The sequence below is a fragment of the Marmota marmota genome, unplaced genomic scaffold, assembly GCF_001458135.2.
Source record: "Marmota marmota marmota unplaced genomic scaffold, marMar, whole genome shotgun sequence".
Taxonomy (NCBI): domain Eukaryota; kingdom Metazoa; phylum Chordata; class Mammalia; order Rodentia; family Sciuridae; genus Marmota; species Marmota marmota.
Window position 1 is genome coordinate 7,168,951 of NW_025999842.1, and position 72,089 is coordinate 7,241,039.

General features: G+C 37.0%; 1 protein-coding gene across 1 annotated transcript; it reads right to left on the reverse strand.

Moving 5' to 3' along the window:
- Positions 1 to 12,131: 12,131 nt before the first annotated feature.
- Tbx18 (T-box transcription factor 18) lies at positions 12,132 to 42,195 on the reverse strand. Its single transcript, XM_015496987.2, has 8 exons — positions 41,536 to 42,195; positions 40,246 to 40,450; positions 37,982 to 38,083; positions 34,442 to 34,613; positions 26,491 to 26,658; positions 23,465 to 23,529; positions 17,076 to 17,170; positions 12,132 to 15,109 (listed from the first exon to the last, which is right to left on the reverse strand). Exons 1-8 carry the CDS (start codon positions 41,762 to 41,764, stop codon positions 14,385 to 14,387), a joined length of 1,761 nt encoding a protein of 586 aa, XP_015352473.1. The 5' UTR covers positions 41,765 to 42,195; the 3' UTR covers positions 12,132 to 14,384.
- Positions 42,196 to 72,089: the final 29,894 nt, after the last annotated feature.

Genomic DNA, 72,089 nt, shown 5'->3' on the forward strand with positions numbered 1-72,089 from the left:
TGACAGAGGGAGAAACCAAAGACAGGACATCCTGAGAAGACTCAGACTGGGAACAAAGCTCTAGTCTCCAGGGACCAAGCAATAGCGATCTAGCCACACTAGGAACTGCTCCACTAGTCAGCCTACAAGTTCCCACAGAGTTCTGAGGGATTTTACTTGTTTCCACACCATCTGCCCCACTCCACTTCTCCAACACCTCTATTCTTTGGTAAATAAATCCTAAACCAGTCTCAATTATGTCTTCTTTACAAAATATATGTAACTCTAGCATATTAGGTAGATCTAATACATATTATAAGCCAAAAATAATTTTATAGAATATGAAAAAAATTCTCTATTCTTCAAAAATGATCCAAAGGATGTTTTTATAGGAGAACCCTATTGAGTTACCACCATTAGCTGCCTATAAAGATAAGTAGGCTTGTTTCGTTTTCATTTTTGTTTTACTGGTTAAGTACTCTTTGGCTACTATGATAGATATAGTGAAAGAAGTAAAGGAAGGTAATACTTACAAAAGACCTAGTACTGTCAGTCCTATTCTATGACTTTAAGAATTTCACATTCATATGTTAACATAAGGCTAACACATTCATAACAATGTCTACCACTTTTACAGGAAGCCCAAGGATAACATATTCCACTTCTATGTGTTTCTCTTTTCAGTCCTTATATTCTAAACAAAAGAACTAAAAGTTCTAAGATACATAAAGACTCTTGGGATCCCAGTGTTCACACCTCTCAATTTTCTAATAATATAGGAATAAGACTGCATATGATAAAAATGTTTAATAGAATGAGATTAAGTTCCCAAATTATAGAACCATTTTTCACACTGATACTTGAGAACTATGCTATCCAATATGGTAGCCACTAAACACATGTGGCTACTGTAATTACACTTGAAATGTGGCTAGTGTAATGACAGATTACAGTCTTAATTTTACATAGTTTTCAATAAAGTTAAATTTTAAAAACAGAAATAATGTAAAATATTTTTCTACTTGACATAACTTTATTGTTTTGGAAAGGCTATAGAAAATTCAGTATCCAAAATGAAATGTTCTATTAGTATAAAGTAGACACTGGAGTTCAAAGACTTAGTACAGAAAGCAAAAGCATGTAAAATCTCTCATTAATAAGTTTTATATTAATTACATGTTGGAACCATTTGAGGATACACTGGGTTAGATTATTAAAATTAATTTTATCTGTCTCTTTTTTAATGTGGCTACTAGAAAATTTTAAATTACATATGTGGCTTATTTTATATTTCTGTTGGGCAACTATAATGTAGAAAGAAAATTATAAGGCAAATAGAAAGAGTGTTTTCTATACTAAAATGCAGATGATGAAGAATAGAAAAGAAATGAGAAAGTACTTATTTAGACCAGTTGGCTACATGAAAGAAAATTGATCTTATCTGAGACTAACTATGGGCTCATAATTATCCATAGGTTTAATTTTATATTACATGTTCCTAATCAAATCTGAACTTCAGGAACCCTACACTAACAAACTTCCAGTGATGAGATTGCTCTGCATCACTGACTACTCAATGCCTGGATAAGAAATGTTCCCCTCCCCTTATCAAAGTGCTTAACATGGTATAATAAACACATGGCTAACAGCCATAGCATTAAATGTCCCCCTCCATGGTACTAGTGTGGAGCTTAACAAAATGGAAGGATTACAGGAAAAGTTTGTGTCAAAATGATTCTTTAAAGTGAGACCATAGATCAAAGTTCACCACTGCCAAATATACAACTTGAGAACAAACTCAAGTGCTGCTATTAATCATGGTTTCTGGGGATTTGATGACACAGATTAAACTGCTGTAAAGAATACTGCTGTGCATCGTGTTCTTGCAACTGTCATCAATGCTTCTGCCAAGTGTCCAGAGATCAGGAAAAAATGCTGCTCAGCATTTACTGGAGATGTCTCTCACTGAGTTAGTCAAGATTCAGGACAACAGGTTTAAGTATGTGACAACACCTCAAAGGTATTTGCAAGAGCACCGCTTTCTTAGGAAAGAAAAGTCTTGAAGAAATTGGGAGACAGAGGAGGGAGAGTATGAGATCGGATGCCATATTAATTTCATTTCCATTTAACTTTCAATCATACATACATTTCCATGAGTATTCTATAAAATATGTTAAATAATCTATAATCTACTATATTTCAAAGGTCTGAGGGTATGTGACTAATTTTTTTCCATTTAAAAATCTTCCAAACAGAAATGCATCTTAAGAGTTGATGGCATCTCACAATTACTATAGAACAGGCAGCATACTGGTTCGATTCTAACTGAGTTCTTTGCACTATTTTTATAACATGAGTCGAGTTTGTCAAATAAAATGTCCTTAAGAAGGTTACATTAGGATATAGTGTTGAGAATCAAAGGTTATTGTGCACATAAAAAGGAATAGAAAGAGAAATACGGGGCACTGATTTAACATTAGTAGAGCAAATAGTTATCATTGAAGGAATCACATCAATTCCACATTTTCTCACAAAACAACAACCAAATACTTTCTGAGATCAAACAAGAAAAAAAAAGACAATTTATAGATTGTTTGAGTAATGTGTAAAAGGATATGCAAATACTTCCACGGAAGACAGAAGGATTTCAAAGCAACAAGAGACTGGTGTGACTGATTATGTGTTGAATGGGAATTTGGATAAAACTTTGTATCAAGTTTAATTGGCATATATTTTCTTTATAAGCAGTTTAAAAAACGATGACACATCTTATATTCCAAAAAAAATCAATATGTAAGTAAATGCCTAGATGTATGATAAGTGCTAGCTTGTCCCCTCAGTTTATTTTGGGCCACAGTGATAGATTCATACAGGACTTCTTTATCTTTTTGTGAGTATAAGTTGTCCCCCATTCTATCTTCTAACACAGGGGATGCTTGGATAAAATTTTTGTACCTCCTCTTTCATTTTTTCAAATGATTGTTTTAAATCTGAATAAGCCTAATGATGCAGCTCAGTGGTAGAATGCTTGCCTAGCATGCACAAAGTCCTGGATTCACTGTTCAGCACCACAATAAATAAATAAGAATCATTGGATGTTTTATAGGTGAACAACATTCAGTTAAAGAAATGATAAAATTTTCAAAAATAAAATCAAATTATCTATCCTCCTTCATTTCTTAACATCTAAAAGAAACAACTGCAGAGATTTACAAATAATGTTGATAGACTGTTTTGACTGACAGGAGAATCAAATGTTTAATAGTTAGATGAAAAATCAAACACATACCAGTTGTCTGTATATTGAGCTCATTTGTATATCAGGCTTGTGTTTTCAATGACATACTTTGGTAGTCACATAGGAAATTTCTCATCCTTTGTTGGTAAAACAGTATCATAAGTATACTTGGCTTGCAGAAATGTGGGGCTTGGGAACTACTGACACTCATACTGTGTTAGGGGCAGCAGTACGGTTGTCCAATACCCAAGTGTACACATTCAAGAGTCTGTTTAGAATCAAGATAGTGCCCTTCCTTCAATCACATCCTCCTATCAATTGCTCTCATAGCACCGCTGAAGCCCTTTCCATGGGGAAAACTCACTCTGAGACAATTTTATACCTATTTATTATATGATTGATGTATGTTTTCTCTAATAGATTTTACATTTTATTTGATTCAGAGAAGTTCTGAGCCTTGATTACCGCTATATTACGAAGTCCAGAATCATGCCTGATTCATAATGGAGATTCAATAAATATTTGTTAAAGATTGAGAGAATTGCCAGGCATGGTGGCACATACCTGTAATCCCAAGAGGCTCAGAAGACTAAGGCAGGTTTGCAGGTTTGATGCCAAACACAGCAATTTAGAGAGGTTTTGTAAGCAACCTAGTGAGACTATGTATCTAAATAAAAAAAAAATAAATGGGCTGGGGATCTCACTCAGTGGTTAAGCACCCTTAAGTTCAATCCCTGGTACAAATAATAATAATAATTATTATTTATTATTATCCATCTTTTCTTTTTTTTCATATATATATATATATATATATATATATATATATATATATATATATTTTAAAAGAATGAATGGGCAAATGACCAAGCTATTTATTTTCTGAAAACCATGAGAATTATGTTAAGTTTCTCTTTCTAGGATTAGTATAGTAATATGAACATATTGGCATTATGTTTTTAAAAATTTTTGCTGGCACAATATATATCACATAAAATTCAATTTTAAACCATTTCAAGAGTACAGTCCTATGGAATCCCATACATTCAACATTGATATGTAAACATCACCATCATCCATCTCCAGAACTTTCTCCTCTTCCCAAACTGAAAGTCTGTACCTATAAATGCTTACTGCCCATTTCCCTCTCCTTCCAGCCCCTGGCAACCACCATTCTACTTTCTGTCTCTATGAATTTGACAACTTTAGGTACCTCCTGTAAGTGTCATGATAGAGTCATTTGTCCTTTTGTGTCTGGCTTATGTTAACAGGTATAATATTTTCAAGGTTCATCCATATTGTAACATATACCAGAATCTTATTCATTTTTAAAGCTGAATAACATTCCAATATATATATATATCACTTTTTGATTATCCATTCATCCAATGAAGGACTTTTGAGTTGTTTGCTTCCATTTTTTTTTTTTTTTTTGGCTATTTTGGATCAATGCTGCTATGAATACAAATATCTGTTTGAATCTCTGCTTTCAATTCCTTTGGGTATATACTCAGAAATGAAACTGCTAGATGACATGGGAATTCTATTTTCATTTTTCAAGGAATCACCAAACTGTTTTCCATAGTGGCTATTTAACATGACTATAGCAATGCACATGGTTTAAATTTCTCCACATCCTTGTAATCCTTGTTATTTTTTTTTTTTATAATAGCCATTCTAGTGGGTGTGAAATGGCACCTTATTGTTACTTTGATCTGCAATTTCCTCATTATTAGTGCTGTGAGCATCTATTCATGGGCTTATTGGTCATTGGTATATCTTCTTTGGAGAAATATCTATTCTGTTATTTAAACATTTTATTGTTATTGAGCTATATGAGTTCTTCATATATTCTGGGTATTAATCCCATATTAGATATATAACTTATAAACATTTTCTCCCATTCTTTGGTGTGCTTTTCCACTCTATTGGTATTATCCACTGAAGTGCAAAAGGTTTTTAATTTAATGAAGTCCAATTTATCCATCTTTTCTTTTGTTATGTAGAATAGTGTTTTGGAATACTGTGATGTTTGTGAAAACAATTGTGGGATCAGATGGACTTGAGTTCAAATACTGACTTTGCTCTTTTACAGCTGGATAGCTCTGGATCTGTCCATTTACTTATTTATAAAATTGAACTGAGTAATATCTTCCTTGTTTGGTAATTAAAATATGTAAAGTTGCCTGTGGAGTCATAATTCATGTTATCAGAATATTAGTCAATGTTGTCAATAATCATAAGATTTTAATTTCAAGCTAGTGGGACTTTCCTTGAGCCAATTCAGCTATAAGATCAACGAACTTTGGCATGAGGTAAATTTTATGTTTAAGAAATAAGTTTGTTATTCTTCTCTTTCTTGGTCATTTGCTCCCCTTTTAAAAAGATTGGAGGTGGGGGGAGTCTATTCTCACTATTGGAAATAACTTCCCAGGGCATTTTGAAGTTTTGCACATATATCTCCAGGGGAACCAGTTTCATCACAAGATAAAGTGAGCAGTGTCACTTCTCCCTTTCCATTCCCTAATAGTAAATTTTTAATATCACCAAGACTGCCCACTGGTCTGTCCCAGCTCTGAATTCCTCAGTTGCCCATTCATGTTGGATGATGTTCACCTCAAATATGTGGCAAAAAGAGAAATTGTGATGACTGTTACTATCAGCCAACTGCTGTCCCCAACATAAACTTCACCCCTAAGAGGAAACCAGCTGCTAGGTCAATAGTTGTCTGCATGATTTTTCTCAGAGCAAAGAAGGTTTCCTCCAATGTATCTTGGATCTTCACCAAAGGAAAAAAAGTCAGCAAAGATCCTCTCCATCCCTCTTTTCTTTTCTCTTCTTTTTCTCTCCTTTGTCCGTCAGAATCATTTAATTAATCAGCACCAGTGTTCTAATTTCCTCCCTTTCATGTTGTTGGACGTCATATTGGGCATGACAAGCACCTCAGCTTGTCACTAGGTTGCTGAGTGATTGGGTGCAGTCTTGTGCTTCTCCAATCCTCAACTTCCTCATTCATAAAGTGTGGACAAAAATGTCTCACAGGATAATTGGAAAGACTAAATGATATGATGTCTGCAAATATGTGCTCTGTGCTATAAAATGCTATTTCAACTCTAGTTGTTTTTTATACTTCACATGAGGAAAATTCTGCATTAACATTTTTTCCATCTTTCCTTGGGAGGAATTGTCTTCTTAATGTACTCCATGAGGGTAAAGCAAGTGAAAAAAAAATCACATTCACAAGTAAATGATTGGTTTGGCTTGACAAGGGAAGAGGATTTAGTGACAGCAGACAAGCTTCTCTCTAGTGAATTGACAATGGGAGCTGTTAGCAGAGAGAGAGAGAAGAAGATGAGAAGAAAGGGGAAGGGAGGGCATGAGCATCTCCTCACCAGAAGGGAATCACAAACCCTATCAACAGTTTCCCAGTTCAGAATTAATAGCTGCTCTTCCCAAAACAAACCCTGTCAGAGGAGATTACAAAATATAATGCCCAGAAGGGATGTTTCTAGCCTCCGTCTGATAGAAAGGAAAAATACGAGACCTGGTCATTTGTTATTGGGTGACAAGACCAACTGCGTGGAGGAAAGAACTGCAAAGGTGCTCAGTAAACTTATTTATTATGAAGGATCAGCCTGGCAGAATCATGTAATATTCTTCAGTTTTACTAGAGTCACAGAGTTACCGCCTACTTAGAATCACCCTGTGGAAGTATCAGCCACTTAGTGGGTGAATTGTGCATCAAGGGAGCTAATATCCCCACTGCCCATTGTCCATACTTTTCTCAGAACATCTGCTATTTTCTTCCTTGCAGAATTTCTAGAGCTTCACTGTCCAACCTGGTTGCCACTATCTACATGTAGTAAAATTTTAATTAATTAGTATTAAATAAAATTTAAAACTCAGATCCTCAAGCTAGTTACATTTCAAGTGCTCAATAGCTAGTTGGACTAGTGGTTATTGTACTGGCCAGTGTGGAGAGACTATTTACACCATGCAGAAAGTTCTATTAGATGGTGATTTTCTGCAATACTCTCCACTCCCTTTCCCTGGCCTTCATCAGATGATCTTTCATCTCCACAACCCTCCTTAATCCTTTCTATCTCTCACACAACCCAAGGTACATTCTCTGATGTCACCACCACTCTTGGCAACCATACTTTGAACACTTACCACATCGACCATTATGAATTACATAGGTCATCCTCTGATGAGGCCCTGAGTTCCTCCAAAGGAGCATTTTGTTTCTCATCATCACATCTCCAACAATGGAATCTGCCACATGGGAAGTGCTCAACAAATGCTAATTGCAAGATGACTGAATGACTGGATTTCATGTAAATAAACTAACATATGTAATTAAGGAACCCAGGATGTCACTCACACCCCTTCCCCTGAAGTTATGACAGTTGCATCGTTCATACAGAGGAAGAGTTTATTTCTCCTGTGGAAAGGTTAATGAGGGGAATAGAAATTGGGAAAGACTTCACTGAGGAAACAAATCCTTGAGTAAGTCCTTGAAAATAACAAAGTAGGTGGGGAAGGACATTGAGGATTGAGGGAGAAGTGTGGAAACACAAGGATGCTTGAAAATGCTTCATGGGGACTCTCAAGGGGACTGTTACTTAATTTGCTGAATATCTTCTTCTAAGCTTACAGACGAATCAAAATGGCTACCTCTGGAGGTCATATGCATGTGCATACTTTTCTTTCCTATCTGATCGCTAAGGACCTTCAAGACCAAATTTTTATGTTTTTGTCTTCCTGCCATTTCAGTATCCCCAAGGTAAAACTGAGTAGACTGCAAATATTTACACATAGATAATTTTTAGTTCCTCTCCTTCCCATACATCAAGATCATCAAGCTCAGAAAAATAACACAGAAGTATATAAGGGGTTTGCCAGCCTTCCCTAAGGCAGTGACTATTGGCTTTGTAACATTCTTTGATAGAAATGCCTCTTAAGATTGTCTTTATTGTTGTAAAGTGAAAGCTTCCATTTATATATGGTTCAACTAATTTCGCCTTGAAATTAGACGAGACAAATTAAGACAAAAGAATCTGCAATCTGTTTCATCAATCCATTTCATCAAATACCTTTAAGAAAACAGAGAGGGGGAGGTGTCCAATACTATAAACAAGCAAGATTTTCTTTACTGCTAATAATACAGAAACATCTTTTTATAGTTCTGTAAATAGATCTAAATTGGAAAAAAAATTTAAATTATATTAGGCTTTCCAAAGAAAATCACACACACACAAAATACTCAGAATAAGGGGATTATGTATCCTTGTTGCTCCTTAACACACAAGCAACCACTGCCTGGGATATGTAATATCCCAATAAGGTGGAAGACATCAACTCATAGAAAAGCCAAAAGGCAACATTTTTTCCTAGCCAACTGTGATATATTGCAAATGAAGGTTTGTTTTTTCTTCAGCAAACAGCATTTCAACTTTTGAAGGCATTTGGAAACACCAGCAGTGTTGTTTTCTGCTATATCCCAAGTGTCTAAAATAATGTCAGGCAAATAGTCAATCCTTAACAAATATAAAACTGATTGAATAAATATTAAAAGTACTAACTATTTTCTACAGTAATAAAAAGTTCATGAAGACCTAAGATCCTTTTATCTTCTCCTTAAGACAGTGAAAAAATAACTATTTCCCCAGGAATATTTCAGGTGTTTTGGGAGGAAGGATAATTTATCCAATAGTAGTGAATTTATATAAAAAGCACTTTAAATGCATTTCTGTCACTAACACTACCACAAATAGGAAATGACAGATTAAAAGAGTTCATCCAAATATCTTGGCTCTCACATCAAAAGCACAAGCAACAAAAAAATAGATAAATTGGACCTCCTCAAAAATTAAGACATTTTGTGCTGCAGAGGACATCATCAGGAAAGCTAAAAGTCCACAGAATGAGAGATGATATTTTCAATTATATATGATAAGAGACAAGTATTTAGAATACACAAAAGAAATCTTAAATATCAAAAATAAGCAAACAGCCAAATTTTAAAAAGTATAAAAGATCTGAATAGACATTTCTGCAAAGACAAACAAATGCCAATAAAGCACACACACAAAAAAAGATTCAACATTATAAATCAGGGAAATGCAAATCAAGGCTTTGGTAAAATATTACTACATGACCACTAGGCTGACTGTAATAAAAAAAAACTGGTAATAACAACTCTCAATGAGAATATGGGGAAATCAGAAACCTCCATTGCTGGTAAGAATGTGAAATGATGTACTTTCTTTGGAAGACAACCTGCAGTCCCTCAAAAGATTATCTGAGCACCCTACAATTCCACCCCTAGGTATACACCCAAGAGAAATGAAAGGACATATCCACACAATAGCATGTGCATAAATGTTATAGCAGCATTATTCATAATAGCTAAAAAGTAGAAACAATTCATATGTCCTTCAAATGATAAATAAATAAATTGTGATGTACTATGGATATACTCAGCATTAAAATAAAATTAAATATTGATATATGGCACAAGATGGAAAAACCTTGAAAACATTATGCTCAGTGGAAGAAGATCATCACAAAAGGGCCACATATTGTATAAATCATTTTACATGACATGTCCAGAATAATCAACTATATAAAGACAGTGGATTAGTGCTTGCCTGGGACTTGGGGGTAAGAAAGTAGGGGAAGGCAAAAGGCATGACTGTCAATGGGCACAAAGTTTTCTGAAAGGTAATGAAAATGTTCTAAAATTATGGTGATGGCTGTACAACTGCGGATGTACTAAAAACCTTAAAATTGTTCACTTGAAGTATGTGAATTGTATGATACTATGATATGTCAATTATATCACAATAAAGCTGTTATCTAGAAAAATATATTGGCCTTATTATTGACTTATTCTAGTAACCAGAGTATAATGATTCAAAACATGGAGGTAGAATGTCTATGTTGATCTAGTCTTGTATAAACTTAGTGAATCACACATTAATAAACTGTTTCATATTACTGTATCTGAGTCTCAGCATGAGTAAAGCCCTTCAAAAATACATGCTGAAGTGTTTTTTCAAGGATTTAAATGTGTTTTGAATGGACTTGGAATGATCTCTAGATATTTTACTAGATTGTCGTATTTATTGCATAATGATATAATTTACTTCATGCAATTAACAGCATCATGACAAGGAAATTTTATCAATCTTTTTGTGTTCACTATAAAGTAGCAAACACATTACTAACTATAGCTTCCTTCAAATATAAAAGTACTAAATTTTATCCTATACATTATAACTGAATAAATATAATTCTAAATAATTCCAAGTAATCCGATAAATTGAAAATAATCCTGGTATTGTTTCATTCTTTGTAAATATGTGTGTGTGAGTGTGTGTGTATCCAAAGATAAATAGGTTTATATTCTGACATATGAAGTTCATATGAATTTGAAACTAGAAGGAATAGTAAAGATTCTCCTCTGAGCCACTCCTTTCATACATAAGAAAACTGAGACTAAAAATGCTAATGTTCTAAAAATGATAATGTTTGCCCAAAACCATGATTGAGAAATCCATGGTTTCAAATCAGTTTCCATATTCCCAAGGCAAAATTCCCACACCAAAAAGAAACTTACCTGAAAACTTATCAGCATGCAGAAAGATACTAAGTTTAACACCTGTCAGATGCTTAATATTTGAATGTACATTATTTGTTTATTCCTATACTGACACTAATTTTTAAACTTTGAGCTCCTGGAATGCTATAATCTGGTCCATCTGCTTAACTGCTCACATATTTAACCTCACTCTCAACTTCTCTGAGCACTTATTTTTGAAAAAAGATGATCAATGAGATTAAAACATTTGGTAATAATTTATTAAAATTATTTAATTTCTAACAGATCGCTTAGGAAAATATCCATGTAGATAAGCCAATAAATTCCCTATGAGGAAACCCAACACTACTCCACTTTGGAATAAAGAATTCTTTACAATCCTCTCTAACTGGACAGAGCATCAGTGTAGCATTTACCAAGTTCACCATGGTTATTTTTGATGGCTCTGCACTAGAAACCTACAGTTTAGTTAGTGATCCTCTTCTTGCACCTTCTCCTTCCCTTCCAAATCTCCCCAAAATTGGTTTGCTACAAAACCTACTCTTCTTTTTCTCCTAATTAAATCTCCAGCTATCTCCAAAGCTGCTGGTTATTTCACACTAAGGTTGTGAGTACTGATAGGTTTAAATCTTGGTAGCAATAAAGAGCTCTTTACATTTTAAAAGTGAGGTTTCTTTTTCTCAAAATTTCATTAATTAATGTAAAGAGTGAGTGTAATCCTTCCATATATATAGGCTACACGGTGTCTTCTCTGGGAACCAAAGGTCTCCTGACCCCCTACATTCCAGAAATCAAGGGTCAGCAACTGGGTGCCCCACTTGTGAAAAGCTGTTGACCTCAGGGAGGGAGCCTGTATGGAAACAAGTGTTAATTTTCAGAATGTGACTGGTCTTGATAGCAGCAACCTCATCCCATCACGATGTCCCTTGGAATGTTTTCCAGTCAAGGGGCCCAGAAGTCATCTGTCATCACCAGTCAGTCGTGCAGGCAGCCCATTCTTGAATCCTGGCCTTTTTTTCCTGGACCTGAAACAAAACATACCGCTCCAACCTCCTCCACTCATGTCCAAATTTTCATGTGTTCAACATTTGTCAGGGCCTTCACCTTCAATGACATGGTCAACACACCAAGAAATTATATTTAACACATGAAAAATGAGCAGCAGACCACTTCCCCCTGCTTTGTAATTGAGAATTACAGACTCTATGTTTGCGATATACACATGTGTGCTTATTCTTGAGAAAATATTCATAGAGACTTAAAATGACTGTCCTCCAAAATCATAAAAGGATTTAATAACACACTTTAATATAATTTCTTAAGCATTTTTTAATAAAATACAGATATGTACTTATAATTATCAATGTATGTATTTCATTTAATATAACAATAAAAGGTTAGTCTTTGACATAACATGGTAATTAATATTTACAGTAAAATCTAATGGAAATAGCATTTGTACAAAATCAATAAATTTTACCAAAAATTATTTAAAAATTCTACTCATATTGTGGTGTCATCTCAAATTACCAATAGAAAAAAGGAAAATGCTCTACTTACTAATACATATGGGTATAAAGCATTACTTTCTATGTTTTTCAAGATGGAAAAATATTCTCCTTGAATTACACAAAGCACTAAGGCTGGGATAAACTCATTCTTAAAGCCTTTTTCCAAGTATTTGTCCTGATATTAGTATTGTACACAGGAAAAGCTTATTGTATAGGTCTACTTATTACAAATAGTTCATGCCCTTTAATGCTAATTTGAAATTTAAAATCAATATTAATTTGATGAACTGTTTACAGAATCCATGAAGAAATTTGTCAGTATCTATAAACAGAGTCAAACCCAGTGCAAATTCTGTTCAAACACTAAGTTCCCCTAAATATCTAACAATGGTACTATTTTAAAGAAGCAAATCAGGAGTTATATCCCCTCCACACATTAAACTAAAGATGAGTTACAGCCATTTGATTAAGCAATGAAAGGAAACACTCTTTTTGCTTGTCATATATGATGTGTAATGAATAAGTCAGTCAGATACATCATTTTAGTTTCTCAACAGAAGGTTAATGCATTTTATCATGCATTCTTAGCCTTTTCTATTTACCTCATAAATATTTTTTATCCCAAGAAACTGTTCAAAAAATGTTGTTTTGAACTCTTAAACCATGTATACATTATTTAGGGGCTTTAAAAAAAAGTACTGCTGCTTTCATTTGTTTACTTCCAAGGCTAAAAATGCTATTGAGGTTAAAAGTTTTATAGTTCCTTTATCATAATTAGTATCTTCCTCCTTAGTCCTTCAAGAGGGCCTTTATAGTAATGGGCTTTAGCTTTTGACTACAACACCCACAAGACAGATTGTCAGAGATAACCCTCTGAAAATTCCTTGCAGCTTTAACACCATAAAGGCCTAAGACCTGCCTGTTTTGAAAAACTCAAGACAGAGGGATATGGTTAAGGAAGGAAAGGGGGAGTTCCAATTTGCAGGAGTTGTAAGACATAAATAAGTAGCATAAATGTCTTTTCCTTACTCATAAACCATGGGTCAGGATGTTCAAAGCAAGATAGAAAAAAATATCTTAAATGAAAAACCAAGCAACAACAAAAAAAAAATCTAAGGGATAGTTGATAAAATTATTCCTCAAGATTTAGAAATATAAACGTTTCTCATTGGAATCAAAGAATGTGAGGTGGATTAATTTTCTTTTTGCCGCCACTCATATCATATATTCTTTCCCTGGTGAATACTGGAATTTAAAAATGTTTACAGAACAGTTGTCAATGGCCTATTTGATAACTAAATACGATGATCAAAAAATCTTAAATACTAGAAATTTATTCTCTGCAGATGAGTAAATACCTCTTGTATGACCAATGGAAAGTGAAAAACAAATCACAATCCTCCTCCACCTTCCATCAAAAAATAAAAATTATATGAGTTATAAATTTTATAGACCTGAGGTCATATAATATCTGTGGCAAATAAGAATAAGCAGGAATGTAAAAGCTAATCCTTCATAATTACAAATACCTCAGAATTAATACTAACACTTCAACTGGCTTTTGCATTTTAGATTCTCCCACTATGTTTAAGAATAACCGAAATCATAAGACTCTATATAATGGTTACTGCTGGTTATCAACACTCAATTTTGAAATTGTTCAGAACATTTTTCTGATACATTAAGTTACAAGTCTTCATCTGGTTAGTATCACTGCCAAGTTTTAAGTTTACCATTTTGTTTTTTTAAAAAGTCTGAGAATTTTCATTAAACATACTGTCTGAATGCCACTACTCAGCAACTGGGTGAACAGGAGGATATAAAAGAGGCTTAAATATGCCACATGCTATGTATATACAGTATCCACATACACTATAGATAATTACAGTCTCGCCATGAGAAAGTGAAAAACCTCAGGGAAACTTAATATTCTATTATATGCATATTTTACAAGTTACAGATAGTTACTTTCCATATTGCTTTTAAAAAGAAAAGAAAAAGAAGATAAAAAATACATTAGACAGATTCAAATGGGTTTAACTTAAAGGCTTCATCAGACCATATGTGCAGACACTTGAGATGATGACAGAGTTAAGCTTCCTAGGGTCCTAGAGTCAAAGAAACTCTGCTGACCCCCACTGCTAAGCAGGTGCACTCCTTCCACAGGGGGCAACATCTGTCGATCAGTCATGGTCCCACTTGGTGAGGACCCCAAGAAACTTCCTTGGGAAGAAACAATTTTCTCAGGACTGGCAGCCAGTTTGGGGGATGTGGAGAAGTTATATCCATATAAGGCACAGGGACTGTGTAACCTGAAAGTGTTATATGAACCCTGGTGGGTCTGGTTAGTAGCAAAGGCATTGCTGGAGGGTGAAGGCATGATGTACTGGAGCTGAGGGGACATTCCTGAAATCTGCATGGACAAGCTGGTCTGTGGGCAGCTGAAGGTGTCTCCATCAGTGCCTCCCATGGACATGTTCACTGAGGTGCTGCTGCTCACACCTACATAGGAAGGAGTCCTGGGCGAGGCGAATGTCTCGCTGGTTTGGTTGGTGAGCCTGTTGTAGGTCTCGGCCAGGGATGTGCTGTATCGGTTGAGGGTGAGGCCTGAGCGGGCACAGGCAGAATAGTCAGCTGGGGCCAGACTACATAGCTGGCTGGTGTTGGGCCCCAGATGGAAGGCAGGAGAGGAACAAGAGGAGCCAGACAAAAGGTGAGGGTGGGTGGCAGGAACACCATTCCCAGTACTTTGCAGTAAGGAGGAGGAACTTGCATTGCCTATAAAAGAAGTTGAAATATAAAGAATGATGCCGTAGCCATCTTTTTCTTTTAATTTGTTAAATACATGATAGAAATGGCTTGTTATAAGGGGTGGTAAGGGCTAAAGAGATGAGAAGGAACTTATGATTTATCATCTTTCAAGGAATTTAGAACCTCATTGAATTCATAGTGAAACAACCTGCACACAAACCCTCTCAATGTGTTCTCCACCCCCGCAGTAGTGGGGACTGAACCCAAGGGTATTCTACCAATGAGTTACATCCCCAAGTCTTTTATTTTGAGACAGGGTATTCACTAAATTACTGAGTCTGGTTTTGAATTTGAAACCCTTCTGCCTTAGCCTCTTGAGTCACTGGATTACAGGTGCACACCACCATGTCCAGTATCTCTCAATATTTTTCTTTCTTTCTTTTTTTTCTTTTTTTTTTTTTTCGGGCCTGAGGATTGAACTCAAGGGCACTCACCCACTCAACCACATTCACAGTCCTTTTTTCTATTTTATTTACAGGGTCTCATTGAGTTCCTTAGGGCCCTACTAAGTTGCTGAGGCTGGCTTTGAACTCATGATCCTCCTGACTCAGCCTCTCAAGCCGCTGGGATTACAGACGTGCATCATGGCACCCGGTATCTCAATATTTTTAAGACAAATTATCTCCCTAGGGAAAGATGTGTTTTTTTATTGCAGAAAGAGAAGGATACTGCCATACAGAATTTTCATAATTTGTCCCTTAATAAGCTTTCTCAAAATATTTCTTAGTATAATAAATATTACAAATAACTGAATTTATCAGCAACTTTATACAGTATCAATCTGTATCATGTATCTTGTTCCAACAGTGTAACACCACCACATTTTACCTACATTTCAGCCTTTCTTTCAGCAAAGTTTGCTTTGGATCAATATATTTCCTTACAAAGAAACAGCCATGACTCAAAGCAAAGAGCTGAACCAAGTCCACACCCTGCTCAAGCATATCTGTAGCTTCTCACTGAAAGCCTATGTGCATCAATGACTATATAAGGCAAGTCTTGGCCACGTCTTAAAGCAATAGTCTAGCCCCTCAAAAACTTCACTTCCAACCAGAAAATAGGTTGGTGAATCACATCTTAACACAAGCATAGAAGTCCAACAAATAAACAATCCTGTGAAACTTAGAGAGGGTAGTTATCCTGCATTCAGTGGTGGTGATGGTGGCTGACCCTCCCTCTCTGGATGTGGTGGTAAACCTGATGTTTGCAAATTTGACAGAATTTAAAGGGAGAAGAAAATCCCAAGGACTAGACAGGTTGTAAAACCTTCATTGTTATAGTGCCAGTGTCTTACATAGCTTCCCAAAATAATCTAAAAGCCCAATATGTTTAGTAATAATTTAAAACCCAGCAGGTGAAATTCTCACTGGAAGGTGGTTAAAAGCCTGCCTACAGCAGTGAGAGGATAGTCCTACCTAGTGAACAGACCAAAGAGAAAGTGTCATCTTCTCAAAGAAAGTGCAAGCCCCAGACTTGTGGGAAATATTCAGCGATGAGCCCAAGGAAATCTGCCTGAATGTACCCAACTTTCTCATCATCAATTCAATAAGAGAACCCTTCCTAGAGTCACTTACACTAAAGGAAGAAAGAAGCTGGCAAAAAAAGGTGGACTGGAAACAGCATCAGCAATTTCTTGTGAAGAGTAACTGGCCTCAGAACCCACAAGTCCACCTCCAACATTAATACAACATTTAAGAGTCAGATAAAGGTAATAACATAAATAAACAGCCTAAAAATCCAAGATTTAATCTATAACCACAACAACCATTTTTTTCTGACCCATCCCCATACCATATGGAAAAAAGATATGAACTCTAGACCTGTTGGTGATGAGGTCACCATCATATTTGAAATAATTGTGCATTTTTGTTAGCACCTGAGCTTTCAGACAGGAAATGGCTGCAGCTATAACCCAGGAAACTTTGTGAGTTACCTTGCTTGGGAATTCCAGGAATATCTTCAAAGGTGAGGGTCCGCAGTGAGGGTCTCCAGAATGCATACGATTCCACCAAGGCTTCCAAACCCATTCTAAACAGCAGGATCAGGATTAGGGTGGGATGGGGGACAAATGAAGTCTAGTTAGGAGAAGTTGGAGCTTTCATCAGTAATGAGTATTTTGGAAAATAAGACCAGAATTGATAGAACACCCCATACTCGCAGGTTAGGAGCTTGCCATGGTCAGAAAGAAATACTTGGGAGAGGGAAAATCACCCAAAATGTTGTTAACATTCCTGGGAACCAAAGCCAAGCCAATGTGGGGGAAGAAAAGCTACCCCTTTGGGCCAAGGGGCTGAGGTGAAGAGAGTCCATCCTTACTGTTTTGAATCCAAGGCATGGCTGCAATCTGGAATACACCTTCTCCCAGTGATGGGGCTTTTCCCTCTATGAAAAGGGTGTTTCCACAAAAGAATGTTCCGGTAAAAAACAAAACAAAACAAAACAAAACAAAAAACCCTTTTCTAAAGAGGCATTTTGTCCATCATTCAGTGCCTCAGCAGCCATCTCAAAGGAGTGTTCTTCCAAAGAAAACCAACTTCGGCCAGGGGCACCATCTCCACCATGAGCCGGGCTGGACTCTCCTTTCAGAAATGGAACCGCCAGAAGAGGGCAGCACTGACTTCTCCCGTCCTCACCCAGCAAGGTGTAGGCGAGCAGCAAGATGATCTCAAAGAGATATCCACTATATGAAGTTAGTACCACTATCACAGAATACTTTAAAGCCTCAATACCCATATTTAATGAACAAACACTTAAAGAGACAGGAAAAGTTGGTTATGGACTATTTACATGACATGAATGTATTTTAAAACACCAACAATTAAATACGTGCATAAACTGTCTCCTTCCATAAGTGATTCAGTTTTTCCTTCCTTACATCAGGTGGGATTGAGGCCCTTCACTCAATTAGCCATTTTCAAAAGAGCTAAGACCTTATAACTTGTCCCTCAACCTCCTCAGTCCTAAAGCAATTTGTTAATCAAGATAACATTGTTCCGGGCACAGTGGCACACACTTGTAATCAGCAGCTTAGGAGGCTGATGCAGCGGGATCATTGAGTTTGAAGCCTGCCTCAGCAAAAGCGAGATGCTAAGCAACTCAGTGAGACTCTGTCTCTGAATAAAATACAAAATAGGGTTGGAGATGTGGTTCAGTGGTCAAGTGCCCTTGAGTTCAAACCCCAATGCCACCAGCCCACCAAAAAGATAATAGTGTGCTTTTATGAAACCTATACCTCTATTGTAGGAAATTTCTGCTTCCTGAGGTATCAAATACTACTCAGACATCTCTTGTGATTGTCAGATATGCTTGATAACTACAACTCAGGTGCTACCTCCTCTGGATTCCCTGTACCCACAAATCATGAACTATGGACTAAGACGAGAGGAAAAGACCACCAAGAGTCACATTACCTTTACCTATAGGGTAAAACCTCTCCAATCAGCAAAAGTGATTTGTGAAGATAAAACCATTTCACACTACTACTCCTTCTGGACCAATGTTTTACATGCAGAATTTGCTTCCTTAGAATGTGCAGATAAAGTCTCCATTGATCTATTTATTTCTGTCCCAGCTCAATGAAAAGCACACCTATCCCATCTTAGTAACAAAAGAACAGTTATGCATGGGTGGAGGGGCAGCATATGTGCATGCATGAACACATCTCCTGAGTATACTCAGGAACCTGACTCATCTTTTCAGTTGTAGGCTCAGGGGAATACTGTTCTCAGAGCACCTCAAAAAGGCATCTCCAGCCCTACAGATATAATATGAATGGGCTACCAAAGGAAGAGCAGGACACAGAGGGAACTGCACTTGTTCTATCTGAGCTACCTGGGAAAGAAGAACAGAATCTGGCTTCTAACATAATAATGTGCCACAGAAACTATCATTTAATGGTAAGAACACTAAATTGGAATCAGAAAAAAATGGGCTTGACTGCAAGTCACTAAAACTAATTGTGTGACCTTAAGTCAATTTCTTAACCTCTCTGGATTTCAGCTTCCTACAAAGTGAGAATTAGGTTATGAAAGCTCTGAAACCCTTTTCTAGCTCTAAAGTTGTGTTATTCTAAGTTATTTTTTTCCAAATCAAACATCACATTTGTGGCCAAAATACAAGTAAAATTTAAGATCATGCAACTCAGTAGCACTTTTTTGTCCATTAAAGTATTCATTTCTGGGCAGTTTTGCAAGCCTACTCAATCTCAGACCCCCAAGTAATGACTTGTATTAATACTGGAGTAACAAATACTGGGTGCTATTTAGCTGATTACTCTATATTTAGAGCAAACCAATACTAAATTTTTTATGATGTTCCAGAAAAAAAGATTGTTTAAATGCAAATGAACATTAGGACACAGCTTTATTTTAAAATTGCCTTTTATTATCACATAGATGAATTTTGATAATGGTGGTTTTCAATATTAAAGATACCAAAGCGTTACAAAACAGTCTTGTGGGAGTTTACTTAAGATAATAAAGTAGCATTCACTGGACTTAGAAATTTATTCACTATAGAGATGTGTATTACTGCATTATTTGCTTTAACAGTATAAAGCCAACTATGCTTCAAATATATAAACCAAATTTTTGGCAAAAGTTATTAAGTATCATAAATATATAACCCCAAGCTTTAAAGAGATGCTCTGAAGGTGATATGTCTACAAGTGATCTGATTTGGAGCTATTGATATTTTTCCTGAGGCTGCTGTTTCACACTGCAAGTTCCAGAAAGGATTTCAGATATTTTGCAGGAAACAGTTATAAAATATTTATTAGCTGAATCTGGACTTTTGTTAAAAAGCCTTCATTTTCTCCAGTAATGGAGACTTTTCCCATCTAGTTAAAGAAAAGATGAAAGGCACCTCCTGCAGGAGAGTAGCCAAGGCGATAATTTATACAAGGTGCCTTTGAACAACTTCCACATTTTATCACTGCCCTAATTTATGCTATCAAATGGCCAAGTTTATTTAGTAAAATGGTTATGTTTTTCCTGAGGTATTTAAAGAGAAGAAATTTTTGTACCTTCCTGAGTAAAAAATTTTATAGGGTCAAACCTAAGGCCTAACTGAAGAATGAAACTATTCTCAGCACATAAATTCGCTCTCACATAGCAAATGTCTTGCAGGAGAGCTTTTAAGGGCCAAAGCTACTGATTCCTATAAAATAGGCTGTGGAGTCATAAATAGCCAGGAAAGGATAATTTTTAATTAAAGAAAATTGTTTTATAAAGTTTAAACAATCATAATTTCACGTTTATTTCTTGTTCTGCTCAATTTGTTTATTTTATGTATGTGAAAAAATTAAAATAGAAATGTGTTTTCTTAAAAAAACAACTGTACAATAGTACCGGGTAATAAAGGACTATTTTGAATTTTTTCCTCTTGAACTTTCTTCTCAATCAACAAATTTAAAAATTATGTCAAAATGGACCCCACTATTATGTAAATTATAATACACTAATAAAAACTTTTCGAAATAAATTTTAAAATATTGCAGTCCTCCATACCCCTTAAAAATCACTATACTTTCCTACATATAACTTAGGTTCTTTTTTCTAAAGGAAAATAATACATAAGTTATAAGTATTTAAAGCTGACAAAATTCTCTTTAATATTTGCATCTTTGGTACTTATGACTCAAATATGTTAATATCAAATTTTTAAATGTAGAATATTGATTTATAGATATTTAATATTAGGAAGTGACCCATGAAGAGATCAGCTTTGATAAAAGAGATAATTTCAAGAGAAAAAAAGTTGCAACCTTATTTCACTAGCAAAAACTCAGAGATAATATACTTCACCTATAAAAAATACTGTTAAAACATTTGAAGCAAAAAAGGAATTTTAATTTAAAAAAATTTTAAAAACAGTTCAAGTATAATTCATTGTTTTCTGTATGTCCATTAAAAACATTAAAAGTTTTATTACAGTCAGGAAAAAATAATAGCAAGCACCATTGGATGCCATGCCTACACATTCCCGAAATCGCCAAAGGGAAGGAAATATCAAAACCTAGCATTTTGACCTCACCATACCAAACAGCTTAGTAGTTTATTTTCCCCAGTACTACGAATTTTTTACTGATTACATTTAAATAAACAAATGTCTTTTCATTATGTTGGCATATCTAGTATATTTCCTGAAAAGTTGTCGTATACATCATCTCACTTCTACTTGTAAAAGGTTCATTCATTGTTATCATCTATATAAAATATACTTTAAGAATATTGTTTAATTTGGCCTCATAAGTGAACTGACAGGGTATAAGCAAGTGAAATCTCCAGTGTTGGTAGCAAGTGAGGTCTTCGCTGGAACAATCAATAGCTTGGACATGGTTCCTGGCATATACACATTTAAAGCCTCTTCTACTTAAAAAAAAAAAAATCTCTGAAACCAGTGCAAGATTCTGAAGTGAGTAAATACTAATCTGATATAAACACAGTCGCAAGAAGATTCCATCAAAGCATTTATCAAGGTAGAGGAGTTAGTTTACCCCAAAGGTTCCCTTTGGCCACCTCACTACATGATCTTGGATTACTAAATTATGGTTGAATTTGCATTCAGTTTTCAGAAATTCATCTGAAAAGCAAGTTAATCAGAAGCTATTATAACCTAGCAAAAGCCAAGCAAACATTTTCTCCACATTGAAACAGACATCTAAAAAGACACAAAGTCAAATAATCCCAGTGACTCAGAAGGCTGAGGCAGAAGGATCACAAGTTTGAGACTAGCCCAGGCAATTTAGTAAAACTCAAACTAAAAAATAAAAAGGACTGAGGTTGTAGCTCACTGGTAAAGTACCCTTGGGTTCAAACCCCACTACCACAAAAACATTTTTTAAATAAAAATAAGTTTTTTAAAAAGACATAATTTCAATATAGGAGACAACTTGTTGTGCATTAGGTATAGCTGCAAACCTTCCCACAAGGTGATGAATTTCAGAGGGAAGCCTCCTATTGGTCAGTCCTATTGATCCACCTGCAGAAAGTTATTCTACTATTGCTGAATTTTAATTGTATTTTAGTCCTTACATTGCATAGTGTTTAAATGATGCCATTACATATGAAGATGACACCAAGTCACTGTAAGCAATTTAGTGTATTCTGAGAAAAGGTCTCTGTTGCCTACCTTGCCCAATCAATCAAATGAAAGAACTAAAAATCTCGACTGTTACCTAATGGTTTTCTTTCTAAAACTTCAAATAAAATTGTCTCCAAAATAACTGAGGATTTTGACTTTGTGTAGACAGACCAAATTAATACTAAGTTTTCAAGTAGTATTAGAATGTTTTAGGAAATAAAGTGATTTTAAAAAATGTTCATATATTTCTTTTTAAAAACAAGATACTTTGGCGGGGAGGGATACTGGGGTTTGAACTCAGGGGCACTCGACCACTGAGCCACATCCCTAACCCTATTTTGTGTATTTTATATAGAGACAGGGTCTCACTGAGTTGCTCAGCATCTTGCTGTTGCTGAGGCTGGCTCTGAACTCCTCCTGCTTCAGCCTCCTGAGCCATTTTTTGTAATCCCAAATTGGGATTACAGGTGTGTGCTACTGTGCCCAGTGAAAAACAAGAGACTTTTGAAAACATGTAAGTCAAAGTCTTACCCGGAAAAGGGCTTTGTAGAACATTAGTCTACTATTACTCTCTGTAACTAAAAGTTATCTTAGAAAATGTTGCACTGAACTGTATTGGAATAGAATCATATCAATAAATTTTAAAACTCTTGGCATACAGGCTAGATAATCTGCTTTTTCATAAAAGTACCAGAATGGAATTCATTATTGTAGCTCTCTCACTTAGTATAAACACCATAAACACAACACAGAAAAAATAAACTATGTGACTGTTAGTAGAACCAAGACAAATTTGGGAGCTAAAGAACATCAGCTCTCTTGGCAACAGGAAGGAGTTTCATATTCCAGTTTTAAATCTGAGATAATAAGAGACCCAATCATACTCACTAGACAGAATCAACAAACAGTTGTGTCATCACTAAGGAAATTCTAAACCAATAGCAGAGGCAGAAAGGGCATTTACTTGGGATATCAAGGGCCCTGGCCTATAAGGGTAGACTTCTTCAAGGCCTCTTAAGAAGCAACATTCAATGAACCACTTAGAGCTTTCACCTTCACACCAGAATCATGCATGAAAGTTCACCTTAAGGCAGCCCACACCATCACACTCCAAAGGTGCATCCAACGTACAACAGTATTGATCAGTTTAAATTATCATCGGAAATTATTTCAATACCCTATCAGCAAATTTAAATATTTAGTTTGTCACAACCAGAATGGTTTTTCACTAGCACTTACCTGTTTCTCCCAGAGTCTCGGAAGCCTTTGGCAAATGGATTCCTATCTATCTTAAGGCGAGTAATCTGCAGAGTGAAAAAAAAAAAAATCACATTAAATCTTACACATACATCAAATAAAGTTATAAAACACATAAATAATTGCAGAACTACAAATTTTTCAAAGGTTAACTTGATAGAGAATTCTACTGTGCTCCTCTTTCCATTCACCACATATTTTAATATTTTAGCAGTAAAGTTAAAAGAAAATTTCGGAAATCACCCAGAACATTCATATGCTATAAAGAAGATACTTTCTCACTCCTTTTCAAACTCCATAGATTAAAGTTTGCTTTGCTTTTAATATTCTTAGGAAAGGAGATCTTGAGTCATCTGGTGATAATTTGCCCTTTGTTTGAAAATCCTCTAGAAACTGAAGCTATTCCCTTGAACTTTGTGATGTGGTTTAATTGTTTCTCTTACAATAGAGGTAATGGGAAATAATATCTAACATCCACTTATCAACCATTCATATTCTTAAATGTTATAAAGCTCTTCCACAGTATTCTTCAGAATTAGGTAATACCCACACTCCTTTAATGTTCTGCCTCTGTATTTTTCTTTGTCTCTCCTTTCCTTTCTGGCACTCATCTGAACATTTTATTCTTTTTTTATTTTATTTTTAGAATCCTAACTTGACCTCAGCACTACAGTGAACCAGAGGTAACCCACTCCCTGAAGATTCTAATGAGATTAAATCTTATACATGTAGTAGAAATAAATGAAAATGTAATTTTACCTAGAGTTCCAATTTGTTATCTTATAATCTTGCCCACTAATACCACAAGATTTAGGAGGAAGGGGGATTTACAAATGTTCTAATCATCTCAATTAAATTTATTTTTATTTTACTTTTGCCATCCTAAACTTGACCCTAATAAATAACATCCCATCTATTTCTTACCATATCTGTACTTTGCCCAAAGGAATTTATAGTCTATCTTTTAGAAGTACACCATGCTTTGCACTCTAAATTCATTGGCTTAAGAAATCTACAAAGTTAAATAATATATTTCTGATTGTATCCATCTTGGCTGAGGATGAACTTTGCTGGATAACACTACAGCAAAAAAAGGCCTCTATAGTTCTCCTAGACTGCCCGTGCATTCTCTCAGCCATCCTCTAATCAGCCATGCAACACTTAAGACACGTGTGCTCCATATGACATTGTCTTGATATGTGGATAGAACTATATTATAATGGACATATGAAAGAGTTGGTTAATTAATTCACCATGTCTTCCAATCTATCAGTGAAGGGTATTTGTCTTCACAGATCATTACAGTTCAATTCTCTGTTCATTTCAGTAATGTTTAAATAACACTAAATAATTTAAACATTTAAAATATTATTACTAAAAAGAGTACATATTTATATAATTGTGTTTGTCTAAATAGAAATATGTCACAATTACTATTATTTTTATTACTAACATTACCACATTTATTGAATGCAGACTATGTGTGGGTATATGAAGTTTTATTCATACCAATCATTTAATTATCATAACAGCTTATGCACAGCTATTATCCCAATTTTGTTCTCTTTTGAAGTGACATTTTACAAGTAACTTTCCCAGAATCATATAGTTATTAGCCAGTAGAAATGGATTAGGAAACCAAAATGCAGAGCTCATGCTGTTAACAACTGGGTGAATCTGCTCACCAATTTTGCACAGGTTCTTTTCTTTATTTTTATTAGTGCTAATAAGTTAAACCAATTTCCATAAGTTCTTAAAACTAGTAGCTGGGACATTTAAAAGTGAATGTTATTGTTACCAATTTCCCTTCTAATTTTTCCACTCTCCTAATCAACTTGTCAATGTTTGCTAGTTAGTATTAGTCACTAACATGTGCCTAAAGCCTACTACATTAAACTTACTGTACCAGAGAGTGGGAGAAAATAACATATAAAGCACAGGTAATTTGTGTGTAAGAGAGAGACAGAGATAGGGACCATGAATCAGAGTAGTTAAAAGTATACTAAAGCTTTGCTATTTTCTCCTCATGCACTGACTTCCCCTGAGAAAAATAATTTCCCAACCCTAAAATTTTGAGGAGATCATCCTAATTTTCTCTAGACCTTCTAAAGGTTACATTTCATGTTTCTACGTAAAGGGGTATATGACAGAATGGAAATGTGAGTGTGAGAAACAGGCCAGCTTTGGCTGAGGGACTAGTGTTGCCACAGGATAAGAGTGTTTAGCCCCTCAGTTCTGAAGAACACATGGGGGGACTTACATCTCCTAAGAAGTTTTAAAACAGTGGTTACTACAACAGAATTTGAAAATCCTTAAATGTTTACTGAAATATATACATAGGTAAGGAGAAGTGAAGACCCAAAACAATTTGGCTGACCGCTGAAATTTAAAAGAAAAAAAATATCTACCTCCAGGCCATATCAGCTATTACATAATCATTTCTTATGTGAACTAGCTGGAATTACATGTACTAAGCATTTGCCTTTGATTTAATTCTACTTTCTTGACACAAGCAAACACAGCCTCATGTTTACTAATATAGAAAAGAAATATTTTACTTCTCAAATTATTTCAAACTTTATGAAAAGACTACCTCATAATGGCTAATCTTTCAGACTATTATACTTAAATCACTCTTTATCACCCATAAAACATAGTTTGAAAGGAAAAAGCCCTTTTTGTAAATACACAAAAATGAATGTACAGGATAAATGCTTCTGAAATATTTTCATGGCCAGCAGTTTAAAAACCAAATCCAGTAGTTTACAATACAATTCTCTGTTCATATTTTACATGTTCATCTCCTATCATTTAAAGAAGTCCTCATGGGACTTCTCCTTATGGGAGAAGCCCATGAAATCATGGATAAAGTATTGTTTTTATAAATATGCATACATATGCTTTGCATGTTATATATGGCAAAAGTTGTATGATGATTCATGACATTTAGATATACCAATATACCACCTATTGAAACATTCTAAAAAGATACCAGCTAAAAACAATACCTGCTGATTCTGATAGGCAGTGACAGTTGTGAAGACTGTCTCTGGAAAGGAGAAAGCCTTCACTCCCTCCCCAGATGGAACAGGCTTGATGGGAGAAAGATCATCTCCACAATCTTTGCGAATCACGTGCACTCGTGGCTGGTATTTGTGCATAGAATGAAGAATAATCTACACCAAGGAAAGAAAATCCAAATATAATCAGAAACCTCTGAAACATCTTGATGCCAACATTCGATATTTAATACATATAATAAAGTCTTGCTGGAAATTAACATTTCCAAGGATGCAGAAATGACTTTAATAAAATACGTCAAATAGAAGAGGGAGGGTTAGGAAGTTATTTGTAAAATGTTCATAAAAATACAAAACAAAATCATTATTTTAGTGAAACCCTAAGAACAATCATGGGAAATCAACATCAAATTTACTGTTGCTTAAAATACAAGTATAAACTCATAAGAATTATATTTATAATGATACAAATTATAAATAAGACCAATAAACCAATAAAACTAAAAAATGAGATTGAAATGATTATTTAAATTGCATGAATCATAAAAAAAACTAAAAATAAGTATTTATACAAAGAGTCTTCTTCAGAGTAAACTTTTCCTTCATCTGTGACTGCACATGTTTGCTCAAGAGCTAAGCAACTTTAAAGACATCTTAGCATCTGCTTTGTGTGTAGCTCACAAAGTCTCTGGATTGCCAGAAGAACCTGTATCTCTATCATAAGGCTTCTTCAAAACTCAGACTCTTGAGAATGGAAAGCTGGCCCTCTCAGACTCTGTTGTAGGAATCCACAATGTGGTTCAATTACCTTCTAACCAATCATTCCACTCTGAGAATTTATGCTAAGGATGTATTCCAAATTCAGAAAAGTTTTACATGTACAAAGATGTGCATTACATAATTTGTAACAGTGGAAAAACTATAAACCACTTAAATTCCCAACATAAGTAAGTTAGTTAGGGAAACGAAAATTTACACCATGGAATCCAGTAGTATTCAGCTGTTACTAATACTGTTTAGGAAATATTTAATCACATAATGAGATGTTTCTTGTTAATCTTAAAATGATAATAGTACCACAATCGGTTACAAACTTGTCACAACCAAATCAAAATATAGTAACAATGACCCATACAAAGATATGAATAGTGATCACCTCTGGATGATGACATTGTGGGTGATTTCTTTCTCCTTTATACGTTTTATGCTTTGAAGGCTGGAGGAGGATTGAGTGAGAAAAAAATTCTCATCAAGTGGGAATTTCTATTTGCTGCTGGGATTCTATATTCAGATACTCATACATGAGTTTAGTTAACAATCTATTATATCTTTCCTGAGCTGAAGATTTGAATTTAGGTTTGGGGATATTTACAAATTTGGAGGAGAAAAAAAATCTTATGGGAACACAGCAATTGACCTGCATGTTTTTCAGGATGTGGGCAAAATTCAAAATTTAATAAGCCAAATTCAAAATCTTTGATCAGCTCAAACAAAACTACACCTATACCTCAAGAGTGTGTTTGCAATTGCAAAAGGATGTCTTTAACCTTCTGGTAGTAACTAACACTGTAGTCAGAGGTTTGTTGTTGTTTTATTTTGTTTTACTCTAAAGTTTTTCTGCTAGTGGAAGAAATGCCCAGATAGCAGCTCTAACTATCTTGCTGATTAGGTATGCCTCTTAGAGAGGCAGATTGAATAAAAGGAAAAGGTATAGGGGACAACAGCTCTCATCATCATCTGGGGACACACAGGAGTGCATAACTTCTGAAAATTCTTTCCAGGTCTAAGAAAAGGGCAGAATTTCATGACCTATTAGGGGCTCGTGTAATCAATTGAAAGGGTTACGACCAGAAATTTTTTTAAATAAATAAAATTATAAAATACAGTAAAAAATAAAGTGTGTTGCTTATAGTAAGGATAAGTACAGAAAAACAGTTTCCACTGGCTGTATATATATATATATGTATATATATGTATATATATATATATATATATATATATATATCTGTACTAGATAATAAAATAAAAGGTATGTCTTGCTATAAGTCAGGTAAGAAGCTTGAAAACCACAGAAACAACATTGAATTCTGATGATTCCAATGATCAGTATATCCTAAACAGATTTTCAGTAAAAATGAATTTTTTTCTCATTCCCTCAGTATATTATTCCTAGCAGTTTATGATCAACAATTTTAATTTTAAAAGTTATAACTGAAATCTAAGTTTATATCCTGGGAAGCTCAATATCTCAGAAGGGATGAAAGGTATCTTACATTTAGTATTTTTTTCAAAAATGCTGGGAGAGAAAAGCAGATGACAGGTAAACTGAGGTCTGCTTTCTGTCCTCTAATTAGGGCCATGGCCCTTCCCTTCTTTAAATGTAGGGTTCTATGCGACATTACATTTAACATTTCAAAGTCTGAAAAAAAATTACCATTAATACTCCAGCTTATAGATGATGATGCTAAGGCCTACAGAAGCAAGAGACTTCTGAATCCTCAGGGCTGAATCTGGAAGCCACTCCCTTGACCCACACACAGCTTGATCTCACCACTATGTCTGCCTGCATTCTTTATGAATTTACACTGTGTGGGCAGGCATCAGGACTGGGCCAGGCCCAACAAGGGAAGCACAACGATGGTTCAGCCTACAGAGGTAGTAAATTCAGCCCTAACAGGTCATCACCTGAAAAATTAATGATATAACTGTCCTGGTCCTTTGCCCAAATTATCTATTATAAGTTTTTACCTTAAAATACACTTTCAAATATGAACATAAAACCAAATGGTCAATTTTACAATAATAAATATTAACATAAATTCTGCTTCTCCTCCTTCTCTATTTCTTAACTAGTTTCTCTCTTTAGGAAATAGATACATATTTGACATCTTGGGGAATACAAGAGTTTGAGGGAAAATTCTTCCTTTTCTCCAAGCTAAGAAACAAAATGCAGGCAAAGAATAGCTCTGATAAAAACCCAGAGAGAATTAGCACAGCTTTTAGAAACAAATCACAGATCAAAAGAAAAACTACTTTGCATTAATTGAACAGAAACAAATGTACAATTTCAGAAGATTTAAATGAACTGACTTTGAATGAAGGAAACAAAAGTTTATTTAGGTTTTCTGTTCACCAGAAAATGAAAAGTAGGTTCCTGTTTTATGAGGGCCTCCGATAGCTCAAGAAAATTTCTCCAAGTAGGTATATACGTTTAATTAATTAATTTATGTTCTTACCAATTCAAAAATGACTTGAGGTACAGTATATTGGGGTAAGGTAAACAAATGACCAATATATGCCTCTGTCTACATGTTAAGGAGCAATTGTCAATAGCAATGTGAAGATTATTCAAGCAAAATAATATAATTTCATCATTATCTATAAGAATTTAGCATATTTCTGAAATTATTTTAGAGAATGCCAAACAAGTTTCAGTTCTTCTTTATAAGATAGCATTATTTTCTTTTTAATGAGCTATCAAAATTATAATGATGAGTGGTCAATCTCAGTTTGCTTATAAAGTAGAACAAGCAAAACCAGGAGAACCACTAGCCTTATAAAAAAGGAAACTGCAATGATAATGTCCATCACTGAAACCCAAATAATTACATCTGATGTGCATGTTCTAAGCTCTCTGTTCTGTTTAGACAGAGGATTTGGGGCTTACCTATTAGCACAGTCACACAAACCTATGTCCATAAATACAAAACACTTCTGCCTATACAGGCTAATACATGCCTTCTACTTTAAAGACTGAATTTGAGTCAAAAGAAGTATGATATTATTTATTTCTGATCTGATGAGTTGAAAGTGCCTGGAGTTTGACAGACAGGCAGCTGCGTCTAGTCTTGCAGAACAGCTGAATAGGGAAACTCCCTGCTGACTAGAAATTTTCCAGATGACTTAAATTCCCATGTTAGAATAAGTCAAGCAAAAGACCAAGAAGGAACAGATAATAAAAACCTGGCTCCCTGCATTTTTGGTGATACCAAGTACCAACTCACTTTAAATGATAGGGGACAAAGCTATAACAACTGACTCACAAACTTATAGCAAGAATGCCTAACTTTTGTTTTATATGTGACAAAACAAAATAAGTGATTTTTAAGTACCTTAAAAATAAGTACTTTCATGTACATCAGCTCACCTGATTCACTCAAAGTTATCTGATTCCAATATAACCCATGAGAAAACCAAGCCTCAAAGGGTGAAGTAACTTTCCCATGATCACAACAAAAGTGCTGTACCACTCTAGGTCACTACAAATTCCTCCCACCAACTTTGTAAACTCCCCTGGAATATCTTGCTTTACTACCCAATTCTCAAGGAGGAACAGGAAGATAGTGAGTGAGGGAACCTGTATCTCTGAGTCCTCAGCAGGTGGTAACGTAAGTCCTCCTACAGGCCCCTGAAGATGACTGCCTGGTCTTGCCATGCTACTTTTCCAAAGCATCCCAGCACGATGGGTACAAATTCTGCCGAGGTTTAAGTTGCACCATTTCCTGTTAAATGTCTTCTAATTTTTCAGGTAGATGCTTATCTAAATGTTTTCCTTCAGATGGCAAGATTCATGTGGACAGGGAAACATGCACATAGTTAGAATTTAACCAACCCAAGCATACTAACAATCTGCACGTGGGTAGCCCAAGGACGAATTTTGCTTTGTATAAAAGTCAGTATAAAACTTAAAGAATCTCCAAGAAATCAGATAGGGATCAATGACCCAAAATGAGTATAGATTAGAGATTAGAAATTTATTTCTAGTTCTTTTGGTGAATGTGACTCAGGGTCTACCAAGACGGCCATACCATTCAGGTGAAACTTTCTAATTCAATAGTCCCTTTCCTAGCAGAGAGGAGGCACTTAGCTTCTGCCTTCCCCAGCACCCACTTCTAATTCTAAAGGAAGGTACCATAACTTCTAGTAAAATTGTGGACTCAAATGAGCAGTGACTAGCTAAATTACTTTCCTACATTTTTTGTCCTCCCAGTTCCCAGTTCTACTCTGCTAAGGATGCGCAAGCGTACAGCATTGTGACTTGAGAAGTCCATGTAAGTCTGGAATTTTTATTAATTTAATGCAATGCCATTGCAGGAATTAGATTCTCACAGGCTGTAACTAGACCTAGGACCACATGAGATATGACATTATTGTGGTTTTCCCAAAGTGACTTTTCAGCTTTCTAAATACCAGGGAGTATTTATAAAGAAACTTTAGTGAGAATCCAAAATGGAAATATACTCCATGCCAAAGTAAATTTTTTAATGTTGTGCACACTTTAAGTAAACATAACAGACACCTTTCTACACCCAATTTCTCTTGGCCAGATCAAGGTGGCATCTTTACTTCTCTGAGCTGGCAGGATTGATAAACTGTATAAAAGATCCCTTCCTTCCCCATTTAGGCTAGAAACTCACCAAAGGCAGAAACCATATCTTTGTATCTTTTACTACATTTTACAAAGTTTTCAATGTTTTTAAAATGATTAATGGAAAAGAGCACTTTCCCTTACACACTCTCCTCTGGTGTAACTGACAGGTAAATACATTTTTACAAAGGCAGTTTCTTTGCTTCCAAATTGCATAGAAACAGCTCTCTTCCTACTCTCCACACACATTAAGTACCTTCTTTTATTAAACTAGTACATCCTGCCACAGTCTTAAAAAAATTTCCCAAATAAATTATACACTTCTCTAAATTTTACCTGTTTCTGCTGTGTTTTATTTTTCTAATAGTGAAATATTTTAATTATTTAGATTTACAGAGCTGAATTTCAATTTGTAACCTGTCCTTTTATGTTTTAAATAAATGATATTGATAGTTAACTTTCGTATCAACTTATCTAGCCACAGTACCCAAATATTTGATCAAACACCAGTCTACATGTTTCTGTGGAAGTATTTTTTAAGGAACATTAACATTTAAATTGGTAGACTTAGAGTATAACAGATTATCCTCCATAATGTGGGTGGGCCTTATACAATCAGTTGAAGGCCTTAAAAGAAAACAGACTGAGGTCCCCAGAGGAAAAGGAAATTCTGATAGAAGACTACCTTCAGATTCAAGGTGAAATACCAACTCACCCTGGCTCTTTAGCCTGCCAGCCTACCCTACAGATTTCAGACTTGCTAGCTCCCCAACAATCACATGACCCAATTATTTAAATCTCTCTCTTTAGCTATATGTATATGTGTAGCACTCTTTGTATGCATACACACACACACACACACACACACACATACACACACACATATATACATATACACATATATACATTGTATTTTCTGAAGAATGATGTTTTAACTCAAGTTGGGTCCTTTCTCTCCAATACAAAATTACAACATTAAAAATCATAATAAATCACTAAATCTACATCTAATATTAAACACATTAGATATTGCATATAAAGCCAGTAATTTGGACTGAAAGAATCAGAACTATAAAAGGATTTATTGACTTTAGAAGTTTTGTACTTTATATATGACAGTAAATAGTTTTTGGATCCAATAATCACTTCAGAAGATATATTCTTATACTAGGAAAACTCAAAAAGGGTAAGGTACTTTTAAGTTTCCAAAATAGTTAATGCTAAGTGACATTTTTTTCTAAAATTTCCTGTACAACGAAAAATTTAAAAAGGAACTCTCAATGAATATGCTACCAACATACCAACATTTCACAGACAGCTCCCACAATGAGAAAGAAGAAACCAATGTTTTTTTTTTAACTGAAATGAAGAATATCATTACAACTTGACTATATTAAATTGTAGAAATAAACACAAAGAATAAAAAGAAGGAAAATGAAATAATGCACTAAAATGTAGGGCATGAAGTTAGATTCAGAAAAGAAATTTATATTATTTTTCTGATCCTGTTTGAAATCATAAAAGGCAATAATTAATAAACAAAAGCACTACCAATGTGAGGTTTTACTAGATGTGTCCTGAAAATCTAGACACTGCAAATGTACTATAATGAAATTAGTTCTCAAAGGTTTTTATTAAGGTAAAGTGTTTAAGACACTGTCTAGCAACTTGCAAACCATATCCTGTCATCACTGTATTATAATTCATGAGTTTGTATTTTTGTTTTAAAAGGTTTGCTCATAAATATGCGATCTTTATGTCACCCCTTTGAGAAATGAACACGTTTTTGTTCCTTTTATGTATGATGTGTTCTTTAAGGCATTTCAGTTCTGCATCAATCAAAACATTCTCAAATAATGGAAACCTAATAGAGATATTAGCTTTGAACAGAAATCAGCTTATATCCAGGGTTACTTATTTATTAAAATAATAAAATAGAATTCCTGCATAAGAACAATGCTGCATAAAATTAATAAGGTGTTAAAAATGACTGTATTATTGAAATGGCTGAACTTTAATTTACATATCATGTTTAACCAGTTTTAAGAACAAAAGGAATTATTGTTATACATATTTTGACATATTAGATGTCATTATAAAACAACTGGGAGCTTGCAGATGAGACACACAAATAGCATAAGCCTGGGCTAGTACTGAGAAGCAATGAGCCTCAGTTGAGAAAAGAAGTGACTGCAGGCAGGATACAATAAATCATTATCCTCATTTACCCGATTCCCAAGTAGTATTTATATTTAGAACATAATAACTACACCTCTTGAGATTCACACAAATATTTTGGCTAAAATAAAAGTCTCTGCCTTGGGTTTTTTTCTCGCCAATACAAATGCAGTATCTAGTTTTAACCTATTATATGTTTCATAATATACTTCAAAACCAAAAGCATAGTCTCTGATGCAAATATAATCTTGATTTTTGGACAGATTATGCACATGCTGATCAACCAGGAAAGTAATATTGTGATCTTAGAAGTGTCCATTTCCTTCAGTCAGACACAGCATAGATTTGGCTATGCCATCCAATGGTGGTGTATTACAGAGGCCATCTACTCACATGGCCTTGGTCATCCAGTTCATTGTTGGTGAGCTTCAGCTTGTCGAAGCTGATCACTTGTCTCATCCAAGTCTCCCCGGAGGCAGGTGAGTCTGGATGAATATACACCCGGGGTGGCACAGGGGAGTCAGCATTACCTGCTACCATCCATTTAGAGCTGTGGTAAACATACCTACAAGGCAAAGACAGGATTTTCAGGTTACGGATTATTTATTTCTTGGAATTTCCAGCTCAATAGTATCAGATCAAATGTGCACACTTAATGTCTAAAATAAATGTATTTCTACTTTATACCCAGAATAAGCCTTCAAGCACTTTTCAAAAACTTTCTGAAGTTTCAGGGGCCTACTGACAACTCAAAGTAAGTAGGACATTAAGAACTTAGCGAAAAATATGCACACTATCACCCCCATAAACTCAAGTAACTTAATTTTAATGAATCCCACTTACATTAGAAATTCTATCTATAGTGTGATATTTTCCATTGTTCACCTGACATGAAGAAACTATGACGTTGTCAACATCATCTTTAAGTAATTCTCAAAATACTTGACAGATATCTTAAAGTATCATACTTCCTTAAAGATCATTTCCCATTTTAGGCTATGTACAATCTGGTGGGATAGATAATAGAAAGGTGAGAGGAAATTATCATATTTTGATAGGAAAATAGTCTTATATGTTATTTAGAATTTTTTTCTAATGTTATGACATTATAAGTTTAGGATAAAATATTCAGTTTAATTTTAAAAATTTAAATAATATTAAACGTAAGCCTTGATTCACCTCTGATATTTCTCTTTCTTGTAAGAAAATTATTTCAAGTAGTTTCCAAATACCACTAATCAAGATATAAATAATACTTTGAAAATGATGGTATATCCAATAAATGTTACTTTTCTAATAGACAAAATATCCTATGCTGTTTAATTATACATACCAAATATATAGGATTCAGTAAGAATACATTTAAATAACAATGTTTCAAGTTAAACATAAGATCTTAAAATTTAAACCTATATTCAGACAGTAATTTATTAACATTAATTTAAAATTTAAAAATTAGAAACTAGTGTGTCAGTGATGAAAAGAGTATAAAATGAAATTGTCCTAGATGTTTTTGTTACCTTTGAGTATTAAAATATGGTATATAATTTATAGCAATAATTCCTGAAACTAAATAGTTTCAGAAATTTCTACCTGTGTAATGTACAAATTTCTTTTTAAAACAGCATGAAACATTTTCATCACATCTCTGGTGAGACTCTTTGTTTTAAGTAGGGTGACATTTCATTCCCTTTTGAGCTCAATGCCTTCTATTATTTAATTCCTTTTCTTGGGAAAATGCATCAGCACAAAATTATGAGTAATTTTTAAAACATTTCTTTAGTTGGTACATTATTTTAATAAATAAGTTTCTGATTCTGGTATTTTGTGATTACTTGTTCTACATTGTGATAAGGGGCAATCATTTTTAACTTGACCAAACACCACCAGTCTTTGACATCAAAGAATAAGTGAAAAAAAATTTAGTATTACTGAAAAAGTTTGAAAGCAAAAAGGAAATCTTAGAAATGCAAGCAAGCACTGAACTGTAGATATGACTACATTACTACCAAAATAGAGTTATATGCTCTATCAAAATATTGCAAAATTATACATATCACATACTTTAAGACTTCATAGTCACTAAGAGGATAAATGCTACATGTTATACATTCTTCATAAAAAGAGTCTAAATATGTATGCTAAATACAACTTTCTTTTTAGGGAGCAACAAAAGTGAAAGCAAATTTATGTTTTACAGTTGGATCTTTTAAAATCTAACATCATCATAATAATATGTAAATTTTTCATACTTTCTGTGAGAGACTAGATAAGAATGAAGTAAAATAAAACATCTAAAATATATGGAAGAGATGCAAGGAAGAAATAGGACACAAACTTAGAAGAGAAAGGAATAATTTCCTAGCTCATTAAGAATTAGATTATCTCCCTCTGCACAAAGCACAAATTAGCATATGAGTTTTTTTTTTAATTAGTTGTTCAAAACATTACAAAGCTCTTGACATATCATATTTCATACATTTGATTCAAGTGGGTTATGAACTCCTTAGCATATGAGTTTTAAATCAAGCACATTTAAAGAATAAACTTTAATGCTTTCTAGCTTCTGTTATGCAACAATTTAAACAAAACTTCCTAATGACCTATTTTAATTAAAATCAATTAAAATTAAAATAAGTTAAAATTAAATAATTAAAATTAAGTCATTAATTAAATCAATAAATGTATAAAATACAAATTATACACAAAACTGAAATAAAACTTCCTATTATCCATTTTTGTAGTATTTCATATATGCCATTATATAAATTGAAATCTATATACTTCTTAAAAAATTTTTGTTTTAGTTCAACATGAACACAATACTTTTGTTTTACTTATTTATTTTTTTAATGTGGTGCTGAGAATTGAACTCAGTGCCTCACATGTGCAAGCTAAACACTCTACCACTGAGCCACAACCCCAAACCCCAGAAATCTATATACTTTTGACATCATAAAGCTATTCTGCCAAAACAACTCCCTAAATTTTTAAGTGAGAAAAACCAAATCTGATTTCACTTTAAAACTTACTAAACACTCTATTTAAAAAGAAACAAAGAGGAGTAAAATTTAAACAGCATCCATCATCTAATCTTCCAATGCTCAAAACTTCCTTTTTGAAATGTTAGTTAAAACTTCCTTTTTGAAATGTTAACTCTTCAGAAAAACAAAAAGCATTGCCATTAAAAACAGCTGATTTACTTTCTTACAAAAGAAAAAAAGAACAAAATTTGGTTTGAAACTGAAGAACACATATCTTTTCAAAGTTTACCTAATGTCTAGATAAATGTACTCTTTCAAAATGAAAGTATTATAAATGTTTTTAAAAATTGTTAACGACCAACCAAAAAAGTCCAAAAGGTAACAATTCATTGCCAGTTTAGAGATGCCTTAATATAAATGAATTATAAAATTTTATTTTTCATATTTATAGAAAATTTTAGATAATTTTCTCAAATTAAATGGAAAAGGCCTATAAACATTTATAATTTTGAATATAAAAAGATAAAGGAAATTAATGTGAATTTTTTAAAAAATCAAGAAAATTTATAATGTGTATCTATAAACTTTACCTAACATTTCCTCTCAGAATCCTAACTAAAACATGAATCAATGTAAAAAATACATTTAGTTTATCAACTGTTTCATAAAAAAATATTTTGTTTAGCAATGCCATATGGGCCCCTATTAAAAGTCTTCAATGTTTGAAGACATTTCTGTATCTATTAAAAACAAAACAAAAATTCAGTTTCCACACTTTCCTGAAAGAGAAGACATCGTCTGGGCTGTTGAAAATCCATGGACACTGGACTATGGATCTAGAAATTCTACAGGCTTCTGGAAACAAAGATCATAGTAGTCACAAATGAAACAGGCACTAGTCTACAAAGCCCTACAATTTTTCTTATTGTCATGTATCCAATCACTGTACCTGTATCTTTTGTTGTCCACTGGAACAATATCCATGGCAATATAGTATTGTTGGTGAGGATCTAATCCAGAGATCTTCACTCTCATTGCTGGAAACATGCGCCTATTTAAAAGGGAGAGGAGAAAGTAGATTTGGGTTTTGTTTTTGTTTGTGATTGAGAATGGAGAAATGATTAAAGCAAAATATCTTCTCTAATCTCTATTTTTAGTGCAAATTCATAACTTTCCTTACAGTGATGCAATTCAAAGTGTCAGAACATAGAACATATTTAAACTAAGGTTTCAAAATGTAATTTTTGCACCCTGTGTGCATGTGCTCCATGTTTATTAAAATGTCAACAGAGCTAAAAATAAAAGAACTACTCCTACATTGAGGGAGTGATGGCACTAAAGAAAGCAAGCACTTCACTTCTTAAAACAAAAACAGTAAGCATATTTACTTTAATAATACAAATAATAAAATGGACCAAAAGGTAGAAATAGAAATTCCAAATTTCTGAAAGTGATAAAATATATTATAATGTGAAATTTTAAAGGGGGTTATAAAAAACCACAAGGAGCCAATGTGCCATGCTATAACCAAACAATATGTTCTTTATTGAGACAGGACTTCCTGTCTGCAGCATGGTAGAGGTGAAGTGCAAAAGTTACTCTAAATTTGAAAGCTATAGTAAAACTTCTTTATTGAAAGCAGAAACTAAACACAATGTATATTTACCAAATAATTCCTTCCCCCATCACACCTCAAAAATGCTTTCTATTTTAACCAATCTTACTCAAACCTTCACTAATTAAAACAAATGAAATCCCTATTTCTCTTGGCTTCCCAGACATATATATAAAAAGGTACCTATCCTTTGAAAAGGGCACAGCAGCAAAAAATAGAACAGCAAATTTTATTTTACATTTTTTAGAAAAATAATGGAAATTCCTTTTTTTAAAAAATTAATCTTTGATTTGCATCTAAGACTTCCAATTAATCTAATTTTGGCTAATTTAGCTTTATAACACAAATCTTAGTAGTTATTTACCATTTTTTTCTAAAACAATAATGCTAGTAAAGACCACTTTCAGAGAAAGGAAAGTCCATTATTCCTAACTAAGCATGAGAACAGTTTAATATGCAGACTGTTTTAGTGTTATTTCAGTGCACCTGTAAGATAAAGAGTAAAGGTCTTTAACTACATCCTTTATAAGACAACTGTTGCTTTGTGTTGTTGAAAACTGAATTTGGATCATTAATAAAAGCTCTGTGAAAATGTAGAAGGTAGCATATGGATTCAATAAAATATGTTTTTGTAATTTCTAATAAGTTCGGATACTTTTATGCTATCCAGGTTTTTACCATGTGTACTCCCTGAAAGAGTTGTGTGTGCTTTTTAAAGTTCCTTTTAAGGAACATATTATTAATAGATTTCATTGCACTAAATGAACTGAAAATTTTAAATGTGAATATCAAATATCTCTGTGTCCGCCTCAAAATAATACGATCTAGCCAACAAATCCATTTATTTTACTGATGGATGTGAAAATTTCATACTTAAAAAAAGATAATTTCTTACAGTAGTTTTTTTTTAATTTTTCTTCTGAAAATTAAGGCTATGTGTTGGACTTTATTTAGGAAAAAATATTTAACCACATATCTGTAGATTTACAAAAAGGATTTTTAAAAATCAGGGTAATTATTCTTACAGCTATACATGATTGAATATATATTACTGGATAATTTCAGGGATTTTTCATCCTATTCTAATAACAAAAGAGCACAATACGTCATGTTCTCAGTGCCAGGAAATCTGAGAAAGAACCAACCTGGAAGTTTCAAATCTGAAAAGGCAGATCATAGTCTGCTAAAGAGCAAACGGTTTTAAAAACTTTAAGAGGAAGGAGAAGAATGTACCCCCTGTTTCCAGAACTGTTAACTGGAGCCTAAATAAATACCTGGTTCGACGTAAATATGTCCTCGAATCTCTAATGGCCCTGCGTGAGGAACATCAGCCGCGATAGTTGAGGCATTAGCGGCGACAACACTTTTCTCCTGGCACTAACAAGGGGGCGGCCAGGCTGGGCCCTTCACCGACTGCTTTTGGTGATAAATAGGAAAGTCAGCCTCAAAAGTGAACTATGGTTGGGCCTTGTCGCATCTGTCTGAAAAGGCGACCCAGAGCTCCCGCCGCGCTGCAGACCCTTCTCCATACCCGGGCGAGGACTAGGTGAAGCCACCGTCCGGGTCGGTGGGGGCGTCCGCTGCAGCTCGCCCCTTACCTGCCCGCCTTGGTGATGATCATCTCGGTGCCAATCTCGTGAAAGCGCTTCCAGAGTTCTGCTCCTTGCAGATCTACCCTCGGCGCCTGGGGAGAGGGCAGCGGGGTCCCTGGCCGGGCCAGGACAGGCGCAGGGGACCCTTTCGGAGAGCCTCCCGGGGACGCCAGCGGGGAAGCGCCCGGCAGGAAGCCGTCCTCACAGCCGCCTGGACAGCAAAGGGCAGAGAAAGGACCGGTGAGGGCTCCCGAGGGGAAGCCGCTCGGAAAGAGGGACCCCCTCGGCGGGCGGTTGAGAGGAAAAGTACTGAGGGAAAGGGGGAAGCTTCAAGTGCCTTCGGGGACACCAAGCGAACTGTCCCATCCATAGACGTGCCTCTCAGCCCCGACGGGGCGCTCGGCCCTCCAGACCCACAAATCCAGAACCCCGGGGAGGGGCTTTGCCAGGCCAAGGCCCCAAAAGTTTTCGCGCTGCCGCAGGGTGTAGGACACACGCCCGACGGTCTGACACAAGTCCCGGGGTACAGTCCGAAGGCAGACTCCTAAGGAACCCGCCAAAGCGCCAGGCGCCCCCGCCCCAAGTCGCGAATGCGGGGGCCTCCCTCCGCGACAGGCTTCTGAGGCGTCTCGCTTTGGGCTCGGCCTGAGGCATCTTCCAGGAACCTTTTCAGACCCCGCTCCCGGACGCTAGCGCTTCAAGCCCAGCAGCAAAGCGGCGAGAAGAGCGCAAAAAGCAATCGAGCGGTCGCCGTCGGCCTTGGCAAGAGAATCCAGAAGGATAGGGAAGGGAACCGCTCAGCTACCCCCGGGGAAACCACTTTTGCAGATACGCCGCCCTCTTCCTGGTTTAAACCAACGGTTTAGGGCATTCGTTCCGGTTTCGGGGGGGGTTATGCCGTCTCTCTACCCTTCCCCCGCCCCAGGCTTTTAAAAGTTAGGAAAGAAAAAGGAGCACCCATTGGCTGGAACCCCAAGGGAGGCAGCTGAGAAAAGCACGAATTGGCACCTCCGCGCTCGGCAAACAGCCGCGGCTGTCCGTGCTGGACGCCGAGTGGGCGGCGGCAGCTTGCTGGGCGAGGCTGGAAGCTGCATTTTAACCGTATCTAGGGTGGCCAGGTTGTGAAGCGAGCCTTGTGTCTGACACCCAAGGCCAAGGCACTCCAGGCTGAATTAAGGACCCCGCGCGCACGCACACCTACAGACTCTCAGTTCAGGTTCGCCGCCGCCGTGTGGGCGGGCGGGACCTGGGAAGAGTCGCGCCGGAAAGAAGTTGGGCTGGAAGGGGCCGACTCACCAGCAGCTCCTCGGGACCCACAGCTCGGCTCCAAGTCTGTGCAGCTCCGGGCTGGCCGGGACGCCGCTCCAGCTGGCGGTGGGTGCGCAGCGCTTTCATCTCCCTCTGAGGAGCTCTTTTCGCCCGCGCTACCTCCACGGCTGCAGCCTCCGTCGTCCGCGGGCCCTGCCGCCTCTTCCGCGCCCAGCCTTCGCCGCTTCTTTTGAAGCTGTTGCTGCTTCTCGGCCATCCCCTCCGCCCGGTGCCCACCCGCCCCTCTCTCATATACACTCACGCGGGCACACGCACACACTCGCTCTCCTTGCCCCACCAAAAACGGAACAGTTCTTGGGGGGGGGGGTCTTCCGTATCTGTCCCTTTCCCTGCCGCGGGCAAAAAGAAATTTGTCGTTTCCTCTTTCTCGCCGGTGTTGGGATCCGAGGAACCAGCGATGAGACCGCCAAGTTTCCTTCCCTCAGTCTTTCTCGCGCTCTCTCACTGATGCACTCCTTCGCTCCCACCCCCTCCACCTCCTCCTGCTGCTCCAAGATCTGCCTCGACTGATGCGCCAGAAAGGGCTAACATGGGTAAAAAACACTCTGCGGACACAAATTAGGGATTGTAATTGAAATTTGTTGCCTTGATCTGTCAGCACTTCCAGGCAGGAGAGCGGTGGGAAGAACTTGCTCATTAGTGTCAATAAAGCAGTGGAGGCGGAGCCTAGGAACCTGTCAATCCCCGAGACAGATAGCCAATCAGGAGGCACCGACTCCGCTCTGCCCGCGCCCACTTCCTTACAAGGTAGCAAAAAACGTGGAGTGAAAAGCGCCGCCATCTGGCTTGGATGTGCCAGCCTAGCGTTGGCTGAACCCTATCGTTCTGGCTGCCTCCCACAAGCCTTGTCCAGGCCCCGTAATCTCCAGATTTTCTCGCCAGGGCCTGGAAAGGCGGAGTCTTCTGTCTTTAAACTGAGAAAACCACCAAGTTAGCATATCTAGAATCTTTACAGGAGTCTTAATTCCCGGTCCCACATTCTTATCACTTTATGTTGCTACAACTTGGAATATTTGGGGAGGTAGGGAGAATTCACAGCCACCGGTCGGTCGTTTCTCATTCGAACATTCCCGCGTTTAGTAGCTCCCGCTCCATGCAGAGCATAGCATTAGGTTCAAATTTTACTCCGTGGATTTTTCTTATTGGTGACAGGTTCAAAAATATTTAAATCACCTACATTTAGGAATACAATGTTACATTATCTATCACTCAGTCGCCCATATAAATTACCAGGAAAATCATCCCCCCTTTTTTGTAGACCCCTTGTTCTTTTGATAGTTATTTTAAAATAGGTCATTGAATTTTAATTCTGCATGTGTTTAATAATATAAATTTAACCTTAAAACCCTTTAAAACTTCACAAATACAATAAATTTTAAAACTCGATTGCCGCTTTAAAAACTTTCTCTGTGACATAACTTTATATTCTTCCTGATCTAAAAAGTGCCACTTTTCTTAATTTTTTAAGGGTCAACTTGTTTCCTTAAAATAAACTCAAGAGAAAATAGGACTTTTCAGTTGAATGACAAACATGTATGTACCTTTTGTTTTGTAGTTTCAACTCAACTTTTAAGATCAACAAAAAACGTGTTTTGTGTAAACATAAATCGTAGAATAAAATTTAAGATATATATTGCCCTTTGGTATAAAACACACAATTAATAATCGTTTTGTTTTTTTTCTCTCTTTTCCAATTAAACCCCCGCAACCATTAACTGCCCTATTTTTTTTCTGACTTCTCTATAAGCGATCAGGAGAGTAGCTTTTGGAAATAGCTTCCACATTGGGACCAATCTTTTTGCTGCCAGTAGCTCGGTAACTAGGGGTTCCTTCAAGACTGGACAGCAGGGGAGGAGCAGAAACCTAGCAGGCGGTGCCTGGAGGCACGTGCAGGCCGCCCTGGCGAGCCTAGCTGTCTCAAGATCATAAAGGACTCCCTAATATCCTTGGGGACGAGGCCACTTCAAATGCTTAAGAAACGTCATCAACGGGAAGGGTCTGTTTTGCATTTCAAAGGAAAATCTTGGTCACTGGTTTGGAGACGAAGGGGGACCCAAACTCAAGCCCTGTCCCAGGACAATATTATGTCCTTAAAAAATTAAGTGCAAACACTGTTTCTGAAGTTTGGTGGAGGGCAAGAAGTGATGAAAGAGAGCTAAGAGGCAGCTGGGAGAGCTTGGACTGGGAAGGGGGGAGGGGTGGCAGATGTGGCCGGAGGTTACTCTTTAGGCATCTGGGGGCTAGGGAGCCTGAAGTCAGTTTCAGTTGACAGTGAGAACAGGAGCCCCCTCCAGAACCAGGCTCTCTGTGACCCTGAGGAAGAGCTACTGCTACAAGTCGAGCTTGGGGGCATTGAGGTCCAGAGGTGGAGTTGCTGAAAACTAAGGGCCTACTCTGGTCCAGCAGCTGGAGGAGGAGGAGCTGCTGGTTCCGAGAAACCGCCAGGGACAAACGCGGTTTCCAGACGCGATTCCCTATGCCCCGCAGTTTAAACTGATGTAAGAAGTTTACATGGGGCCTGCACGGCGCTCTCCAGATAAAAAATCCTCTTTTCCTCCTCCACTTCTCTCTCTTTTTCTCCTGGAGCAACTAGAGGGGCAAATCTCAAACCTCGCAGAAATCTGGTACTTAAAGTCCACAGAACAAACAAGCTGGAAAGCCTTGCTCACCGAAACTGCGTCCAAGCACTTAGAAATACTCCTAGGGTGCGAGGGTCGCCCTGGAAGGACAAAAATTCTAGCTCCCTTAATCCCACCCACGCATGGCTTGGGGAACCTTAGCAATAGGGCCTCACCACCGCTGGCTTCCTCGGACTTAAGTGAATCCAGGCTCAAATTCCCAAACTGAGCTGGACCAGCTGCCCCCGACCGGGCGGAGCCGTGAGTGGCAGACTGCAGCGCACCTTTACCTCGGTTCCTAAAGAAGGGGCAAAGAACCTCTCCTGGGCACAGGAAGAAAGCACCCCAAATTGGCTGGGGGGAGTTATGGTGGTGCTAACAAGGCCTTTTCCCAACCTTAGGGCGTGCTCCAGCTGGGACAGAACTAGACCCTGGCGCTTTTCAAGTAATGAAAGTGGGAGCAGAACGCATACTGGTGGGAGGAAACGTTCGCTTTTGAATGTGAATGTGCCAGTGTGCGTGTGAGTGCGCCCGTGTGCACGTGTCCGTGTATGCATGTGTACGTGCGCATGTGCACCTGCACATATATAAATGTGGGAGAGGATCTATGTTTGCGGGAAGGTGTCCGCCTGACACTTTGGGGAAAAAAATGTCTTTTTCAAGTGGGAGCTACTTTAAAGAAAGTTTTAAAACTGAAACAGGCCTCTTGCAGGAAAGACCAGCGGGATTCTGTTAAAAAAAAAAAAAAAGTCACCTCAGAAATGGGTCGATCTCAGGGACCTGGAGAGAAAGGGAGGGGCAAAGATCCTTGTGTGTCCATATACAGTACATCCGTTCTATTTTTCTTGGTGCAGTTTAAAATTGGACAGTTAAGAAAGATTCTTAAAAAAAATCAGATCCCTCAGTACACACTATACACAGCTTTGTATACTTGATATATGCGTGTGTAGTTTGCTACTTCATCTTACCTGATTTATAAGATACTGTATTTATAAACAAGTGTTTATTTTTAAGTTCCATAGGTAAAAACCCCACACAGCAGAACTTCATTCTCTAGATAGATTTTTTTTCTTTTTCTTCTTCTTCTTTTTTCTCTTATATTTGACAATCGCTGTTGAGAGGTTTTACCCTTACGTTTGATTTCCCCTGCAGGGAGACCTCATACAGGGAGACGACCAGTCCTGTCATTAGGAAAGTATGTTCTTGGCCTCTGAACTCGGGGTGCAACTGGTGGTCCCAGAGTTTCCAAACTGAATCCAGACTTCCTTCCCACACATAAAAAGACTTTTATTATTAGCTAAAAGACTAACCGAACTGAACAAGAGAAATACAGAAATAGGAGGGGGAGTTGGTGAATAATGGCTGAATCCAACCACCAACAGGGGTATTTGGCTGTGTTACTTTGTAATTTGGGAATGAGACATATCTTAATTGGGGACCTAAATAACAGATACCACTGTGATCATAATGCTGCTTACCTGAACTAGGTCTCCCTCTCTCAGCCCTCGCTGCCCCTACCTTTCTTCCTTCCTTGTACCTATTCTTCTTGCTCCTCCCTCTAATCCGAGTTAATGAAAATAATAAGTTACAACCAGTATAAGTTTACAAGGGCTACGGGAGTAAATTCAGGAGGCCGGGATTTGATGACTGCGCCCTCGCGAACCTCCTCCTTGCCTGGTCTGGAGCTGCAGCTGTAAATCCAGGATTGGAGGAGAAAGAGATCCAGAGCCGCAATTCCTCTCTGCTCTGTGAGGTCGCGGACTCGCATGCAGACGTCGTCTTCTCACAGGTCGTCCACAGTCGCCTTCTCTGCCAACAATCCACGGAGACTGAGGCCCGCTAATCAAAGAACCCGCGCAGACAGTGAAAGAACTCTATCAGGGCTCCTCAAACTCAGACTCGGTCCGGGGGGCCATAGAGTTTCTCTTCCAATGATTTTTCAAATCATTTATCATTTCTGGCTGGATCTCAGGGGAAGTGAGTCATTTCGGGAGAACAAATGAGAGTGTACTCCTCCTCGGAGGGTAAGCTGGACTTCACTCCTCCTCGTCTCATCCCCAGGTTCTCCAGTTTGCAGAAAGGAAAGATAAAGGGAGGAAGGAGGCTTCTAACTGATCGCATCAAGGGAAGTGAGGAAGTAATGAACCTGCAATGTGTGCGGAAGAAAATTCCATGCGCTGGATGAGTGAGCTTCCCTTCGTGTTCAATTTCCAACAATATCTGTTCTACCTCCAAAACATACTGAAAGAATCGCCGCCTTCTCTTCCATGTTCGTTGACTCACACTCTTCCCACAACATCACAGGTTAAGGGGTCAATAACAGAAATGTTCCAGAAGGTCACACTTTTATCTATCTCAAATCTGATCCAAATGTAAGATGGCTTGTAGGAAGTAATGAAATTAACACAGAGGTGTGAATGAATACCTGAAGATGGGTGATTGGACATTGCTAATATCAATGTTGCAACAAATAGATTTGGACATAAACTGAGACAATGATGGAAAAACTAAATAATATTCTCTAATTAATGAGTATTCAAATAATCTATGTAAAATTACGTTTAAAGTAATGTTTAAAATATGCCGCTTCATATTCTTTGAATTAGATATGTAATGCTATTTTCCCTATAAACAAAGATTACCTTGAGTTTGCCAGTTTAGCAAAATGAATTGAAAATGGCCCTGCTCAAGAGTCACTGTCTTTGGTATTTATGTCTCACTATGTTTCCCTTGAACTCCTGAGGTCAAGCTTTCCTCCTGCCTCAGTCCTCCACCTGAGCCTCCCAATTACCTAGGATGACAGGCTTATGTCACCCTGTTGGGCTTTGGTGTTTAACTATTCATAAAAATTAGCCCACCTTCAATTGGTTGTAAATTGGGCCCTGTTTCTGGATTTTACATTGGTAGTTACTACAGTTCTTAAGCAATGAAAATTTTGTGCACATTCATATCATCTGTTAAAACTATAAACAATGAAGAATGTGTCTGAAATTTATTCATATTTTTGTTCTGACAGATGAGGCATTTTGATTTCAGCTGAATGACAGGACTTTAAACAAAGTAATTTAAAGCTAGCAATAGAATTGTGCAAAAAGAAGTAAGCTATTGAGAACTAGTATTAGCATAGGCAATGGATTCTGGATTTAAACCCATGGCAAAAATTTGAATAGAAGCCATCAATATCTTTTCTACATAACTTGTTTTTGTTTTCACTTTCAATTGTGCATACTCTTCCGTCCTTTAAGAAGTGGATTATGAACAATTCAGGTAGCTAAAAATTGGAAGAGAATAGGGTTTTTGCCTTTTCAATATAAAACCTTAAATTTTGTCTCAAATAAAGCATTGCATTAGAAAATATTTCCAAACTGGGATTTCAGCAAAAAGCCATGAGTCTCTTTGAACAAAAGTCTAAAGAGTGGTAGTAACAAGATGAACTCTATCAAAAACTGTATATGTTCTGGAAACATTGCTTGAAAAGAATCTCAGCATACACAAAACTGTACTTCCAAATTACGTCACACAAAGGAAAGGGGAGGAAAAAACTACTTCAAGCCAAGTAAATTTAGTATAACTAGCATTTCTAGAAAAACGTTAACGTTTTCACGTTCACCTTTAGTCTTTGGTGCGGTTCCTTCTCAAATTACATAAAATGTACTTTAAGAAGCACTCACTACCTGCTACAGATGTCCAGGAAAACTGAATTATGGAAGTCGGAAACATATGGCAGTTGCCTATTGTACAGGGAAGGTACATATGAAAGTTATAAATTTCTTTCTTTAAGTCAGCATTGTAAACGCATTTTTATAGGGTTCACAGTATGTATTACATCTGTAGACTTAATTTTTGAAATATATGTTTTTTTGAGATATTTGTAATTTTTGATTCTAAAAAAACCTCATCTCCATACATTAGAACTGAAGAAAAACTCCAATAAATACAAATAAATAGGCAGAAGGGCAAACATTTTTCTTTTATTTCCCAGCTGGTTATACTGAAAAGGACATCAGGTCATCTATTGGCAAAGGATTACTCACAATACAGGAGGTGTCCTTCAGTAGAGCAAGCTGCATTTATTGAGCTGTGAAGAAGCAGAGATATCAACTTGAGCAAAGCCAACTTGGGACCTACATTAAAACCACCAGATTAAAAACTGGACCATGCAAATTTCAAAACTGTAATGATTCAAATTGTTCTTGAGAAAAAAAAAAACCCGACTTCTTGTCAACCATTTTTTCCATCATAATATTAGTTTTAATCTTGTTTCATTTAATGTTTTTGAAGCCACATTTTGATTGCAATAATTTAAATGACATATTCAGTTTATTAGTAGATACTAAGTACTGCCTACTGCCAAAATATCTTCCCTTATGCCTTCAAAGCTGCTTTAAAACAATCCCTGTTTTTCTACCTTAACCCTTGTGTTGTCTTTAAATTTAAATTTAATTATATGAATTTTAAGAGTCATATCGCTCTCCTTGCAGTTTATTTGGAGAAATGTGGTTATAGTGAATGTTCTTGGACAAAAAAAAAAAAATGAGTTTAAACATATATTCCTTTACTCTAAAAGTGGGGCAGTTGCCTACAGGTTAGGTAGCTCTGGGTTACCATCAAAAAAAAAAAAAAAAAAAAATCCTTAGATTTCTGTACTGGAAGGGAAGGGAAATGTCCAGACTAATCTCTGCTCTGTTGCGCTGAAATGAAATTTGCTGGAGAGGAGAAATAATACAAAATCATAGCAGATGCGCCCTTCCCAGGCAGAAGTTTTGTTTGATTGTGTTTTGGGGGTCTCTTCTGTGATCAGTGGCAGAGTGGTTGTCTGTACAGGTTTTCTGTTCTTTTCCAGTTTCTGCCTTGCTGAGGGGATCCTCTTGGCCAGGCTTTTGATCACTTCTTATGTGAGTCGGTAAGAAATCGAGTATTTAATATTATGGGCTCCCAGATAGATGGGAGGAATCCCTGAAGTGCAAACTATCAGATTCCTTTCCATCCATCTATGGAAAACTGGACAGGCAAATTTCCCCACTTCCTTCTTTACAAAGTTTTAGGTCTCTTCCTGAGTCCCCACCTTGCCCTGCCCAGGCCATTCAGCGTCTCATTTGCATTTATAATTAGTTCTAGAGAGGGACCCCAAACTGCCTTCAGTGGAGTGCACGCTTAGTTGGGTTTTATTAATATTTTAAACTAGCATTTGATTTGATTTAATAACGACAGAAGAAAAGTTTTTTAAGCCAGTCATTTCCAGGGGCACCCTAGAATCCAAGAGGTGGATCCCATCGGTAAAACATTCAAGAATTCACATTTCCGACGAGATTCCACAAGTGAAATTAAAATTTAGTCTGGCTTTCTGAAGTTTGTATTGCTTTGGTCCAATATCTGCGTTTTCTTTCATTTTTGTTTCCTTTCTTTCTGGTGTTGGTACTTTTTTTTTTTTTTATTGCTGAAGACAATATGATTTACAGTTTGACTGAGAGTTGCATTTCTGTTTAGAAGGTAAAACGTCCAAGTCAGTTAGCCAAATTATTCCCCGACGGCTCCAATATTGCGCCAGAGTCCCGGAGTCAGTTATTTTTATGTCTGACTGTATTTCAAATGTTCAGGGTGATAAATAAAACCGGCCTCAAACTTCAACTATCTCAGTGTGATGAGGAACAATGACAAAAATTAACCCAAAGCATTGGGGTTCTCGCGAGCCCTTGGAGCATAAATCAGAGTCGCGGCGGCGTGGGAGCAGCGCGGGATGCAGCCGCTGGACTCTTCCAGGCGGAGCGAGTAGGGCTTCGCTGCGGGGGTTCCAGCCGGGATCGAATCATCTGGGAAAGGAACTTGTTGGGGGAGAATTGCATGGACACGCCTAAGTGATCCCCTAATTCATCTATCATCATGAATTCTCCACTGGTGTGTGTGTGTGTGTGTGTGTGTGTGTGTGTGTGTAAACTCAGAGAGGACTTGGGAGGTAAATTTGGGGAAAGTGTTTAAGGAGTAAAAATCCCCGACTCCACAGCTCTCTCCGGATCCCAGAGGAGTTCCTCTGATTGCACAAGTCACTTGAAAGGGAAATTCCTCTCAGCCATTAATAATTACTTTTCTTATGGAAAATCAGGGAAGGCTTCCTGGGAAGTTCTCCTCCGCGGCGTAGTTGCTTGGAGTCCGGAACCCTCAGGCGTATTTACTTCCTAGCGCATCTGTGGGATTCTGGCATCCGGCTCACACGAACCCGCGCTCCCTTCCTGGGATCGAAGTGGCTAGACGCCGTCCCTCGGGGCGGGGCTGTGTGTGCGTCAGGCAGGGCAGGAGGTTAGTCGCGACCAGTGTCCGCTGGCGCTCGCCACCAGTTTGAGAGCCCAGGCCCAAGATTCCGAGCCTGAGCCTGGGTCGCGGAGCTCGGACGCCACAGGGAGTTGGGGGCCGCGGAGCCGCGGGTTTCTGTTGATAAGTGCAAAGAACAGCCCCTATTGGTGCTAAGTGCACAGTAAGTGCGAAGAATAAATACATCATCTCTCAGAGAGTCTGTCTTGAAAGGGTCTATCAGCCCACTGCGGTTCAGAGCCCGCCGAGGGTTTGGAGATTAGTGCGGGCTCCTGTGCAGCGCCTGCTTCTCCCGGAGTCGGTTGGGCAGGACGCGCAGACGGGGCTGCCGAGCGCCACTCGCCTCTCCGGGAGCTAATAATGTTCATCAAAACCCTCAGCAACAGCCGAACCCATCAGACCTCACCATCACCCTAACTGGGTCTCGGGCCTCGCCGGCATCCCAGCCTAAGAGGCGACCTAAACGCGGGGTACAGAGCGCGGCGCGTTTGTGTGCGTGCGCGTGTTAATTCGCCTTAGGCTGTCAATCTCAGTTACTGCAAAAGCGCCGAAGAGGAAATGGAACGTGGGAGACCAGGCTATTACTGTCTTCTGGCTGCTTAAATTAAGAATTCATTTTTAAAAATAGTTTCAGAGCAAAGTTTAGTGAAAACTTAAGCCCCTCCATAAAGAGCTCTAGTCCCAGGCGGCACAGCCCCTACTTTCCTGCCTGCAGCTCCTGGGAGTTGGGTGTTCACCGCGTTGGCTGCGGAGCTTTGGTTGGTGGCCGCGTCCTGGGAAGCTTGGGCCTTCTTGTGGCGTCGGCGCTCCGCGGTGCGCGCACCCCACTCACGCCCGGCTCGGCGTTCCCGGGCCTTCGCGGACCTAGCCAGCCGGGTCGCCCTTCGCTTTTCCTCACAGGCGGAAACCCGAATACCCTGGAGCCTCGGGCCTCCGGCCTTGGCCTGAGCCTTGGCCTTTCGCCCGCCCGCTAGGCTCTGGAGGATTCGAAAGCGGGGGAGGTGGACAGAGCTTGGCCCGTGACGCGATTCCGCATGCGTTTGTCTCCTGACCCTAACCACGACACGGCCTTAACCTCGGCGTTACAGCCGGGATAATAATCCTTGCCTGGCTGGCCTCGCTGGGTGGTGGCAGAATAATATATTCCAGTGGGAAAAGAGAGGCGGTGCAGAGGCACGGTCAACTCTCCCTCGGTGTGGCTCTTCACAGCCGTCTCAGATTTGGGTGGAGGTGGAATTCAGGGTTTGCTACACTTCCGCAGAAAGGGGCTCGTGGGCAGTTAGATTTTGTTGAGCTCCGCCGCCCCATTGCTGCGAGCGAGTAGGCACCAACGGGGCACCGGGTCGGGACACTTGGCGCCCTCTGGGGACCGTTAGCAGCACTGCCCGGAGCTGGCTTGGGGCGGAGCAGCCTTTCCTGGCATAGACTGCAAGCACATCCAGTCTCTTCTAGGCGCCCAATTCCAGGTTGCAAGCTGACCTCTCCGTTTGGCTGTCACTGGCAGCTTTGGGAGACCCCAGAACCTGGGACTAAGCTGTGCTCGAACCTAGGTTAAAAGGGAAGGGGTGTACGTTGCCTTCTTGGGAGAAGAAGTTTAGAGAAGTCACTAGCTGCGGTCAAACTTCCACAGAGAGAGATTCTCCCAACACTTTACAAAATTATAATGCCATTTGGAAAAAGAAACATCCACATGGATGGAGAAAAGACATTTGAAAATAAAAAGGTAATTAGAAGAAGGAACCCGAAAGTAATGTTAATATATGTGTTCTTGCAACTGAGTGAGTGTTAACTCCAGAGTTTTAATGGAACTCACGAACCAAGCAAGACTTAAGTACCTCCAAACCCTGGGCTAGCTAAGGGATACTTCCCAGTGAAGTTCCCACGACCTGTAACAGTTATCTCCCCAGATAGCAAAAGGGGAATGAACTTCTATTTTATTGTCATTTCCATTTACAATCCCAGGACATTTCATCTAATAACCTTTTTTGACTTCTCTCATTAGTGAGTTTTTTTGTTTGTTTGTTGTTGTTGTTGTTTTGAAAGGCACATTTCACAAGTTAACAACTAGGTCAACTCTTTCAAACTGCCCCATCTTGAATGAAAGCTGACTAAAAACAAATGAAAAGTAACCGGTATATAGGAGGGCGATCCAAGATAGTTATGGACTCTGGGTTGCACAGTTATTTCTAAGATTTCTTTTTAAAAAATGAAACATTTTGGGGCAGTTACAGTTATATTAGTACATGTTGTGGAAATAAGCTTGCATTTAGAGAAAAATTATTAGAAACAGCTGTGATGTTAATGTTTCAAAACCCGAAGTACTCAGTATGCTCAGTATCGACTTTTCATCATGATTTTTTCGTGTGCATCCACATAATGCATACTCTCTGTGTGTAATACAAGACACTTGTTTAATAAAGCAAACTATTGTCTGTGTCAGGGAGATTTGGTCCTCTCCCCCTCTCCCAATCCATGTGCAGAGCAGATCAAAGACCTGAATTACCTCTGCCTTTCCAAAGGCAGCCAGATGGTGTCTTGATTTTTCTGCAGATTTTTTTTTTTTTAGCAGTACAATTCAAAGTCCTAAAGATGCAACAGATGAAAGCCCTACTCAGGTAAATTATTATTTTTTTAATGTCATGCATACCTTACTTTATCCTACTAAGGTTTTGAAAACCCTTGTGAGACCACATATAATAAACACAGTAATGATGAGTAAAGCTTGGGACTGGTTAAAACTGAAATTACAATCCAGGGTCAAGATGAAAAAAAAAATAAGAATTTTGATATGCATGGGGGACACTAGACAGTTATTAAAGAGGAACTTTAAATTTGCCTCTGAGTTCCCTAGCAATAAGAGTAAAAAGTAAAATAAGATCCTCCTCAAACACAAGGAGACATCATATCAGTTCCTTAAAATAAGCAATATATTCTCTAAGGTGATGATGATATTTGCAGCATCAGCAGTGGCATGTTTTACATGCTGCTCCAACTGAGAGATAAGCTGTCCCTATCTCAGTGGACACACATAGATACTGTTCTTGGTCTATTTTTTCCTTTGTTGTATATGGGGTAAAGCGACTACATAGAGTCAGGCACCTTTCTAGAAAGAACTTTGAAATATGACTTGTATTCAATGCTGGATTCTGCATTTAGGCTTCTGCTATATCCCTTGGCAAAGCACTTCATCCTTTTCTCTCTGAGACCCCCTTTTCTTTTATTTTCTATTCTTTCTTTCATTTCTACCTTCCTTCCTTGTTTTTTTTTTAATTCTTTAATTAGAGCTTTATGGTAATGCATAGTAGTTGGTAGTTGGGTTCATCCCGACGTACTCATACGTGTATGGAAATCCATTTCCGTTCATGATCCCCTGCTTTTTCCTCCCCCTTTCTCTCCTGTCTTCCCTCCCTTCTGCTATTCTCCTCTATTCTACTAGACTTCCTTTTGTTTGCCTATTGATTTATATTTGATTGTATATATATTGACTAATTTATATTTGATTATATTTGATTCTTTATGTTATCCTATTCTTCTCTCCCCCTTTCTTTTATTGCACTCCAGCTTCTACATATCACAGAAATCATTTAACTTTTGAGTTTATGAGTTTGTCCAGTTTCGCTTGGCAGGATATTCTCCATTTCTATTCATTTACCAGAAAAAGCCATAATTTCATGGCTAAGTAGAACTCCATTTATATATATATATAATTTATACGTATAAATAATATATATATATTATATATAATTTATATTTATACATATAAATAATATATATATATTATATATAATTTATATGTATAAATAATATATATATATTATATAATTTATATGTATAAATTATATATATACACACATGCATGTGTGCACACACACATATGTATATACACACATATATACACAATTTCTTGATCTGTTCATTTATTGATGGGCATCTGGGCTGAATCCATAATATAGCTATTATGAATTGTACTGCTGAGAACATTGATGTGACTGTAGTATGCCTGTTTTAGATCTTTTGGGATAATACCAAAGAGTGAGATAGCTGGATTGTATTGTGGTTCCATTACTAGTTTTTGAGGAATCTCCATACTACTTTCCAGCGTGGTTGTACTAGTCTGCAGCCCCACCAACCATGTAAAGTGTACCTTTTTTTCCCTATGACCTCTCCAGCATTTATTTTTGTTCATATTCTTGATCATTGCCATTCTGGATGAAGTAACATAAATCTTAGTGTAGTTTTGATTTGCATTTCTCTTTTTTTTTCTAAAGACATTGAACATTTTTCATGCATTTCTTAGCCATTTGTGTTTCTTCTTTTGAGAAATTTCTGTTTAGTTCTTTTGCTTTTTAACTGATTTTTTGGGGGGGGATGTTACAATTTTGGGGTTCTTTGTATATTATCCTGGATATTAATCCCCTATTGTAGGAACAGGTGGCAAAGATTTTTCTCCTATTCTGTAGATTCTCTCTTTACACTCTTGTTTGCTTTGTTGTACAGAAGCTTTTTAGTTTGATGGCATCCCACTTATTGATTCTTGGGTTTATTTCTTGCACTTTAGGGGTCTTATTAAGGAAGTCAGTGTCACCACCTATATGATGGAGTATTGACCCTGTTTTCTTCTAGCAATTGTAAAGTTTCTGCTCTAATTCCTAAGTCTTTGATCCATTTTGATTTGAGTTTTGTGCAGAATGAGAGAGAGGGGTCTAATTTCATTTTTCTATACATAATTGTCCATGTTTCCCAGCACCATTTGTTAAAAAGGCTATCTTTTCTCCAAGCTATATTTTTGGCACCTTTGTCAAATATCATATGGCTATAGGTATGCGGATTTATCTCTGTGGTGTTTTTTTTTTTTTTAATTCTGTTCCATTGGCCTTCATATTTATTTTAATACCAATACCATGCGGGGTTTGGGGGCTTTTTTCTGTTCTTTTTTAAAGTTCCTTTTAGTTCTACATGATATTAGTGTTCATTTTAACACAACTATACAAACATGGAATACACTGGGAATTGAATTAGAGCAAATTATACAAACATGGAATACATAAATTGCTGTAATTCAGTCTCTAGTATGCCCTATTTCTACCCCTTTCCTTTCCCTGTTTCTTTACTGTTTCTTCTGCTATTTATTTATAGTTTTTGTTTTAATTAGAGCCCTTTGGACATGCATGAAGGTGAGATTCACTGTGGTATATTCATATATGCACATAGTAATGTTAGGTTAGATTAATTCCACCATTCTTTCCTTTTCCCATTCCTCCTTCTACTGCCTTAATCCCCTTCCCCTATTCCATTGATCTCTCTTCTATTTTTCTTGAATCCCCTTTCCTTTTTTTCCTTCCTTCCTTCCATTGACTGTGATTTTCTGTGAGATCCAATTTTCTCTTTAAATTACAGATAATATATCAATCTATTCCACTGCATTAAAGAAAGGTTATTCCAGGGCCTGATACCTAAGACGCTTTTTATAAGCATTAGACTATTATTGCTGCTTTTATTGTCATCATTGTACCACAAATGTTAGTTTCCATTCTTCTTTCCACAGTCGCACAGTATTCAAAGGCACTTCTATTTTTGTGTCTCCAGACAATTAAGAATGCCACAATTTGGATTCCAAAATCTGTCAGTAAAGTAAGATGAGCAAGATTTCTGATCCTCTACCTTCTCTTCTTGCCCATGGTGGTTAAAGAGTGGGATTGGTTTCTGGGAGAGATAAGTGGATGCTGATGAGATGGACTCTACCACCTTGAAAGAGCAAAGGTTGAAGTGGGCTAGTCCTTGAGGCTGCACATCCACCTATGGCTCTGTGTAGTAGCCTCACTCTTAGGCACAGGGTTGGGGGCAGCTGCCTGGATTGCCTTGATATTTGGGATAAGTTGTGGAGTGAATATGTTCCAAAAGGGTGTAGACTATCTGAATATTTGGAGGGAGAAAGTAGCACTAAGGCTTTGCAAGCCACTACAGACACTATAGGAAGTTATTATTTTCCTCATTATTGTTGGTTTAGAGAAAACACACACACACACACACACAAACACACACACAGTAACATACTCCTTTCCCTTTTCTTCCATCACTCTCCCTCTTCCTGAGTAGAGCTTTTAAATTGGGTACTTTCTAAGACCTAAGAGCTATGTTAGAGCCGAGTTCTCTATCCTGGACTCACCACCTAAGACTACCCAGAAATTTTAATTCTGTATTTTTTTTTCTCCTTTTGTTCCTCTTCCTTCTTCTATCTTTATACCTGCTCAGCACATACCAAACTCTCACCCTTATCCTCCTGCTAAAACTTGTGGGTTAATAGGGTTAAATAACAATCCAGTGTGTCTAAGTCCCTATTTAGTCATGTCTTAAGACAAATACAAGAAATATATATATATATATANAAATATGTAAATATATATATATATATATATATATATATATATATATATTTACCTATTCTACTAGATGATAAGCTTCTTTTGGTCAGGAACCTCATAATGTATGTGTTAGTCAGCTCTTTTTCACTGTAGTCAGAACACCTGACAAGAACAACTTTGAGAAGGAATAGTATTTTGGGCTCACAATTTCAGAGATTCAGTCCATGGTCAGCTGACTCCATTTCTCTGGACCTAAGGTATGGATATAATATCATGGTGGAGGGTTGATGGAGGAAAGGTGTTCAACTCATGGCATCCAGGAAGGAGAAGGAAAGAGAGATGGGGTTGGGAGAGAGAGAGAGAGAGAGAGAGAGAGAGAGATACATATACATACCAGGGATAATATATAATCACCAAGGGCACACACACAGTAACCTACTTCCTCCAGCCACACCCTACCTGCCTATAGTTACCATTCAGTAGTCCATTCACATTATTAATTCATCAAATGGATTAACCCATGTTGATTAACATCAACATGTTGCAGCAACATTTTATGATCCTAAATCCATTTTCCAGCTAAAGTAACCTTGTCTTTCTCTGAATTAACCCTCCTGGCATGTTTTTAAATTGACAAGTAAAACTTGTATTTATGGTGTACAGCATGATGTTCTGATATATGTATACATTATAGAATGGCTAAATCAAGCTTTAATATGTAAATTACCTCACATACATAGTATCTTGTGGTAAGAACACTTAAAATCTAATATCTTCTTGTGGCATTTTATTTCTTCCTCTTTTAGGCACATAACACTCAGAACTTATATTAAAATTATTATAAGCAATGTATTATGTTCTCTTATGTTACACATAAGCTCTATGAGTTTTAGGAAGGTCTCTACATCAGTGTTCCCCAAAAAACTAGCCCAGGGTTTTGTACCATTGTATTCAGTACCTTTTTTGGTGTTACTGTGGGTAGAACCCAGTGATTTATACATGCTAAGGAAGTGCTCTACAATTGAGCTACATTAACTTCCCAATAAATATTTTTGAGTGAATAAAATCTGACCTTTATTCATAACATCCTCTAATTTTGTATAAAAAGAGAGAAGGCTAAGGTTCTGCCATTGTCTTCCAGAGACTGCTAAACTTTAAAGGAACAAGTACACGCATAGGCTTCTTCTCAGTCATGTCTCTATGTCAGCTGGAGGACACGTTATCATCTGTGTGCTTGTATGTGACTACAGTTCAAATCATCCAGAACAAAGATCTAGCTCCTTTCCTTAGCTAATACACAGAATATGACAGAAAAGGAGTAGGCTTTATGATAACAGAAGAAAGGAACATGGAGCAAGAATTTTTCCCACCACATAAGGATAGGTGTGTTGGGGGGGGTCTGCCTAACTCCAGTGTGGTATGCAGCCACAGTCGGGGTCTACCAAGCTGGGGAGGTGCAGTTGGAGAGGACTGCCTATCTTATGGCATATTTTTTTTTGGTCCATTTGTTTAGTTATGTTAGTTAATTCCTTAAAGGTCTCCCATGGTGAAAAGAAGGAGCAAGAATACAGATATACTCTGTTACAGTGTGTGCCCCTTTAGTCCCTTCCTTTAAAAGATTCCAGATAGGACTTTGGGTTGAACCAGTATACTGTTTTTTAGAAAAATCCTGGAGAATAGGATACACTAAGTTCTCACAAATCATCATTTCCTGGCTTCCACTACCAGTGTGATCATTGGGACTGCAGCCCTGCCCCTTCACTCAGTGCCCACCCTAAGCTGGAGCTCCTTTTATTAGAGGGGCTTAATTGGTACTTCTGGAGTTACTGCTCAGTGCCACCAAGTTGCTTCTGCTACTGATATTTCTCCATGCTTAACCTGACTCACCCACTGCAGGGCCTGGGTAACAGGTTGGGTCTTGCACGCACTTTGTATACACTGCTGATGTGTTTCTAGTTTACTTGCTTTTTCCTCTTGCCATGGAACTCCTGCTTCTCCTTTCCCAAGCCTTACCCCACACAGCAGTGAACGTCCTTTTCAGTGAGCTAATGTACTCTGACCATTCTTTCTAAAGGTCCCCTATTTGGTAGATCTAGACATATAGAATGGTACTTCATTTGTACTTCTCCTTAAAGCTGTATAAAGTCCCCACGTGCCCACATATGTATGGAGGGACTGATCTCTAGTTTTTAAACCAGCTAGGTTTCCTTGCACTCAATCGGATCATATTCATCTCAATCTATTTACGGTATACTTATCAAATGTACCATAATACACTTATAAATAAAAAGTACCAGTCATTTATTTTAGAAAATATCCACATTCCAAAAGTTATTTATTAGTCATTGAAATAAATGCTAATGATAGTGTCAAACAATCCTGAATAGCCATGGAATAACCCAATGCTAGTGAGTGGGTCAAGGCACCATTTTGGGCATCTCTCCTCCAATTGGTGACTTGGGGAGCCAGAGGTCTACTCCTTCTTGTAGCTATGCCATTTGGAACTTAGTTTCCAGTTTATTGTGTAAAGTGAAGAGAGTGTATGGAGAAAGATAGCTCAGCCTAGAAGTGACACTTCTGTTTAGTTTCTGTCGACAAGTCAGCCTGAAAGCATCATGCCTCTACTAAGGAATCTGGGGAAATGTAGTGGGGTGTGTGTGTGTGTGTGTGTGTGTGTGTGTGTTTGATGACTACTTGGCTTTGTCTCTGTTATAAATTTAGGAAACTGCTCTCTTTTGCACAGGACAAATTCCAAAGCCAGTTTTCTCCAGACTAAAAGAACAGGGAAAGTCAAATCTATTTTCAGTCAGGTATAAAAACTAGAGTACTGTAGGTCAATATTTGGTTTTGCTCTTATGGAACTAGTTCAAGGACTAAGTTCTCTTTGAGGTCAGAGATAATTATATTCCATGGAATTGAAACAAGGTGTCTGGAGGAAGATGAGGATGTGAGGAACCAAAGGATATCCACTTATTGTGGAAACAGCCATACAGTGTTAAAAGCCCTAAATTCATCTATTACAGATTTCCACTGTCTTTTTATTACCAGGGTAGTTGCCAGTGACTTGGAACTTGGGGAGTTTAGCCAACAAGCTGTAGTGATATTCCCAAATCCAGAAATTAATCACCTCTTTTCTGACCTTTTACTCTAAGTGTTAATACATGCTATCAGCACTCCCCCTCCCTTCTCTCTGTCTTGGTTAACATTTTATTTGTATCTTTAATGATTTAACAGTTGTCAAGCCTTGTTATTGGTTTGACAAGGGCTGACACTTCTTGAACTTCTTTACCTAGGTCTGGTTCGTTTATGAGGGGATAACAGACCACTGATGTCATTTTCATGTGCTTTGATGGAAGTTTTAGTGTTCAAACTCCCCTGTGGAAGGAGTTTTACACTTCTAAAGTGGTTGCAGCCTTCTTGTTAAGTCCTTTTTCCCAACATGCTCTTGCATTTTACCTTCTCAGTGAACAATATATTGTAATATCATTTAAAATAGTTGGTTCTATACCACTGTACTCAAATTTTCCAGATGAAAAGTATAGCAGGGAAAATACTATAAATATTCCACTTCTAGGAGAGGTGATGAACTTTGCAAGTTGATCTATCTTGGATCTAAGAGATTAGGAAAACCTCTGTGTTGTCTGTTCCCAGAACAATTGCATTTATTGATTGAAGTAGTCTGACATCATTCTCATTACTGAAGTTGTGTGTCTTGGAGATAAGGCCAGAACCTTGGGAACTGTTTGGCTAATGCTCACTGGCCTTATTCAAAGCACCTAGCAAGCCTCCAGCCAATGGAAGGAATTAAATGGGGACCCATAGAGTGCCAGGAGACTTGTGTCGTGAGCTATGCTGACCACGAAGAAGACTTTGCCTTTGCTTTCCAGAGTTTATAGCTGAATAAACTACATGAAAAATAAAAAGTCATTTAACTGTATTAATAGGACAGGAAGAATTGTTGGTAAAACGATTTGGCTGGTATTATTTTAGTGAAAAACAAAAGTCAAAAGGTGATCAAGGAGAAGTCAGAGCTAAGCAAAGAGTAAGAGTTGAGAGTTTGTTTCTTGTGCAGATTCTTTTACTTACAGCCTGTGTGACTTTGGGGAAGTTCTTTAACTTTTATGAGCTCCATTTCCTCAACTGAAAAATGGAGAGAGTACAGTGGATCCTGGCAAATGCATTAACCGATTGTGCAGATCAAATGAGACTGTATATTTATTTGAAAGTGCTTTAAAATGGTAAAGTGCTACATAAAGGTCAAGGCAAACAGAGGCCTTGCTCTTGCATTCTCTCTTCTCACTCACTCCTTTCTGCTCTCTCCTTTCTCCCCCTCCACACATCCACACAGGAACTGCCTGTGACCCACAAGAGAAGAATCCAACAGGAAACAACACATTTGGGTGGAGGTGGTATGGAAGTGAGTATCTTTTGGTATGCAATTTGGCACCATAAGAATATGTAAAAACAGTAATTTTGGCAGAGTCTGGTTTTTTTCCCAAAAAAAACCTTTGCTTCCAGCTGCTAAAAACATTTACTATTTGAATGGAAATATAATTTAACTACAGGAGAAGGTGGCACTTTTTGATGGTTCTAGGTCTCTCTGAAAATCAGTTTGCCAAATTACCTGTTACAGGGAAGTCTTCAGCATACATCTTTTACCAAGTGGAGAAGAGTTTCAAGAGCCTTATCACCAACAGAAGTAGAGACAGGAACAGGGAATATTTCTATAGAAAAATGGACCTTGACATATGTTTGAAAGAAAGTATGTCTGTTTACTTGAAAGTTGATTTCTGCATAAATTCTCTAATGTCTAAAGTGTGACTCACACAGGAAAATAACATTTAACTGAGCTGCCCTCTCAAATAATCTGTGAAAAGTAGCAATATGAACAAGCAACAGAATTAAACCTTGGGGAAAAAAATCAACAATAACTCAGCAAATACATTATTCAACAATTTGGTCAGAGTAGTAAACATTGGCTATCCAGTCAAATGAGGATAGGTTGAATCCAGACTGCTTTCCCTGTGTGTGTTTTTTGTGTGTGCACGTGCGTGCATGTGTGTGTGTGTGTGTGTGTGTGTGTGTGTGTGTTTGTTTGTTAAGGATGAGGGGGTACTGCACTGGCAGCATTAGACATTTGAGATTTTCAAAGCTGTGTGAGAGTTAGGGTCATAGTTTTCTATAGTTTATTCAGTTGGGAGCAGAATCTAGAATAGTGTTGAGGTTAAGAGGTAGAGTGGCAGCAAATGCTGGGGAAAGCACTCCATGAACCCCGGATATGCAGGACCTATTTCACAACCTTCTATGAATCCAGAAGCCAATGAGTTTTTAGAGGTACCCTCAGTGGGTTTAGGGCTCTGATGAGGAATGGCTCTGGAGCCCCCAGATGGTCAGAGATGTAGTTTGATGGCATCAGTGATGAGATCTGAGAAGTGTGAGGATTGGGGCAGCTGATGCTGGACCAGAAGTTAAGAGCTTCATGTTCTGGTTCTAGCCCTTCCCTTAAATTGATGCAGATTTGTACTTCTCAAACTCTCTTTAAAAGACCGTCTTTTAAAGATTTCCAGTCCATTTTGGACTGATAGGAGGTTCTAGTATATATGATTTATTTTCTATATGGGCCAAAAGACTTACCAAACAAATTAAGTAATATTCAAGCTGATCTACACCCTGTTCAATGAGGTAAGTATACTAACCATGGGCTAGGAAGCCACAGAAATATAAAATTTCTGTGAAATTTTAAGTGTTTCTTCTCATTTTTTTCTTATCTCATTATGGACTAGTAACAGTTCATATACTTGTAACTGAAGTAAGAGGTCCTTAAGTTGTTTTCTACTCAGATACTTTAAAATACTTATGGGGGAGAACTTCTTATCTTTCAGTAACAGGGAAGCTTCCCTTATGGACCATGGTTGGGGAATGGGAAGGGGACTGCATATTAGGGAACACTTTAGAAAATGGAAGCTGAAGACACTGGATGCTGGTTGTCATGAAGTCCCAACTCCTCCTTCTTCCTTAATATTAGAACACAAAGTGTCTAGCTGGACTCATAACTCCCAGAATAGAAACTATGTTTCCAAGATTTCTCACATTTAAATGTGATCATGTGCTAAATTCTGGACAATAGGATGTAAGAGGTGGTGTGATAACTCTGGGAAATCTCCTGAAAGGGAAAAATGTGAAATACATTTGTATATGTAGCTGTCTTGAGAATGAAGGCCATGTGAAAGTCTGCAACAGGATAGATGAAGCCTCAGTACTTTTCAATGTGGTCCCAGGGTCCATAGCAGGATAGGCTGCTGATCTGAATGTATATGTGGCAAAGAAATAACATTCCATTGTTTTTAAAACCAATATTATTTTGGCATCTCATTTATTTGCCAAACCCAATCCTAAGTGATATAAGTGCCAATTTTAAAATTTTGATATTTTAATTAAAATACTTATTTAACAAAACATGGCTTATTTCCCTAAGCCATAATTTGTGGTGATGCTTTTTATAAAGAGCTGCAATTATCTAGGGCCAACCAGCAGGAGCTCTGAATACACGGTGGCATGAAAGTTTGACTCCCTACGACTGCTTGCTTGGAAGGATTGTGCTTATAAGGTGCTGCTTTCCTTATCAATCCTGCCTCTTCCTGTTGTCAGTGCGCCTGTGTCTAGAAGGTAAAGCTGCACTCCTTTGAATTTTCTGTGCTTCCAGATGATTTCAATCTTGAAAGAAAATGTAATAAAACTGGGTTAAATCCATTCAAATTCATTGTGCCAGGCACTGAGCTAGTTGCCAGGGGTGCACAGTTGAATCAATAAAGTCTTTGCTCCCAAGTTGTATAAAAACCAGTGTGGGTAGTGTTACTGACATTAACAAAATATTCTTGGAGTATCAACGAGGAGTCTATTACTTTTGTCTGGTACTGGAAAAGCATCAGGAGAGGTATGGACACATTCATTTCTCTGTAGTGAGACAGATGTGGGACATTTCCAGAGAAAGAAGTGCTGATGAAGTCACTCCTCACAGGGACAGAGCTCAGGAGAGCCATAGCAGATAGTGCATGGCATATTGGAAGAGGCCTTTGGAGGATGTGGCTAGAAAGGAATGTTGAATTTAAAGCCACATTTAGGACTTTAAATGTTTTATGTAGGAGTCTGGTCTTTGAGAGCAATTGGGAGACATTAGAGTGTTCTACTTGTTTATTTGGGTGTTTTTAAGCAGGGTAATGATGTGACAATATCTAAGTTCTTAGAGAAATAATCTGGAAAATACCATGAAAGACATCTTCAATGGGAAAAAGAATGGAAAATGGGTAATAAGCTACTGCAGTAGGATATGTCTTAGCATCTACCAAAATAGATGAAAAGGACTAATATAGATGAAAGCAAGAGGACTTGGGAATTGGTCTGATATGTGGGATGAGGAAATGGGAAGAGCTAGATAGTTTCCATGTGGATTACTATATTTTAACTGATATAGGACTAAAAAAAATAGAAGTTCAGGGAGAAGGGTTATTTTTGTAAATTGGAGCATGGTAAGCTAATACCCATAGAACATGAAGGTAATATTCTACAAGCATCTGTAAATTCCTATTATTTGCTCCTGAGGACATGTTTATCTTTTTTTTCTCCTCAGTGGTGTCCTTCTTCAATAAAGGGTGCTAGACTGTACTGGCTGCACAGAAACAGACACATATTGAGTTAATGATAGAGTAACTCACTAATTGAGAGGTCTGGGAGGGAGATAGGGATTTGGAAGTCAGTGGCATATATGTGATGCTTGTGTCTGTGGGCGTTCTTGAAATGGACAATCAAAAAGCACAAACAGAAGTAAAAAGAGAATTTAAGAACCTTAGGAAATCTCTGCATTTAAGAATAAGAGAACTACTGAGAATGTCGCAGAAACAATGATCAGATAAAAATGTGTTCCAGAAACACAGAGTTTCATGAATGTTGGTGAACTCTATTAAATACCACCAAGGAGGCAAATTTCATGAGGACTGAAGTCAGTAAATTTGGAATTATAAGTTTTAAAGTGCTAATTTAGAGAACAATTTCTATGAAATGGTGATCCTTAAACTTTAGTATCACCTGAAGAGTTTATTAAACATGGAATGCTGAGCCACATCTACCTCCCGTCCTCCATTCTGACTTGCAAAGTCTGGGATAACTGTAATTTTTACAAGTTCCCAGATAATTCTGCTATTGCTGGGCCAGGACCATACTAAGAGAATCACTGCTACAGAGCATCAGGGACAAACAAACATTGGATTATTTTGGCATTTAGGATAGATATATTTCTACAGGAAGAGTTATTGGAAATATAAAAAGTGTCCCCTCTACTTACAAATTAAGACTTTCTTACCTATATAGGATGCAAGCAACAAAACAGATTTTTCTTAACTATTTGAAAGCTGAGAATTTTTTCAAGGTAATCTCTTTGGAATGCTGTTTTTTGCTCTGTGTAAAGAGGGATGATAATAATAAAACCTATCACTAAATATTGTTTTTAGGTGTAAATGAAAGAATGTAGCAGAGATGTGATAGTATTCACTTCATTTTTTGGTGCTCAAATAATCACTGAATCTGATCATATACATTATTTATCCAAAAGCAAAATATCCTTTGCAAAAATGATTGTATTTGATAATAATATTAACTGCCTATACAAACCCCTAGAGTCCTCCAAAATGTTTTATTTTATCTTTATTTTTAATTAATTAATTTTAATTATGTATATGATAGCAGAATGCATTTTGATTCATTGTACACAATTGCAGCATAATTTTTCATTTCTCTGGTTGTACATGATGTAGTGTTGCACCATGTATGCAGTCATACATGTACCTAGAGTAATGATGACATTATAATACCATGTATTAATTATAAATTGAGCAAATGTCAAAGGCTTGATGACTATTTTCAGAGACAGAGAAATTTAATGTCATATACAACAAAAGTTTTCCTTCTTTTAAATACGTGCTGTTTAAAAAAAATTTGGTCTCTTGAAATATTTTCCTCTGGTAACTTTAAAAATAAACATTTTAATTAATCATTTAACATTTACTTCATTAATGTGATGACTGAATATAAATCATTTCAACATGTTTGGGGAAAGATTGTGGAAATCTATTCAATAAAAATGTGAATGTTTGCTAAAGAATTTAACTTCTGGAAGCCAAAATAAACATTGTCAGTATTCTCTATTAAACAAATTATTTCTTTAAGTTGTGCTATGTTTAAATAATTAGACTCCACAAGAATAGGTAAATAAACCAGGATTTTGAGAAATTAAATTGAGATATTTTTACAAATTCTAATAGTAATTAGGTGAGCAGTGGTTATTGATTGTGTTTTTTTATGGTTTTGCAAGAACAATAGTTTGAATATGTGTCTGTATCTCAAGAAAAGGAATTATCATCTATGATAATATCAACTTTAGATCATGGTTCTTAGGAATAGGTAACATACATAAAATTTTTAGAATACTTGGAACTATGTACAAATAATAATAATAATAATAACAATAATAATAATAATAACAACTACCGCTCTTTTTATCTGAAATTAAGGTCAACTCATTACTCTATTTTCCAAGTTTAGTCTCTATTATGTTACCATGTAGTAGATATTAACAGTAGTCCCATTCTACACATGTGGAAATTAAGCCTCAGTGAGGTGAAATAGCTTCCTAAGCAGTACAACTAGTGAGTAGTGAAGTCAGGGTTAGAACCCAGGTCACTAGCTCCAGAGTGCCCTCCCTACAACAGCTGCTATAATACACACACACAACCTCGATGTGCGGTGTGTACAGTATGTATGAATTTAACAGAAGAGTTAATGAGGGAGAGGATTGCTGAATATGTATCCATTACATCTAATTCTAATTCTAAGGATTTAGATACAAAGCATGCTTGAAGTTTGTTTGAATAAAAGAAATGCACCTAAATGGAGACTAATCAGATGGGAGGTTAGTAAAACATGTCAAATAAAATGTTACACACATTATGCAAATTACAATGCTGATAAGAGGCTTGCATCTAAAATATATAAGGAACTTTTACAACTCAATAATAAAAAGACCCCAATACCAAGCTGAGAAAAGGACTTGAAATGCAGGCATACTTTTATTGTGCTTTGAAGTTACTGTGATTTAAACATTGGAATTTGGCAATTCAAATGTGGCAGCCTTTCATGGAGCAAGCTTATTTGGATCATTTTTCTAAGAGTACGTGCTCATTCCATGTCTCTGGGTCACAATTCTCGCAGTACTTTGAGCTTCTTCATTATTATTATATCTGTTATGGTGATTTGTGATCAGGGATCTTTGATGTTAGTATTGCAATTGTTTCGGGGAATTTGGTGAAGATCCTGTGGATATTATTAAAATTACAGCAGGGGTTGAGGATTGACTTTAATTTTGAATGGAGTCCTGTTGTGGTAAAATGCTGACCACAGCATTGAAGAAATCTTTCATGAAAGGAAGGATCAATAGATGTGACAAACATCACCAGCTGTCTTGTTTTAATAACTTGTCACAGTCATCTTTTGTAACTTCCACCCTGATCAGTGAGAAACCATGAACATGCAGGTAAGACTCTGCCTTGCTAAAGGAGTAGATGACTTTTAACATTTTTTTAGAAGTACAGTGTTTTTTAATTAAGATAGGTACATTTTAGACACAATATTATTTCATAATGGGCTGCAGAATAGTATAAATATAACTTTAAAATGCACTGGGAATTTAAAAAATCATGTGACTTTTGCTTTATTGCCATGTTCTGGAAATGAACTCATAAGATATCTCTGAATTATGCTGGTGATATTTCTCCAATGATATACAAATGGCCAGTAATCACAGGAAAAGCTGCTTGACATTATTAGCCACCAGGAAAATGCAAATCAAAACCATAATAAGATAGCACTTCACACCCTCTATGACTAGAATCAAAAAGAAAGAAAATATCAAGTGCTGGTGATGATATCAAAAGTTGGAATTCTCATGAACTGCTCGTGTGAGTATAAAATAATGTGCAGATCCTTTTCAAAACAGTCTGGCACTTCCTTAAATGATTAAACATAGAGTCACCGTCTGACCCAACAATTCCACTCCTAAATATATACTCAAGAGAAATGAAAACATATGTCCACGCAGAAATGATGTGCATGTGAATATTTATACCAGCTTTATTCTTAAAAACCAAAAGGTGGAAATAAGTCAAATAGCCATCAATTGATGAATGGATGACCAAAATGTGGTATGTAAATACAATGGAACATTATTTGGTCATAAAAAGAAATGAAGTACTGATACATGCTATATCATGGATGAACCTCAAAAGCATCATGCTCAGGATAGAAACTAGTCATAAAGACCATATATTCCTTGCATCCATTCAAATGAATGTCAAGGACAGGGATATCTGTAGAGAGAGGAAGTAGATTAGATGTTGCCTAAGGTTGGAGGAGGTCAGAACAAGGATGTAGGGAGATGGTAGCTAAAGTATATTAGGTTTCTTTTGGGGATGACTAAAATATAAAATTTACTGCAGTTATGTTTGTTTGTATCTATGAATATTCTAAAAACCACTGAATTTTATACTTTTTATGGGTGAATTGTATGGTTCTTGAACTATAGTTCAGTAAAGGTGTTTCTAAAAATTAAGTATTTTTTTGTGTGCTAGCACGTGTGTGTGTGTGTGTGTGTGTGTGTGTTTTAAAGATGATTAATGAAGGTGGCAGATCCAAACAGTGCAAAACATTTAATAGCAACATAATTAAAATGCTAAAGATTAACAATAAAATTCTTTTCATATAAAACATGTTTTAAAAAATTCTTAGTTTTTCATTTTTAAGGCATTAACTATTAACTTTCTAAGTAAAAGAGGAGAAATTAATTTTTTCTCCCAACTCTCCCTTTTCATATTTGCTACTGATGCATTTCCTCTCTCATCTCCTCAAAATATAGTTATACATAAGTTTAGTTAGACTATCATTCGGTGTTTACATGACTATGTAAATGCCAGAACAAGTGAGTTAACCCATTAAATGTCAAACCTTCCCTTCAATATACTCAAACACATTACATTGTCTACCAGACCCACATCCCTGAGCCTTTGGCCTGCTCTCCTCTGTGCTAGTTATTCTCCAGTACAGCTCTGTTTTTGAGCTCAAAGGAGAGTTATCGGTGTTTCCTTTTCTTCACTCCATTCTTGGCTCTTCTGTTATCTGGACTTGGTGTTCCTTTTTTCTTGGTGCACCTCCTTAATTTAGGAGAATTTCTCTCTTCATAGTGTCCTGATAAAGAACACATGCAGAGTAAATTTTTTCAGAGCTTAAGTATTTGAAAATGTATTATTTTATTTCTGCATTTCACTGAATGTTGAACTAATAAAGATTTTCAGGTGGAAAACGAATTTTTCTCCAAATTATTATATTCATTTTTAGCTGTTATATCCATTACTTATATCTATATTTTTCTCATTTCCATGTGGCTCTAGATAAATCTGATTTTCTGATTCTTAATCTTTTGGCTATAGCTTGTCTTCTACTGGAAATTCTCTAATTTCTTTGTTCCCAGTGTTGTAAAATTTCAAGCTGATATGCCTTGGTGATCATTTTGTTATTTATTATACTAATCATCAAATGGGCTCTTTCAATCTAGAAACTTGAGGACTTTGGATGTGAAAAGTTTTCTTGAATCACTTTGTAGTTTCCCCCATTACCTTCATATTTTTTTTCTTCTTCTAAAACTCCTTTTGTTTTGATTTTAGGCTCCCTGAACCGATCTTTTAATGTTTCTTACTTTTTCTCTCATATTTTAGTTCATTAAACACCAATGCTTTTCTTTCTTGGAAACTTTCTCAATTTATATTCCATCTTTTCTATAATTTTTGTTTCTACTATCATGTTTTCATTGCCAAAAATACTTTTTTTCTCTTGATGTTCCTTTAAATATCCTTCTGTTTTGCTTCACAAATATGCCATTTCCCTTATCTCATTGAAGAATTATAGATTTTCATATTTCAAAATTAGTCCTGGTGACATTGCAGAAGAGACTGATAAAACTTAAGTTGGAAGATATATGACTGGATTGCAGTTTCAATGGGAATATTTAATACTCTATAAATAACAAGCAATATCTTTTCACTTACCCTATCTTATCTGCAACTATTATAGATATTTTTTTAAAGTTCTCATCTTATTGTACTATTTCCTTCAGAATGCTCTTTTTTTTTTTTAGATGTACTTTGCATTACATCTTTCATTTTAGAGGTTTTTCTTAAATGTCTAGAAACTCCAGCACCTAGATATGGCCTAATGGGACCCAAAGAAACTGGCTTCCCAGGTGGCTATGTGGAGGGACCAGATAATACATCCAGAGGTGCTGGGCAGTTAATACCCCTTGGGGGGTAGTCTTTGACTATGGAGACAAAAAACAGATGAAACAGCAGATAAATTGCTCACTTCCCCTCCCTCTTTCTCCCAATATCAGACTTCTTTTTTTTTTCCCAAGATGACTTTTTAAAATTATTATTATTAGTTGTTCAAAACATTACAAAGCTCTTGACATATCATATTTCATACATTTGATTCAAGTGGATTATGAACTCCCATTTTTACCCTGATTGCAGAATCACATTGGTTGCACATCCACGTTTTTACATACTGCCATACTAGACTTCTCCAAGTTGTTATGGCTCCGTGTGGTCTCTCTGGAGAAATATCATGTGACCAATTTTTCAGCCTGTGTTCTTGAGAAGTTGCAGTGAATTGGCCAAGCATCATGCTTTTCTTTTTCTCTGCCCCAGCTTTGCCTTTCTCACTGGGAGTGCACTTTCCCCCAAAGTGGCACCATATTAGTTTGCTTCAGGATCTATTGTCTAGAGCAAAGCTCCTCATGTATTGAGGATATTTACTCAGGAAATTCAATGTTTATGAGAGTTCTCTGGGAAATTCCATAAAGTGCAGAATCTGATTCAGGGCTCTTGAGCTGGGGTCTGAGATTTTGCATTTCTAACAAGTTTTCAAGTGATACCAGTGATGATAGTTCATGAATCACATCTTCTTGAGTCCCAAAGGTATAGAAAACACAAGCTAAGGCACCTGGTATGAGAAGAGTTCTAGTGATAACATTTTGATATGCTTTGGTATCACAGTTACTAAAGCTTTTACCTATGATTAATTTGGCTGAGAGGTAGAATACATAGCATTAGAACACTAGGTCTCCTATACTTAAACATTATGGGAACAATGATAATTTTAAGTATTGTGGTATTAGATGGCTGCTTTTGACATCATTGGAAACCTTGCCCACCCCCCATCCACACCCCCCTGCAAAAAAAATATTATAGGTGGCTCATACAGCTGTTAACACTGTGTCATGTGTCATGGAAGCTTCAAAGAAACTTTATCTTTTGAAGAAGCAGGACTTACTGGGCTGAAATTCAGACCCTTAATTTTATTATAAGATGTCAACCCTGAAAAAGCAAAACAAAACAAAACTATGTAGGCTCAATAATGCAAGGTCTAAAAGAGGGTTCTGATAGAAACTTGGGAACCTAAAACCTTAGATGAGAATATTTAGGTGAATGTACCTGATAATCACTGACCTTCAGTTTCTCTGAATTCCCTGGCCATCAGAAACAAGTCCCTATTTCCCTCACCTGAGGAGTATGCAATGACTTTATGATTGAAGAAAGAGGACTACAGAAAATTTAATGTGTGTGATGAGGCGCACTGGGGGCTTCACTCTCAGCTGCCATGTTATCAGTGAGATTTTGACATTTGCTATGCCACTATTAATTTGGTGACTGCTTTCCTTTGATCACCAGCAGGAGGAAGAACCAAAATAAATTTCATTTACATAGAAATAATAGCATTATACCCTTTATGTTTCCTGTCACAGGTATCAGATCTCCATTGTACCCTCTTCCCACATATCTATTCCTTTTCCCCTTCATATACCACAGGTATTTTCTTTAATAAATACTCATACAGATAAAATCTATCTTGGAGGGGATGGAAGGTATTTCTTGAATGATACAAATATAATGTAGAAGTAGGATTGATCCTACTTGCCATCGTTTCCAGTGATCCACTTACAAATTTTTTGCTTCCCTTTCTTGTATCCTTAGGCTCTGATAACAGAGTTCCTAAGTCATAGATCATAGGATACTTCCTCCAGGAGACAATGAAAAGTCCATTGAACTAGAAGCTGTGATTACCAGATGACCATTTTGTA

Coding starts and splice junctions, on each gene's coding strand:
- Tbx18 (XM_015496987.2), bottom strand. CDS start 41,764: ATGGCCGAGAAGCAGCAACAGCTTCAAAAGAAGCGGCGAAGGCTGGGC. Junction 40,451..41,535: donor TGGGTCCCGAGGAGCTGCTG/GTGAGTCGGCCC, acceptor TTTGCTGTCCAG/GCGGCTGTGAGGACGGCTTC. Junction 38,084..40,245: donor ATCATCACCAAGGCGGGCAG/GTAAGGGGCGAG, acceptor CCTTTTAAATAG/GCGCATGTTTCCAGCAATGA.